Genomic DNA, 72089 nt, shown 5'->3' with positions numbered 1-72089 from the left:
TAGGTTTTATATACCTTGGCTTTATAATATTAATCCCTTAGGTTTAATATTTTTTCCATGGGTTTTTAGTATTGAACCCTTGGTCTGCATTAGATTTATAATATCAATCCTTTGAGTTTATTAATCTAAGAGTTCATATACCTATGGTATAATATTATTGGTAGGGTTGAATATAAATCCATTCAGTTTATAATCATGGTCAACCATGGTCCAATGTTGCATTGTAACAAAGATTGTCTCAATTTGAAAATCAATCATGCTCAACCATTGTCAATCGCCGTCAACCATGGTCAATCATGGTTAACCATGGTCCAATGTCACATTGTGATAAATATTGTCTCAATATGAAAATCAACCATGATCAAGCATGGTCAAGCATTTTCCAACACTACATTGTGAAAATGATTGTCTCAATATGAAAATCAACCATGGTCAACCATGTTTATTTTTCCATTTATAATATCTATCATAGGGTTTATATACATTAGTTTATAATATTTATCTGAGGGTTTATAATAAGATTTTCTCAATATGAAAATCAACCATGGTCAATCATGGTCGATCATGGTCAAGAATGGTCCAATGTCACTTTGTGACAAAGATTGTTTCTATATGAAAATCAACCATGGCCTAGCATGGTCAACCATGGTCCAATGTCACATTGTGACAAACTCTGTCTCAATATGAAAACCAATCATGGTAAACCATGGTTCAATGCTGCATTGTGACAAATATTGCATCAATATGAAAATCAATCATGTGTAGAAATTTTGAATAATATGACACTTATTCACAGAGATTATCCCGATTATACACTATTGCGGAATACATGCATAATACATAACCTCCTCTACATTGATCATCAATTTAGCAGCATTAAAAACAATGAAACATCAATCACATGTGCACATTAACACAGTATGTAACCCGGGGAAAGCATACAGCTGAAAACCCCACACTATCTGTATATTATAATGATTGAGAACATGTAACAATACATAGTACAATACTCCTCACAAGTACTCAGTACTATCTCCACCTGTTACTCACAATACAGCTTAGATCTTATCTCCAAATCTCCTCCGCTGCTTGCCTGCCTCCACTGCACAATCCTGCAAGAGAATGAATGAGAATGGCTGATCCAAACTCCTATTTACCTTGGTTGATCCAAAACCACGTGAGCACAAGCTATATTTTCCTTGGTATTGGCCCACACTGCGCAGTCTTCATTGGCATAACTCAATCCATGCATGTGTAAAATCTCATGCACAACTGATAGTCACAACTCACCCTTTCACTTACTTCTAACACCTGTCTCTGTTGAATTGTCCATGCACTGAGTTAACTGATGTATTCTTTAGTTTCTTTATGAGTTAATAATTAGCGAATTAATTAACAATCAATTCACACAACTCATCACTAGTGTATTCTTTAGTTAGACTAAATACAACTAGTTTAACCAAGTCAAACTGAACACAACTCCATCAACTCCACATCCAACTCCACAGAACTCACATGCATGAGTTCTAACTAAAGTCCTCCATGCAATAGCTCAACTAACACATAAGAAACCACGTGATTCCTTTTGTCAGATGCATGTGCCACATCTGTAGCTCGAACTGAAGTGCTCCAAGAGAATAAGATAATGTTTGGAGTCCAAATATTACTAAGGGCTAATAATATTTGACTGTTTCTATTTTTAGCATGGCAGTCTAAAAATAGACTCTGATCACTCCGCTGTGAAACAAAAATAGAAGTCCATCTATTTTTCCCAACATAACCAATCATCCATAAATAGCATCCTGCAACTCATAGACCATGATCCATATGTCTAAAAATAGACTTTGTGCCAAAACTTACCTGTGGGACCACTTAGTGAAGGCAACTCCTTTCCACTAAGCTCCATCATCTTGTTGCACACTTTTCAACACTCCCTCTCAAAAAGAAAGGCTTCCTCTCAAACCCGATCCTATAACTCTGGAATGTTCTGCATGCAACACATCTGCCCGGTCCACTTTGCTCCAACAACACTTGGAACAAAAACGCTCCCAACTGACCACTATGTTGGGCTAGGAACATACTCTGATGTTGAAGCTCTACCTACTGTTGACAAGTGCTCCCTCTCTGACATCTGCGCTACTGCAACATCTCCATGCATCTCGCACCATTGCACACCTCTCTGTGCCACCTAGCACTGTGCAAAACACTTGTGCCTCTCGCATTGCTGCAGCCTGCATGCTATGCGCTGTCCTGGGATTCCCTACACTATCGCTCTCTCTGTCGCTCCATACGCATATGTCTCTACCCAATCAATCAGTTCTTGCTACTACACATTGGGGCTCCCGTAGCAAGGTCTCATCCAAGAGGTTGGGTACCTCAAGAATCCTGCCCCTCCTCCTTGGGACAATCAATCCACATTACCCCACCTCCTACCTGGAGGTATGGATGCATGCGATCCCTCTACCCACCTGGCTCGAAGTTTCCCCCTACTGGAGGTCTCTGCATGAGTAGATGTCTCTACTTGATCTCCTCTCAGCTTACCTTTTTATGGCTGCTCCAAAACCTCCTGAAGCTGTTGCACCAATCGTGGCTCCTCCACAATCGTCTGAGACTTCTTCTGGCTCTGCATGTTGAGGGGTAATATACGCTCCCTCTCAACCACCAAGTCTCCATCAGTTGCCTCGCTGCTCAAGGCTTTACATGCATCTTGAACCTCAAGAGCATACAGGTTCTTGACCCTTGAACCAATCTGCTTCACCTGTCTAGTGATGATGTGTCTAAGGAAAAGCTTTCCCTTACTGAAGACTACATCATAGCCTCTGTCTTCCAGCATCACGATCGACACCAAGTTTCTCTTCAGTCCGGGTACATACTTGACATTGGTCAAGGTAAGGCGAGCTCCATGCCCCCTCTGAAAAATAACCGTGCCTACACCTGAGACACTATACTTCTCATCATTACCCATCACTATGAGTATCTGGAGATCTTTCTCCTCCAAAGTACTGAACCAACTCTTGTCACATGTCATGTGGAAAGAAGCTCCACTGTCAAGAAACCAACCACTTCCCATCATGGATGAAACCATGCATGTGAAGAGTGTGAAATCCAACTCAAACTGTGAAGCAAGTGCCTCACCTTTAGATCCTTCCCCAGATCCCTTCTTGGACTTCTTCTTTGGGCAATTATTAGCATAATGGCCCAACTCATGACAACGAAAGCATCGCACCTTCGACTTGTCAACCTTCTTCCCATCATTGGAAGAACTGGATTCGAAAAGAGAAACCTTCCCCTTCCCCTTCTTCGCCTTACTCGCTAACGCATAGTTCTCCTCATCATGCATAGATGAAGAATTGTCTCTGGTGCGCCGTCTAATCTCCTCTTGCACAAGATCCGACCAAAGTCTCTCCCATCCTGGCAATTTCTCCCTTCCATTCACCGAGTCCTGGTAGCTACGCCAACTCTTAGGAAGGCCAAGGAGTGCTAGACTCACCATATCCTCATCCTCAACAGTTACCCCCACACTTCCCAGCTCATCCTGGCATTGGATGAACTTCGTGAGATACTGGGGCATACTGTCTCCGTTTTCACACCTAATGTTTCTGAGTTTATCCTTGAGCGCTAACTTCCTCTGGTCGCTCTTGCTTTGGAATAATTCTGTCAACGTTTTCCACATGAAATATAGAGAAGCCTTTCCATGGAGGCTGGACACAATGTGATCCTTCACGCCCTCCAACAGAATCCTTCGACACTTTACTGTCTTCTTTTGCCAATCCCCGACTTGAGCAGCATCAGTAGGTTTTGGGACATCTGCATCTATGAACTCCTTCAACCCATTATCATCTAACACCGCCTCCATCCTATCCTTCCATGCAATATAGTTTGATCTGCCCTCAAGGGCATACTCCAATCGCAATCTGTTGAAATACATTTCAACTTTGACACCAAGAAAACACTGCTGCAAATTCGAATTCCACCAGCTCAAAAAACTCAACCGCTTCTGATCTAAAATTCGTGAGAACAAAGTATTTCTCGTACAGAGATCGACTGTATGGGCTTTTACCGGATATCTCACCTTCCAAAGGAAGGATGAATCCAGAAGCTACCTGGCCCGATTACAGACTCTGCCTGAAGAAATAAAATGTAAACACTTTCTGAATAATAGATCTGATGATCAACTCTGATACTTGTAGAACTTTTTCTACAAATAAACTAGCTCCGATACCATGTAGAAATTTTGAATAATATGACACTTATTCACAGAGATTATCCCGATTATACACTATTGCGGAATACATGCATAATACATTACCTCCTCTACGTTGATCATCAATTTAGCAGCATTAAAAACAATGAAACATCAATTGCATGTGCACATTAACACAGTATGTAACCCGGGGAAAGCATACAGCTGAAAACCCCACACTATCTGTATATTATAATGATTGAGAACATGTAACAATACATAGTACAATACTCCTCACAAGTACTCAGTACTATCTCCACTTACACAAAATACAGCTCAGATCTGATCTCCAAATCTCCTCCGCTGCTTGCCTGCCTCCACTGCACAATCTTGCAAGAGAATGAATGAGAATGGCTGATCCAAACTCCTATTTACCTTGGCTAATCTAAAATCACGTGAGCACAAGCTATATTTTCCTTGGTATTGGCCCACACTGCGCAGTCTTCATTGGCATAACTCAATCCATGCATGTGCAAAATCTCATGCACAACTGATAGTCACAACTCACCCTTTCACTTACCTCTAACACCTGTCTCTGTTGAACTGTCCATGCACTAAGTTAATTGATGTATTCTTTAGTTTCTTTATGAGTTAATAATTAGTGAATTAATTAACAATCAATTCACACAATTCATCACTAGTGTATTCTTTAGTTATATTAAATACAACTAGTTTAACCAAGTCAAACTGAACACAACTCCATCAACTCCACATCCAACTCCACAGAACTCACATGCATGAGTTCTAACTGAAGTCCTCCATGCAATAGCTCAACTAACACATAAGAAACCACGTGATTCCTTTTGTCAGCTGCATGTGCCACATCCGTAGCTCAAACTGAAGTGCTCCAAGAGAATAAGATAATGTTTAGAGTCCAAATATTACTAAGGGCTAATAATATTTGACTGTTTCTATTTTTAGCCTGGCAATCTAAAAATAGACTCTGATCACTCCGCTGTGAAACAAAAATAGAAGTCCATCTATTTTTCCCAACATGACCAATCTTCCATAAACAGCATCCTGCAACTCATAGACCATGATCCATATGTTTAAAAATAGACTTTGCACCAAAACTTGCCTGCGGGACCACTTAGTGAAGGCGACTCCTTTCCACTAAGCTCCATCATCTTGTTGCATTCTCAACAAGCATTTCTTGTTGCACACTTTTCAACATCATGGTCAACCACGGTCAACCTTGTTTATTTTAGAGTTTATAATATTTATCTTAGGGTTTATATACATTGTGTTTACAATATTAATTTTTTGGGTTTACAATATTAATCCCTTGGGTTTAATATCGTTCCCTTAGTTTTGTAGTATTAATCCCTTGAGTTTATTAGTATCTTGGGCTTATAATATCAACCTCTTTGGTTTATTAATCTAAGGGTTCATATTCCTAAGGTATAATATTATTGTTAGGGTCTATAATATTAATCCTAGGGTTTAATATAGATCCCTGAGTTTATAATGCATTGGGTTTATAATATAATTTTTTTGGATCTATTAATCCCTTCGATTTACAATACTAATAATCTCTTACATTTTTAATATTAATCTAAAGAGTTTATAATATTAGTCTCTTGGGTTCTCAATATTAATCCTTTGGGTTTTTAATATTAATCCATTGAGTTTATCAATCCCATTAATAATAATCCCTTGCATTTATAATATTAATCTTTTGAGCCCCACGGGGTAGGTGAGTTGGTAATCGTGTTGCGGTGTAGTTTGTCTGTAAAGCGGACTCCGTATTTGAGGTCACGAGTTCAAATCCCCGGACTTACCTGGAGCTGTGTTATAGCGGGCAGGCACAGTTCCCAGGGGTTATAGTGGTGGCGGCTAGAATCGACCCCGTGTTATTTCGAGTTGCAAGGCTGTCCTAGTTGTCGATTCCCCTGTCAACAAAAAAAAAACAAAAATATTGATCTTTTGTGTTTAATATTATTTCCTCAGGTTTATAATGAATTGGATTTATAGTATTAATAATTCCTTTAGTTTAAACAATGTAAATTTTGAAATGGGAACTGATACGATTACCCATTTCGTTGAGGTAGCAAAAAAGTCAACCGATTTTGAAAAATGGTGATGCAGAATACACTCTTTTTTTTTCAGAGGATATTTTTGACACTTTCAATTTTATTATGTATCAAATATAAATACTTGTTTTTAAATGTTATTGATTTTCATGCTGATTTTGAAACTTGTTGATGCAACATCAACCCTTTTTTTTAGAAGGCTTATTTTTGACACTTTAAATTTTCTAACGTATTAAGTGGATATTTTTTTTAATGTTACATTTTTTTACACTGTAAATTTTTTTATGTCCAATTGTTTTTTAAATCATGATTACTTAACAAATTTTCTAATTGTCTTATTTCACTTTTTTTAAATGTTGATTACTTAAAAAGACAAATATAAAAATATATATAAAAAAACATTAAAAAATGTAAAAAAAAAAAATTATCTTGTAAACGATAAAAAATATTTGGCAAAAAATAAATTAGCAAATTAAAAAACTATAAGATTAATTAAATAAAAATACAAAAATTTTAAAAACCATTAACAAAAAACTAAAAATTTAAAAACAACGAGATTAAAAAAAAAAAAAAAAATAGCAAACAAACAAACAAAAAATAAAGCATTTTAAATTAGAAAAAACAAAAATAACCATTAAAAAAAAAAAAGTGTGCCCCCAAGGCTGCAATTGGGGCTCAGCCGCCACCGGCCAAGGCCTTGCCCCCACGGGCCAAGGGTCAATTCTGAGAATCGGCCCTCAACTGCAACGTGGCCGGTAAGGGCGCAATTTTTTTTCAAGTTATACTATATATATATATATATATATATATATAATAATAATAATAATAATAAATTTTAATGGTTTTATTGTTTTTTTTTTTAATTTGAGTATGTTTTTTAGGTTTATTATAAAAAAAATTTGTGTTTTTTAAAATGTTTTTAATTTAATTTTAATAGTCTTTTAATTTTGTTTTAAATTATTTTAGACGTTTTAATTTTTTTGGTTTTTTTTTTTTGTTAATTTTGTAGGGTTTTTTTTGTTAAATATAGTTTGTTTTTATTTTTATTTTACTTTTATATTTTAATTTTTTGTTAATCGTTTTTTAAATTTTTATTTATTTAATTTTATAGTTATTTAAAAAAATCCAAGTCTTTTTATTATTTATTGGATAATTTCTTTTGAAAAATATATTTTTGTTATTATTTATTTCTATATATATTAGTTTTTATTTACTTTTAATTTTTTAATTTTAGGTTTTGTTTTTAATATATATTTCTATTCACGTTTTGTTATTTTTTCTAACTTTTTTTGTTTTTTTTCTTTGTTTTAATTTTTATTTTTATTTTAAAATTTTTGTTTTTCTTATTTTTTTGAACTTTAATGTTTTTCTGAATCGTGATAAAATCTTTTACGCCATTATTTCAAAATGTTGAAAATTTATCCAAAAAAAAAAACAAACCTTATTTCATCAACACATGTTGAAAATTTAGCCTAGTTAACCTAGAAAAAAAATTGTTATTCCAGCATCAACACTTTTTGTTTTGGTGTTTTTTTGCACAATTTTTGCACAAAAAAATTGGTTTTCACTGCCATTTTTTAAACATGTTGAAAATTTACCCTAAAAAAGTGTTATTCGAGCATCAACACTTTTCGTTTATCGCAATTTTTTTCATGTTTTTTTGGGTTTTTTTAGTTAGAGTTTTCGTTTTGAATTTATAGTTCCCATTTCAAATTTTACATTGTTTTTATAATGCATTGAGTTTGTTATATTAATAATCTCTTTGGTTAATACTATTAGTAATTATTTTTAAAATTAAATAATTGTTAATAATATTTAAAATAAATTAATATAATGATAACAATACTTTATAATATAATTATTATTATTGTATTTTTATTATATTTATATATTTTTTAATATTAAATCTATATCCTTTGATGCTTTTAATATGGTTGTGCATGTGATTAATATATATCTATCAGTGTATATCTACCACATTTAATAAGATTATATTAATAATATATATTTTCATTTATTAATGTGATTATGTTAGTAATATATATCTTTTCATTCCAATATTTCAAACAATTGCAACTCTTCCTTAAATATATTTTACCATTATCCCAAAATATTTTAAAAACACTTTCAAACCAATCAGCTTTCACCATGTATTCATGAAAAAATAAAAAATAAAAATTAACAAATACTCATATCTAACCATTATGACATAGAGTTTTAAAAACACTTTCAAACCAATCACCCCTCTCCCAATGTCTTAAAACATATCAAAGGAATTAGAAAGTACTCATTTACCATTGATTTCACTCAGTGAAACAAAACATATAAGGCATCCCAAACATAATGGAAACATGTAAATATTAAACTTTATATTTAATGGAAACATATCTAACCATTAACATAGGGTCTTGAAAACACTTTCAAACCGATCGGCCCTCTCCCAATGTCTTAAAACATATCAAAGGAATTAGAAAGTACTCATTTACCACGTTTCACTGAGTGAAACAAAACATATAAGACATCCCAAACATGATGGAAACATGTAAATATTAAATATACAAACATGTAAATATTAAACTTTATATTTAATGGATGTAAGGGAAACAACAAAACAATACACAAATTATTTATTATAGTTATTGATTTGGGGTGTGCCATTATGAAAATAAATAAATAATATGATATTCAATCAAATAAATGAAAAAAATTAATAAATTATATAGTGTTTAATGTTGGCCTTAAAAACATATCACTAAACTAATTCTGGCTAACCATGTTTAATATTTGCCCTGAAAACATGCCACTTGCTAATTGTTTCACAGCTAATGCCTCATATTTACTGTGAAAACATTCGAGGGGATTAGTTTGTATTCACTAACTATCTCATCACTGGTTATTGTGAAAATATCCAAAAATCAATTTATACTTACTATTGATTTGGTGAGTGAAGATTTTACAAGTAAAAATAAGGACCAATTTATACTTACTATTGATTTGGTGAGTGAAGATTTTACTAGTAAAAATAAGGATCATCTTGACTATATAGTGATATAATTTTAGATTACATTATGATTTCTTATTATATTTAAATTATATTTTTGACGGTATTTACACAATTTTACATAATTTTATATTATATTATGTTTTTTTATTATATTTAAAATATATTTTTGAATATATAAATAGTTTTAAAGTTGTGAAATTTTTTCAAAGTATTGGGATTTTCCTAATTAAACAACTTAGATTTATCTCCACCAAAAATAAAATTATCATAAAATATCTTTATCATATTTGATAATTACACTCTCAAATTTATCTCTCCAAATTTTAGGTAAAATTGACCATAAAAAAATAAGGAATCCAATTCTAAGACTCTTAATGTACTATTGTACAGCGTAAGACCAAGAATCGAATTTACATTTTCTGTTATGGTAAATAGTCTTGTAGGAGCCTTGGTTTAGCACCAGTATCAAGATATAATGGGTCTAGTGAACAACTTAGGATAAAGGAGTCAGTATAAGGATATTATCTAATTCTAAGTACTATAGTCTATTCTTATTGAAGGATTGAAGCTCTTAAAAATCCCTATTTCTTCCCTCATCCCATAGGCCTGATACTAATATTACAACGTGTCTTAACAACAATAGAATAATGGTATACTATTGTCTAAAGGGTGAAGATATGGATAAGTAGGGTAACTAGTTACTCCTTGTAATTAGTCATTATTTCTTGCACACTTAAGCACTCCATTCTTTTGTAAGATTTCATTGGAGACCCTAGTTCCGCTTTGATGTCCAACCTAAGGACTAAACAGATGCCTTGTTCTCATCTCAATCATCAACGAGTGTTTCATAACCCTGTTGAGATAGCTGAGTCTTCAATTCCTCTGAAACTTTGTAAACCTCCTTTCCCTCTCTCCAAGGTTCTGTCCATAATCTACATTTCTCCCATTGTGCATCTTCCATGCTAAAGAGTTACCTAACACAAAGAAGAATAACACAAGAGTTAATCTTTCCAAAAAGATGATCCAGTAGAATATTTCCTTCTGAGGGTTGTTATCCATTTTTGCAAATGGAAAGAGTTCAATGTATTTCTTGATGATGATATCTTGACAGAGACATTCAATAGATATGGTCCTCTAAATGTTTTTTGCAGCAAGGGCTCTCCTAAATAGATGAATGTGAATTAAAACCTCATTCTGTGCAGTGTTCGGACTTTGCACGAGGTGGCCTTTTAGGATAGTTGAAGAACTTTGATAACAACCAATGAAGTATATGATGAACCTTTTCATGCATGTCAAGGTCAGAAACCAGTCAAGTTCTCTTAACAAGATTATGTATTTTGCTAGATTCCAATTTAATTCATTCCAACCAACTGTTGTATCTAATATTTTTTGTATTTGTGCGGGTCATGCTCGGAGGCTATTTTGCTTTGAAAAGAGTTGAATATCCATCTATAGATTTATTGTATCCATTTCCATTTGGAATCAATAAATCGTTAAAAAGTTTTTTCACCACCTTCGGAAGTAATAAATACCCTATTGATATTCATTTTTATCTTTAGTATATCAGCACTATTTATGGAGGAACAGAAAAAAGGACTGATGTAGTATGGTCGGATGTGTGCCAGCATTTGCTTAATTATAATTTATCATTTATATTCCCAGAATGGCAGTCTGCAACTTGGGAAAACCCCAAAGTTGGACCAATGAACTAATTAGGGTGGTGAATTGGGGTCTCTCAACTATTTTTGTTGTCCTAGGAAGCAATTAGCAATATATTTAATTCGATATTTATCTCTATTATATGAACATCGTATATAGAAAGACAGAAAAATAGGAACCATCTAATATGTTCGTGGCAGTTTTCAGTTATAACTTAGTTTTCAGCATGGCACTACCACTGTGTGCAATTCAGTGCTAGTTTGGAGAATTGATGGCTTGGACTTCCTTGATTGGATATGCTACGCCAACAGCAATTTGGCATGTTCTGCGATCATTAAGGCTAGAAGTAAGAATTATTAATTAACCTTACTTCATGCCAAGCAAATCTTCCCACAATCGTATTTAGGGAGGGCTAACCAAATCCATTTGAGTAGTGAATTTCCTTTAACGCAGTCAAGGTAGTGCTTGTACCATGATTCAAATAGTTGAAAGACGTTTATTTATCGTTAGATGTGGATGGAAATGCCTCAGACATCACTCAAATAATACTAGTATTCATGCTATCACAAAGGTGAATCCAATTTACCTCATTGGCCGAGAAAATAATTGTTCTTCTAAGAACTAAGTTGAGCCATCTTCACCCAAGCTCATAAGGACACAGTGTATGGATTCCCATCATAGCTAATTCTAGGTGCCCATGCAATAGTTGCATGAACAGTTAAAGAATTCCTCTTCCTCTTTGATCTGCTCCCTATTTACAGTCCATGAAACAACGATGCTGATCATTTAATTTCTCAAGGTGGAAGAACAAAATAGCAAACCCAGGTAGTGGAATTACTTCCTTGCCATTCTCATTTTTTTATTGGAGGCCTTTGAGAGATGACATGGTTCCTTTCTTGGAGGCGTTTGAGAGATGACATGGTTCCTTTCTTGAGACTACAGAATGCAGAAGAGGTAGACTCTGTCTTGACATCATTAACAACATGTGATATCTATTTTCTAGACTGTAAGTTACCATAGACATTCTCATGTCTCCCCTCTACCTCCTGGCCAAAAGGTTTTCTTGCTTTCTCATAAAGACATACACATATAACTAGATAGACAGATAGTTCGAACAGAAACTGCCTTAATGTATTTTGTAAAGTTTAAAGCGAGTTTTCCCATCCTGAAAAAACAACCCTTCTTTCCAAAGCCATGTGTTTCTAAGATTTTCATTTCTTTTAAGTTTCTATAATATATCACAAATAATTTGATTCAAGCTTTTCGGTTGGATTCAAACAAAAAATTGTACATATGGATAACAATCCTCTGACGGCCCATCCCTTTAATATAAAAATATGCACCAGCTATTTGTTCCTGAATGGCTTTACTAGGTTGTTCCCAGCTCTTGGACCTGTGATTAGAAGTTGGCAATTGAATTAGGCGATTAAGATGTTTGCCATAACGATTGTTCGAGTTATTGAAAACCCTCCAGTATGACAACTAACGCTAATGCTACGATGCTACTGTATACATCCCCAAAATTTGCAACACCGCCCCAGGCAACAGTGGAAACACGGGAAGAAATGCCTCAGATATCCCAATTTTTTTACTACTTAGCTAAATTTTAAACTTCAAATTTTCAATATGATATTTCTATTTTAGCATTTTAGTCTATTGCAGCATGCTTATCGAAGACGAAATTTTAAACTTCAAATTTTCAATATGATATTTCTATTTTAGCATTTTAGTCTATTGCAGCATGCTTATCGAAGGCGCAAGGAACTGTAAATATAGAAAATCTCATCCTATTCCTCAACAGCATATCCATTAGACTTGCCAGCCCTTGACAAAGAGCAAAGCCCAAGGTGGGCAATGAGCAGATTGCAGAATCATCTGAAAGCTCTTTGCGCGGTCTGCTTCTGATTTGGTAAATAAATACCCTGCTTTTCATTTATTACACTCTGTTCCAAATTGCCGTGGGATGTTGATTCAGCTCTAGTATTGGGGACTGGCCATTAAGAGTTGCTGAGCTCAACCCAAGGTCCATAGGCTTGCTGCTGAGGACAGTGATGTTATTATTATGAGTTTGAGAAGATAGGAATTTAGTTATCATGGCATTAGAAGGTAATGGAAATTATGTGTTTGATGATCTTCAGCCCCGAATTATCAAGCATCTTCTGCGAGTCGGCATTCTGCCATTGTGGGCTGTGTTGTGAACATGAACCACCATTCATCTGTTCAAGCAACAACACAGTGCTCGTTTCGACCTGTTAACTCTTCTTGTAACTTAGATGAACTCTTGCCATTTTCAGTCCAAGTCCTGGACAATCTGAACGGAAGAAACGCAGCAGGATTGTCCAGCACTCCTTCGATTGATTTATGCATCAAAAGTTTTTAAGAAGTTTTGCACACTTTAAGGGGTGAAGCTAAAGTATACTATCCTATATTCCCTGCAGCAGAATTTGATTACAGAGGAAGAATAAAAATTAGTCGAGAGTGAGAAGGTGCATGCTCAAGGGTGCTGGATTGTTGAACTCTTTCCATGCAGAGGCAGTTTCTGAGATAGCATATGTCCAGAACAACCTACCCACTTCAACATTGCAGAAGAAAACCCCTTCAGATATGGCGTGGTAAAGAAGCTCAGCATAAAACATTTGGGGAGCTTTGGAATTCCACAATGCACATAATATGGATGAGAAACAAACAAGTTTCAATAGGTATGGGGAAATTTTATGTGAAAGAGATTGAAAAAATGTGTTATAATATCTTTTGAAAAGAATAAAAGAATAGATATACAGGTCGGGACGCATCCACAGGCATAGTGGATGCACCAGCGTCTTCTTCCTGCGCCCGTAGGATTAGGATTACAAAAATGATTATACCAAAGGACGGCAAGATTTGGTAGCCGGATCCCACATAGCCGGCAGCAGATATGCCCGTCCATTAACTCCGCGGGCATTGTAGCTCGCCCCACTTGTTCTATCCATCAGAAGCTCCCCGGGGAAGCCCGGGTAAGCCCCCTTTCCATATATTCCGGAGCAGGCGGAGACGGCCTCTAAAGGTGCAGCGGCATCCCCTTGGAAGTAGCCGGTGTTGAATGGATTAGTGGCTGCTCCTGCCAGAACAGCGGCAATGTTGATGATCATGCCATCGATGCCCACGTCTCCGTTTGGTGCCACCAGGGGAGGAGTCTGCGGTCCATACATGGGCTGATGAAACGGCCACGCGCACTGTCCAGGACACTGACTCGCAGAATTCCCAACCCACGCGTATGGAATTAGCTGCTCATGCTTCTCCTCCTTCCCCTGCATCATTCGGCTTCCTGTACTTGATAATACATTGAGATTGAGATTGGCATGGAATCCGCAGGAGCTCATGCAGAAACCCTCCACGGTGACATCCTCGGAGGTGAGCACCAAGTACACAGCATTGGCATTTCCGGGTGATTTCCTCGGTGGCAGAGCACCCGACTTGAGGGCAGCTTCAACCAGAGCAGCAATGTCAGTCCTTCTTTTAGAGTAAGAAATTTACTATGATCCTTTGTCATGTGTTTTTAATATCCACTATCAATAAACCATTTTCTTACTTTGCATAAACCATTTTCTTACTTTGCATTGAGAATATAGATCAAGTCCACACTCCTATTATTGTTGCATTCATTTCCATACCTTTGCACATTGTTCTCTATGTTTGGTAATATCTTCTTTCTTTCTTTTCTTAGGAAACCCTCTTGTGGTGCTTGTATAGTCACATGTTTTGTGCTTGTAAGTATTACACTTGTGACTTTCAATATGATCCAATAGGTGAGTAAATAATTTGTATCATCTAGCACCACCTTCATTAAGACTTCTGGTTTTGTTGCTCATAAAACCATTCTTTGAGGTCTTCTACGATCCTCTATTTCTATTTCTCACATAAGCTCTACAACTTATTTCTTTTAGACAAGAATTATTACAAGAAAGGAAATATCCAAAGAAGAGATTTTGAATTCATTCTTGATGATCTTGTGAGAAAAATCAACTCTCTATTGGCCTTCATCTCCTTTCTTTGTTATGCTTTCATCGTTCACAAATCCATTTAGAAAATCACATCTACACTGAAGTTCATCTCCTTTCCTCGTGCCGCGTTCATTGTTGAAGGGGCTCTTGAGAAAATTAGCATAACTTTTGGGATTTTTTCATTTTCCTTTTCTTAAGGCTTTGTGCTTGATTCTTCCTAAAAGGTCTTATGACGTTCCTTGTATAAAAGACCCATTTGATGAAAGGTGACCTTTGATGGCTAAGAATATCATCTAATATTTCGACACTCTTTCCAAAGTTCAAGCTTTGATTTGATTGAGCATTTGATTTATGTAGTTCCATTCTCAAGGAAATAAAATTTTCTTGTAGATTTTAATAATCTTCTTCATTTTCTTTCAACTAGAGTCTCACTACTTATTTTATCATCTTTGCATCTTCTAGTTGTGTATTTAAGATGAAAATTGTTATTTCATCAAGATCATGATCCTTTTTCTTCTAGGGCACTAACAAGTTATGCCTCAAGGTTTACTTTCCTATCAATATTATCATCCTTTGAGTCAATTCTCTCGTCTTGATTATATTCATATTCTTTATCAACAATATTTGTGTTAGAAAGGAAGCTCTTCTTTATTAATATTAGATGCATCTTTATCACTCTCTTTTGAGGAGATAATATCTTCTCTGGAATAAAAACCATTCTTCTTGGAATACGTTCCTCTTTTGTGTTTATATGACTTGCTTCTATTTTGATGTTCTTCTTCCTCACATTTTGCATATGGACATTTAGCAACAAAATACTCTATTTTACCACAATTAAAACATTTGATTTGTAGATTACCTCAGTATTTTCCAAATATTCTTTTCAACTTTCTCATAAACTGTGACTCTTCTACATCTGATTCATTTATTGAAGAATCATTGACTTTAAGTTCTTTTGTCTTCTTTGAAACTTTGAAAGCTACTTCCTTCAAAGTTTACTTTCCTTTTTCTATCGTGATTTCAAATGTAGTGAAAATCCCATGTGGCTCATCCATCTTCATAATTTCCATATCCTTTATTTCTTTAGTAGATGATGTATTTGCATCAAATATTAAGGGGATAGATCTCAACACCTTCAATACAAGCATGGATTCCTCGACTTCTTCACTAGGTTCTCGGAAATACATTGACCATCTCATCCACAGGAAGGAAGTAGACTGCAATATATTCTTTATCATTCACATTCAATCTTTTGAACTATCTTCTTTGGGTTTGAATTTTTTCTCTCTTCACTTTTTCATCTCCTTCACAATTATTTTGAAGTTTGTCCCAAATTTCCTTTCCATATTCACATGCATTACTTTGACAAACTCTCATTCAGATAGGCCATAAAAGATGGAATTCATGACCTTTCATTATTTATACAAGCCTTCTTACGACCTTGATTAGATGGAGAAGTTGCTAGAACTTTATAACCATCCACTATCTATGTCCAAATGTAAAAAACAATGTACATTAGATAAGTCTTCATCCTTACCCTTCAGAAGGCATAATTTGTTCCATCTAATTATTTAGCTTTGGTTGTGAATGAACCTTCTTGACTGATCATGGTCCCTCTAATATCTCCCTTCTAGTGGTTCTACTACATTTGAAGGAACTTACTTTGATACCAATTATTGGATTCACACTTATACTAACCCAGGGACAGGGGGTGTGCATGAATTAGTATAAGAAAATTTATATCTTATTTAAATAGTCATGAGTCATAATAAATAATATCACATACAAAGCACAAGATATAAATGAGAATTTTTGTATAACAAATCTTTGTAGCCACCAACCTACTATGAAAAACTTTGTAGGAACTAACCTATAAGACATCGATCCCACCTGCTAAGATATTTGTAGGCATTAACTTATAAAAGAGACCAATCCCTTTCATTGCAAGATTTGTATGTACTAACCTATAGGAGACACCAATCCCTTTCATTGAAATATTTGTAGGCACCAACCTATAGGGGACATTAATCTCTCCTATTGCAAGATTTGTAGGGACCAACTTAGATAGGAGACACTAATCCCTTTTTTCTCCAATATTTTTATGCACCAAACTTCAAGAGAAACTAATCCCAATTTTTGCAAGATTTGTATGCACCAATTATACGAGACACCAATCGTGTTTGCTACAAGATTTGTAGGCATCAACTTAAAGGAGATACCAATTTACTTAAATTAATAAAGTGCTTTGATAAAGTGTCTAAATTTTCATTGTTTAGTGAAGAACAATCACTGTTGTTAAAGGGTAAATAGAATGCATAATGCAATGTGACATTGCTTGCATTGAATGCATGTTTTTCTGTATGCGTTGTGATTATTCCTTTTAGCTGTGATGGATTATAAGCTAATGTTCCATTATGTATGCATACTGTTGCAGCTCCTAGAGACAGCCTTGAATTGCTTACAAGACCAGTGCCTCGGCACACTTAGATTCTATGTGTCTCATATGATTTTCTAGAAATGGAGACATCACATATAGTTTGTATATATATATTGGGTTGGTTCATTCACCTAAAGGAGTAACACATGAATTTCTAGTACTTCTTCACATGTACAAATCTCAGAAATATGCCTAAAACAGTGGAGGTTGAGTAGTTCAAGGACTTATAGTTTAATAAGCTTTGTAAAGCAAATGATAGAGGAAAAGAAGAAAGAGAAACTCATCATATGGAGCATAAGGCTTCAAGAATTCTACACTTAACAAACAGATCTTGAGTCATTAAAAGTTTCTATACTTATTTGAGTTACAAGCAGATATAGTGGACAATAAACAGACTAGGTGCTATGATTCATGAAGCACAAATATTAAAGATATAATTCAATAATCCATATAGGCACATGCATTAACAATGTTGATAAAAATGAATCTATGATATAATTACAGGCACTTGCATTAACTTATCGATACAAATGAATTTATGAGGAAGGCTTGAAATATTACTAACAGCTATGATTGCATGAATTCCGAGAAGAAGTATGAACATAAAATGGGTTTAATAGAGGGATAACATACTGTAATACTTGAAGGGGGCATCACCACCATTTCACTGATATCCTGAAAGATCTATATTACAAAGCCATAGAATCTGAAAATAACATGTAGTGTTTTCTTTAGAATTTCTAAACCTTTCTTAAGTCTTTCTTTCCCCTATTTATCTGGAGAGGGGAGCCTGAACATTCATTACAACAAAATATCTCTTGCCTAGTCTTAGCTATCGGGTCAACATATATGGCTCTGTGGCCCAAAAACATTACAAAATTAAATGCCTCCTTAAAAGGAGGCACATTATAGTACAATAAATAAGTAAACAATCAGATAAAAATCTCTCCTTGCCCATCCTATGATCATCTCTACTTCAGGAGCTAGTCTTCTCACGGTATGGATTCCTGTGATGCTTAGCCGACTTCTGTCACTTCTATATTTATTCCATTCGGCGCCAACCTCTAGATCTGTGTCACAAAGACCCTTTTGGGTCTGTGCATGCCTGGTTTTGAATGCTCCATCTCCCTTATTGAAATCCACGACTACTTTCGGCGTCGACCGCGTCGTTTCCGTGTCACGGTGAGCCTTTTTGAATTATCCCATCTCGGCTTTGAATGCACCACTTTCTCACCTTAAGGCCACAGCTGCCGACACATCATGTCTTTAAAGCCCTATCCTGCACTATCAATGCCTTGATGTACTTGGTGATACTCTCTTGGTGGCAATATGGGGGGCTTTCTCATACTAGCCTTTGGCTGTAAAAAAGCGTTGTGAAATAAACAAATCTTGATCTCCCTTAGTCCCTCACACTGTTGTTTTCTTTATATGACCAAGGGGAGTCATGACCAAGGGCCTAGCCTTCGGGTGCTGAGACTTTTAGACCTGAGTCTGGAGACCTGTTTCCTTTGTAGCGCAAAATCCCGCATTGCGGCGGTTTACAGTGCTTGCCCTTAAGACTTCCCTCTGAACCCTGCGATCACCAATCTGCAGGGTCTAGCCCACTAGAGGTATCACAATCGCACTGCGGGAGGGGAAAGGCCCATTACCCTTTTTTCATAGTGCGGGCAGACTTATCTGGACACGAAATCCTCATGAGGTAGAACAAATAAAACATCGCATCTGGGAGGATTTCTCGCATATCGCAATCGCAGGCCGAGAGGGACTGAGGTATAGGAGTGCCTTAACCTGTGTGATCATTGATCACCGATTTGCGGGGGGTGACATCATTACTGCCATGTGTCACCGAGAAATGCCTCTATAGAACCCCTTAAAACGCCGAAACTGAGTGACACATGTCCTTCGTATGCCCATGTCATCTTTCGTACTTCCACGTGGAAGAGAGAGAAAGGGTCCGCTCAGCCTTAGTCTTTTCATGAAATTCCTTTGTATACTGATTTCGGCCTTCCCTAGGGTTTTCACACTGGATCACAAAATCCACAGTTGGCATGGTTTTCTTTTGTATGGTAGTCCCTCAGATCGTTGATATGCGATATCCTGGACTTCGCCGATATGCCCGACGCGCTGTTTTGCCACACGAAGGAGAGAGAAAGGGGGTCGCTCGTTCCCGCTTTTCATGCATTTCCTTTGTTAATCGGATTACCGCCCTCTGAGCGCTTTAACACTAAGGCCCGGATTTCAGCAATTTTTAGTATTATCGGCATAGACGGCTATATGATCCAGTGTTTGTATGCATCCCTTTAGTTCTGTGATCGCCGATATGTGATATCAGCGATCCACATTGCGAACCCTCGACCTGCTATGTTACACGTGCCCCCGATATGCAATTTGCCTTTATACTTGGTCATTTTCTTTGTTTTTCGGGCTTTCCAAGGGTAACTTCAACATGCTCTAATTTCTGATCCAGAAGTCCAATCTTGGACTTCCATATACCGTTGGAAATCTCTTTTCGAGCACTGTGGATGGAGAGGATCCGACTAAACCCTAAGATCTTCTGTGGCCTAGGAAGGTGGATTCAAACTTCACTTCTCTTGGGAAACCTTGACCAACTAATACCCGCAATGTAATGAGTGACAACATTGGCTCCAACTGGAGACAGTGCCTTGCTGGCAAGGTGCTGAGAACCTGCAGACCAACAGTCGTCCTTCCATTGGGAATGGACTCATTCTTAAACAAAATATAAGTATGTGAAAGTGGACTTCTTCAATCATAAACTGAAAAATTCAAATAACAATTACAATACACACACGCTGATATTTACAATGAGTGTAAAACAGATAGCTCTAGTTTTGAAAATAAAATTTGAGGAATTGACCATTTACTGGTAGTTCCAGCAATTCACCATCCAAGTCTTCAAGTAGGTAAGTGTTCTTTCCCCTCTCTTCTACAATCTTGAAGGGGGTGAACCATAGCAGATCATATTTCCCATGTTTTCCTTTGTCTTCTCATCAGACGTCCCACCTGAGAACTAAATCTCCTAGCTAAAGAGGTCAGTCCTTTTCCCTCTTGTTGAACAAAGATTTCATTTTCTGTTGGTAATTGGACATCTTGGTCCCCACATGTTCTCTTCTTTCGTGAAGCTCCACCAACTCATTTATCCTTCTAGTCAAGGCATTTGACTCTTCCACTACTTCTTGTAGTAATCTCACCACCAACATTGCTAATTGGATCGGGAAGACAACAACCTTGTCGTACACTAGCTCAAAAGGTGATTTCCAAGTGGATCGTTTAGGTGTTACTCGGTTAGCCCACAGAAAAAAATTCAGTTGGGAGTCCCATTTCCTTTGATTTTCAGTGATGGTCTTCTTCACCACCCTCACCACAGTTTTCTTTTAGGACTCATCCAAGCCATTACCTTGAGGGTAGTATGTAGTGGAGTGCCAAATAATGATATTGAATTTATCGCAGAAGTTGGTGAACTTGGCAGATTTTAAGACCTGAGCATTATCCGTGATAATTTTGAAGGGACACCCAAAGCGGGACAGTATGTTCTCGTCCATGAATTTTATCACCACTGGGTTTGTAGCATTTCTAGCTGGGATGGCCTCTGCCCACTTGGTGAAATATTCAGTGGTTGTCAGTATCCATTTGTGTTGGCCACTAGACATGATATATTTATGCACTTGCAAACTCAGACTTTGGTATTTGGATCTATCCAACCCTAATGGGAACCTTACAAATAAGAGTTAATGAAAAATGTTCTTATACCAGGGCAGTCCCTCATATCTGGCATAGATTTTTTGCTCATCTTTTTTAATTCCGTTTTGGTGATCCTTGGGTCTACCCTCCTTTGTGATCAGGTTTATCCCAATAGCTTGGCAGTTGGATTCAAATAAAATATTGGCCAACCCCTGGCCTTTGATGAGATTGGTAGGTCTTACTTCTAGCTGATATTCTTGTATTTTAGCTATCTACCTGCCCCTCTTTCCTTCGTTGTCTCCTTGCACCAGGATGTGCTTGACTATTGTCATTGGGAGAAATGTTATGATTTCTGATTGCAACACATACATACAAAATGCTTTCAGAGCCTTGACCAATGAGTAGGCTTGTTTCTCCACTATATTATATTTCAACTTAGCATCCCTTAGGACCTAACTGAAAAAGGCGATGGGTTGCTCATAGCCTTCTTTGTTTTTCTATAGCAGCACAACAGTGACACTATGTGGAGAGGCGAAAGAAAAGATATAGAAAGGTACTGAATAGTCGGGGATGGCTAGTATCAGGACCTCGGCCAAAGCTTCTTTGATTGTGATGAAAAAATATCTAGGGGCACAGCTCCACCTAACCTCATTTTCCTTCTTGAGCATGTTCATAATACCCTTGAATATTTGTGCGTAGTTGGATATGAACCTCCTCAAGAAATTTATTCTCCAGAGAAAGGCTTGAACTTATTTCTTATTTCTGGGTAGGGGAATAAGGCTGATGGCTTTGAATTTCTTAGGATCGATCTTTACTCCTTCCTGTGCTACTATGTGTCCAAGTAGCTTCTCCTCACTCAGGGCGAACTAGGATTTCTTAGGATTCAGAGAGAGACCATACCTCCTGCATTTTTCAAAGGTGAGCTAAGTGGAGGATGTACTCTTCATCAGTTTTGGAGAAGACTATGATGTCTTCGAAGTAGACCACCACGAATTTGTATTGCTATCCTACGAAATCTATGTCCATGGCTCTCTGAAATGTGGCCCCTGCATTTATCAGCCCAAAAGGCATGTGGGCATACATGAACGTTCCCCATGGGGTGGTGAAAGCAATTTTCTTTTGATCCTGAGGGTGTACTACCACCTAGTTGTAGCCAAAGAATCCATCCATCATGGATATTCTGGCTGAACCAACCACCTTCTGCAATATATGATCCATCGTGGGCAGCGGATAGTTATCTTTCAGCGATGCCCTATTTAGATTTCGTAAATCAACACACAACCTTATCTCTCTGCTCTTTTTTGGGACATGGACTAGGTTGGCCACACATTCAGAGTACCTTAAAGGCACTATAATCTTTGCCTGTAGCAACTTTCTCACCTCTTTTTCAATGGAGGGGAGAAAGAGTGGATTTATCAGCCTGAGTTTCTGTTTTCAAAGCTTCATTTCACTCTTCAAAGGAATCTTATGTTGAATGATGTTAGTATAAAATGCTTTCAAATCTTCATAACACCAAGAATAGATTTAAATACCTTTATCTGTATTGCAAGGGGATTCCTTTTCATAGCTTGATCATCTGGAGTTCCTCCTCTGATCTGATGTTGCAGTCTTCTACTTGATCATCTATCTTCAGGGCCATTGGTTTGGAGGCTATGTCGTCCTTATTAAAAATCCTTTGCAGTGGGACCAGTCCGCGAGGGATGGTATTCCCTTTCAATTGAAAAATTTTGCGCCCAAGCCACTGTGTCTTTCCACGGAGTGGATTCTTGATCTTCTTCTTCTTCTTGATCGATGGTGGAGTGGGAAAACTCCCCAACAACTTCTATGAATCTTTTCACTTCCTCGACTTCCGTGAATACCTGCGAGTGTTTGACATTATCAGGTATTGAAGGTCTGTATTTGACTTCCACCTCATATCTAAGGAGTGGATTTTGTGGGGGCCTGAAAGTGCTTGTCGCTATCACAAGAGAATTAGCAATCATATTTTCTTCCTTAGGTAGAAATTGGATAGTAAAGGCTAGGAATAAATTATCGATTAGATCCCACACTTCATTCTGGTACATCCTCAGTTTGGGGTGTTTGGTTTGGCATTGATTTCTTATTTGCCTCACGACCAACTCAGAGTCTCCATAGAGCGCTAGGCATTCGATATTAATCTTTTTTGCCATTTGTAACCCAAGGAGCAATGCTTCATACTCTGCTACGTTGTTGGTCATCTCAAATTCCAGCTTGAATGAGAGGGGTATTGGGCTACCCTTTGGAGATACCAACAATATTCCAGCTCCATTTCCCTCTTTTCAGTTTTCTCCATCAAAGTACAATTTCCATACTTCATTTTCATTTATGTGCAAGTATGCCAACTGCCTTGTCAGGTGTACTGATGCTTTTTCTAAGAGGTTCTCATCTTGTTCTAAGAATAGGCAAGAGAGGTCGCTTTCTTCTCCATGAGCTGGGGAGTTTTCTGAGCCTTTAGCTTGGGTCACAGTTTTCACAAACTTGGATTCTCTGTATAGCCTCCTTTGCTCACTTCCATGGTTTCTCTTTTCACCCTATTTCTATGTGAAATAGCTTTCAAGTTCCTCCCAGGTAGTGATGGAGGCATTGGGAAGGGATTTGAACCACTTTCTAGCCTCTCCATCGAGGGATTGTACAAAAAGTCTCATGACCACATCCAGTTGTTCCACATTTATGTTCCTGGAAAAAGCACTGAAGGTTTCAATGTGACTATGTGTCGTGTTATCATCTTCCCCATTGAACCCAGGCAGATGCTTTAGGTAGTCCTAGGGCATTGCACTCAGAGGCTGAGGTAAATTTAGAGGTGCATATTTATTTAGCAAAAAACATGGAAGAGCCATCTGGATTAATGGAGGGGGATTAAGACTTCACTAAGGAACTTGGCCCAAAAACACAGTGGTAGGAGTGGCTAGACTGAATGCAGGGTATGTCAGGGCCTTAGGAACAAATCCTAAGTAGTGAGTAACAACGGGCTAAGAGCTGGATGAGGAATCTTCAAAGGCTAGTGAGATGGTAGCATTAGCAGGGGGGTTTTCTCTTTCCAGACTTTCCTGAAAATTATTTTTCCTGGGTCAGATACGAATGGGGCTTTCTGCTGAGATATATTTGAGCGAGTGTGAGGTATTTTAAAAGCCAGGATGATGAATGATAATGGGTGGTGTGGAGTCACCAAGGTGATTTGGATGCAATCAGAGCATACCTTGCTCACCTACACAAAGAGTTCTCAACTTGTTGTATCCATGGGGAAAAATCCTTCAATACGTTCCCTGGCAATGACGCCAAAAGATGTTGTAGCTCCTAGAGACAAACTTGGATTTCTTACAAGACCAGTGCCTAGGCACACCTAGATTCTGTGTGTCTCATATGATTTTTCTAGAAATGGAGACATCACATTTAGTTTGTATATATATATATATATATATATATATATATATATATATATATATATATATATATATATATATATATATATAGATAGATAGATAGATATATATATAGGGTTGGTTCATTCACCTAAAGGAGTAAGACATGAATTTCTGGTACTTCTTCACATGTACAAATCTCAGAAATAGGCCTAAAACAATGGAGGCCGAGTAGTTCAAGGACTTACAGTTTAATAAGCTTTGTAGAGCAAATGATAGAGGATAAGCATAAAGAGAAACTCATCATATGGAGCATAAGGCTTCGAGAATTCTACACTTAATGCATAGAGCTTGAGGCATTCAGAATTTCTATACGGATTTGAATTACAAGCAAATATAGTGGGCAACAAAGGGACTGGATGTTGTGATTCATGAAGCACAACTATTAAAGATATAATTTCAATAATCCATACAGGCACATGCATTAACAATGTCGATACAAATGAATATGTGAGGAAGGCTTGAAATATTACTAACAACTATCATTGCATGAATTCAGAGAAGAAGTATGAACATAAAATGGGTTTAACAGAGGGATAACATACTGTAATACTTGAAGGGGGAATCACCACCATTTCATTGATATTCTAAAAGATCTGTATTACAAATCCATACAGTGTGAAAGTAACATGTAGTGTTTTCTTTAGAATTTCTGAACCTTTCTTAAGTCTTTCTTTCCCCTATTTATCTGGAGAGGGGAGCCAGAACATTCATTACAACAAAATATATATGGCCTAGTCTTAGTTATTGCGTTGACATAGCTGTCTTAGTCGTAGATGGCTCTGTGGCCCAAAAACATTACAGAATTAAATGCCTCCTTGAAATGAAGAACATTACAGTACAATAAATGAATAAACAATCAGATAATAAATCTCTCCCATCGTGTGATTGTGTCTGCTAGTCTCCTCATGGTATGGCTTCCTGTGATGCTTATCCAACTTCTGTCATTTCTATTTTTATTGCATTCGGCGCCAACCTCTAGATCTATGTCACAAAAGGCCCTTTTGGGTCTTCCCATGCCTGGTTTTGAATGCTCCATCTCCACTATTGAAATCCACGACTACTTTCGACGCCAGCCCTATCGTTTCCGTGTCACAGTGATCCTTTCTGAATTATCCCATCCCGGCTTTGAATGCACCACATGCTCACCTTAAAGCCACAACTTCTGACACATCATGCCTTTAAAGCCCTGTCATGCACTATCGACACCTTGATGTACCTGATGATGCTCTCTTAGTGGCAATATGGGGGACTTTCTCATACTGGCCTTTAGCTGTAAAAAAACATCATGAAATAGACGAATCCCGATATCCCTTAACCATTCACACTATTTCTTTATTTATATGACTTGGGGGGTTGTGACCAGGGGCCTAGCTTTCAGGTGCTGAGACCTTTAGAACCCTACGATCGTTGATATGCGAGGTCGGGTCCACTGGAGGTATAACAATCACACTTCAGGAGGGGAAAGCCCCATTACCTTTTTTCCATAGCGCGACCTGACTTGTCTGGACGTGAAATCCTCATGAGGTAGAACAAATAAAACATCGCATCTGCGAGGATTTCTCGCATATCGTAATCGCAGGTCAGAAGGGACTGAGGTGCAGGGGTGCCTTAAGCTGTGTGATTGCCGATCGCTGATCGCCGATCTGCAGGGGGTGACATCATTACTACCATGTGTCACCCTGTGAGTTGTGGCACGTGTCACACTAAAATGTCCCTATAGATAATAGGACCCCTGAGAATGCCAGAACTGAGTGACACGTGTCCCCCGTATGGCCATGTTACCTTCCCTACTGCCACGTGGAGGAGACAAAAAGGGTCCACCCGACCTTGGTTTTTTCATGAAATTGCTTTGTAAACTAATTTTAGCCTTCCACGATGCTTTTACACTGGATAGCAAAATCGACAATTCGCATGGTTTTCTTTCGGATGGTAGTCCCTTAGATCCCCGATATGCCCGATGCACCCTTTTTCCATGTGGAGGAGAGAGAAAGAGGGCCACTCGTTCTTGTTTTTCATGCATTTCATTTGTTAATCGGATTTCGGTCCTCCTGGCGCTTTAACACTAAGGCCCAGACTTTGGTGATTTTTAGTGTTATCGGCATCGACGGCTTCATGAACTGACGTTTATATGCACCCCTTTGTTTTTGTTATCGCTGATATGCGATATCAGCGATCCACATTGCAAAACCTTGACCTGCTATGTGCCACGGCCCACTGATATGCGATTTGCCTTTATACTTGGTCATTTTCTTTGTTTTTTGGGCTTTCCAAGGGTAACTTCAACATGTTCTAAATTCTGATATAGAAGTCTAATCTTGGACTTCCATATACCATTGGAAATCTCTTTCTGAGCACTATGGAATGGAGAGGGTACGATTAAGCCCTGAGATATTATGTGGCCTGGGAAGGTGGCTTCAAACTTCACTTCTCTTGGGCAACCTTGACCAACAGAAACACACAATGCAGTGAGTGACAACACGTACTAAGGAATGGAAAATTGTTAGTGCTATAAATGTTTTTCCTCTTCCCACACCTCGTGTCAAGAACAAATGAATTGGTTCATCTGGCCTATAAAGTTTTCTTGCTATCACGCAAACTAATAATTTTGCCTGTTTTGGGTTTAATTGTCACATTAACTCATAATACTCTATGCCTTCTGGTATATTTCGTTGATTGACAATTTCATATGGCCTTGTAGATAGTAAAGTCAAGTTCTTTGTATGTTGAAAATGTTACAAAACACTTTGGAAATCATATGTTTTGTATTTTGCATTGATGGATTTATCAAATCTCCTATTTTCTATTTCGTTTGGTTTTAGACTATCTATGTCTTATAATTGTTCAGTTTGTATTTCTATTGCATTGACTGCATCATCTATGTCACCCCATGTAGGCCCTGTAACAAATCTAATTTTTCGTTCATTTTGCCTAATTTTTTTTCCAATGCAACATATGCATATTGTCAACTTAGGTGATGTTGGTTGATCATGGTCTCATTCACTCGACACATATATTATAACATTAATTGTTCTCTACAAAAAAATTCAATGTATTTTTATTTGTTATATCTCATGCTCGTAATGACATATGGATTATTTTCTTGTTTGCATTTGTGTCCTTTGTTTATATAACTAGATGCAAGTTTTGCTAAACATATAGCATTAATAGCTATAGGTTGTAGAATATAATAGTCAATCATTTGTGGACACAGTATGTATTCAAAGTCGTCTGGTTCCTTTAGCAAGTCTTTTTTATTTTCAAAACAAATGCATATTTCTCTATAGGAGATGAGTTAATGAAAATACATTTTCGTTAACTACAGTTTTATGGAAGCAATAACACAATGTGCACTGCTTATTGGGCAAACATTTGTTGCATGTTTACTAAAGCTTTTCCTAGACAATTAATAGTGTTCATGATATCAGATTTTGTTTTAAGGTGATTTTCGCGTATTTATTGAAGGTCGATGTAAGTGTTTTATCTTTTTTTGTCATATAGGAACTACAACACATAGCAGCGGCATATGAATTGAGTACAAATTGAGAGTCAGTGTTTGCAATCCAAATTGTTGGGATGTGTTGAGCAAAGCAATAAAGTTGTCTAATTTAGTGTACATTGGATAACATGTATTTATTCATTGTTTGTTAATCCAATGCTATGCAATAAGCTATCAAATGTATCCTTTTGATCATAATTGACATTGTTTATTGTGTCAAATATTAGTTTTAAATTTGTTTTTGTTTTAGCGCTATCAAATTCAAGAGGTTCAAGTATTTTTGTTGTTTTCATTGGAGGTATTGGAAAATTAAATTTTCAATTGGATTTTGTATGTTTCCTACAAGTTCTTGTCTGACAATGATGTTGGACGATTCTAAGGTCTTTTGGTAGAACCGATGAATCAGTTGACAAGTATTTATCAACAAAATTTTCAACATGAATATTTGTGTCTTTACCATATATTGGTGCAGATTTTATCCATAATAGGCCATGTTCATGCTCACTTCCTATGTCTCGGAATTCTGTGTCGTAGAAGTAGTCAACAATTTCTCAATAATACGTGTAAGCATGAGCTATTAATTGACGCAAAGAATCCATCCTAGATCTATAGTAAAGTGCACAAGTTACAGGATCATTTCTTATTAATGAGTGCGCAATTCATTTTTGTTTGGTCTCGTAGTGCTTTGCCTTATATGTTTTAATGCATTCATCAAAGGCTCCCAAAGATGCTCTGCGCTACTAAAGGACACGAAGAAAGTAGGTGGACCTAGTTGTCGAATCATTGCATATAGCTTTTTACGTATTTTTTGATGGTAGTCAGGTGAAGTGTGAATTTCTTTTAAGTTCACGTACCCAATGTCAGATTTCAAACTGTAATCCAAATTTGGTTTGGATTTAACATCTTTTACAAGTAGTTTTCTTCCTTTCAACAGACATTTTCTAATTCTAATTCACATAACATTCAATACTTGGTTTATGGTAATGCGAATTGCTTTATAAAATAAGTTAGCATAATGGTAAGAAAAGTCATGATTTTTATGTAGGACTCCCCATTGACAGATTTTTTGATATGTAAAGTTTTTCGACAAATCACTTGGCCATTTTTTTCCATAGAACAATGATGGAAAACTCATTTCTTATGAGTATTTATCTTGGAAAATTCCTAATGGAACATAACCTGCAACAGGTGCAATATTAATTTTCCTATTTACAAGGTCATGGATAATATGCGGATCAGTGAAACCATGAACCAATTGTGATCGGTTCATCAAAACCCTGATTATCGTTTTCATTATTTCCAATCTTAGATGTACTATCATATGCACCTTGGTTTTCTATGAACAATTGTTTCCAATTGTCGTCTATCGCAACATTTTCTAACTTGTAAAGTGTTGTTTTGCATAATTGTTTTAATGCTTTCATGACTATGTGAACTCGAACCCGACCAAATGCATAGGCACTTTTGAATTTTAAATGCTCTTTTAGCACAACTGCCACTGTGTCAATGTCTTTTATGTTTCGAGGCAACACAGATTGAATTACACATATGTTAGTTAGGACATTGGTGACTCCTCCAGTTAAACCTAGTTGTGGTTTTTTATGTCGATGGCTCATTTCATTTATTTGCAAAAAAAGACAATCGTAATGCCACTAGTCTTTCTTCTAGTTCAGTAAGTTGACTAAGTGTTCTAGTGCCTTTATTTCTTCTTGTTTTTGCAAGAACTCTGTATTTAGGAATTGTGTCATCTGAAAATTCTTTTTTGCAAAGCCTACAAATGAAGGAACTGTTATTTTCGACATTTTCAAAACTAGGTTTTTCAAATTCATGGAAACAAGCTAGTGGTTTCCTAATGTTTTTTTCATGTGTTTTTTGGTTCACTTGTTTCATCACAAAAGAATATCTTCTAAAGAAGGTTCTTTGACATATTGAACAATGAAAGATAGGTGTATCATTTAGCTGTGCTAGATATTTTTCTTCAGACATTGATAATTCTGTTGAGTTGTTCCTTAATCTTTTTCTTGATCTTGACTGACACAAATTTTCTAGTACTACTTATTGTTTCATTATTGTTGGATTATATTCAAGTTGTCTTTTATGTGTTTTTGAGTTTCTCCAAATAGCGCCTTTAAGCAAATGCAAAGACAAGTTTTTCTTCTGCTTATTTATGGAAGAAGATGTTTTGAATTTGCCTGCATTTAGTTGATCTATTGCTTCAGGCTTGTTCGAAACACTGTTTTTCAAACACTGCAATGATTCAAAGATGACATTATCCTCAGTGTTAATGTCAATTGGAACATGAGATGTTTTTGTGCATTGTTGCTCTAAATATTCTAGCACTATGTATTGTTTCATTGTTGTTGTGTTATAGGAAAATTTGATTTTCTGTGTTTTCAACTTCCTTCGAATAATGTCTTTAACAAGAGAGGCAAAGATAGAATTTTGTTGTACTTGTTTAAGCTCCAAGAGGCTTTGAATTGGGTTGCACCAAGATCAGTTATTGCTTCAGATGCTTTGAACTTGGTTGCACCAAGTTCACCTATTATTCGACGTTCAATTTTGCCTATATGTTGTAAAGGTTCATAGTAGACATGACCTATACTTGTTTCAAATTTCAATATGTTCAAAGTTCTAAGTATTGTTTTTGAATTACATATGTTCTTGAATATGGACATTGCAGCTGCAGACCAAATGACGAAATGTATGTTTAGCATTTTTCTTAACAAAGCAGAGACAAATAGATCTCCTTCAATATTTCCTTTGTTATAGGGCAAAGCTAATTGTTTTATGTATTCCTTCCAAGTAGCTATTGTTTTGTACTTTTCTATACAACTAAAGTATATATGCTATGCTATGCATCTAATTGCAAATGGGTCATTTTGAACAAATGCATTGCAAAATGTTTGTGCAATGATAAGTCGAAGGCATGTCACACTATATCCATTATCTAGAAGATAACAAATTGTTTCAAATGCACTCTCACCATATATGTTATTGAACATGGTCACTCTACCGACGCTGGTCATGGCCCTAAATGTTTGATGTTCAAACATGCATAAGTTAATTTGTTCATATGCAATGTATGTTTGCTTCGAGCAGGCAGAAACCATAATAGGGTCATTTTTGCAAAGCAATGGCTCAAAGTGGCCATTTATATGATCTTCATCGTGAAATAGTATATCATAAGTATTTGTTGCAATTTTTGAATTAAAGTGCAAATACATTTTCAATTTTGGTTTGGACCAAATTCTAAATGGAATTTTCAACCAATTTGATAACCAATGTATACAAAAAATGTCTCCCCATAGTCCTCGAGATTCTAGAGGTATATCAAGTGAAGTTGATCTAGACGTTTTTGCAAAATGCAAATCATGATTACTGATGTTGTGTATTTTTGTTGATGACTCTTCATGGAGTTCATGTTGATAAGACATAATTGCTTGCTTATCTTTTTTTGCTAAACATTTTCTAAAATACTTCACTGCTCCTTTTCTTATTTATATTGATATATATGTATAATGTAGTAAAAGTTGTAAACTATGAAACAAATAGTCTCCAATCGCATATGAGAAATTGTTTACTTCAAACAAGTTACTCTTTTCTAAGACAAATGCCAATTTATGTTTTTGAGATGATGTACACATGGTGATATTTATTATGTCAATGTAATTGTAAATGGTGGCATGTATATTGTGTACCTGTTAAAATGCAAGTGTCAATGTCTTCTAAACTATTCCAGCGAATCTTCAACGAGTGTCTATTGAATTGTTCTAGTTCAAATACATGAAAAAACAAAACATATGATTTATTAGTATAAAAATCTAAGAATAAGATGCATGGTTGTTTAAAAAATGATTTTATTGCCCTTTTTTTCATATAAATTTGTATTAGAAATAGTTATTTAACACGTCTTATTATACCATAACCAAAAAGAGGACAAAATCCTAGAAAATTAAACTAAATTTTGGAAGAGCGAAAAGATATACTAAGGAGGGTGGAGACTGAATTTTGGAGGGGTGAGCCATATTAATGCCAAGTTGTTGTGAAAATTCCAATTGATTTTGAAGGCTACTGATTCATCATCCATAGAAACAATTGGCCAAGCTCAATTAAAATTTACATAGTTGAGCACAGTTGATCCCGTTTAAGAGCCATAACAATGGAAGGCTTCATGCAAATAGGCCCTAAGATCCCAATCATTAACAACTCCTGTGACTAACCATTAACACTTTCATACTTTACCATATCTGCCACACTAGTGAGGTAGGACAGAGAGCCACCATTCCTTCTGTTGATCGAATCCACGAGGTGATCGTTCAAGTGCCCAGGTGATGTTCGATGGTAAAATCATTTGTCATGATAGAAATTGCTATGGGGTTGGATGGAATAAGATGTGGTCATTCAGTTAATGTGGAAATACTTGGAAACGGATCTTGTAAGGAGAATGTTGAAGAAATGAACAACATCCCTGGTTTGTCTGATTGTGGTCGGATCGGAGGGAATGGACACGAAAAGGAAATGCATCAAAATTCATACTTTTCTCTAGCAAACTTAGATTTTGGTACAAAACTTGATGGGCCTACTTCATTTGTAAGTACTTAAATATAAATTACTTGATGTCCTCATCTACAATATCTAGTTCATTTTTCCCTCTTATTTTTATTTTTGAACCCTAATTATTATGTAGGATACACAGTTCCTTTTTTTTCATGACTTGATCCAACATCTGAAAGCAACATGTTAATAATAAAAATTGTCTAATATGAAGATAATCTAGGTCATGCATGCAAGTATATCTACATAAGACAAGGAATGGTGAGAGTTACATAAGAATTCCTAATTTGGGGGGATGGGTGTTTTACATTTGTATCTACATACAAAAGATGGGGTATTGTCGAAATGATTGATTTGCACTAAAAGATAACTCGACACAAAATGAATGATTAACATAGTTTTATATGTACATAGAGGATGAACACTAAATAAGGGAATTATGACATATTTTGTGTGACAAATATTATTTTAAAGTTGTAGTTTTAATTTTTTAGGGTTGTCCTGAAATATATATTGGTATAGGAGGATCCTTGATTCATGGTTATTGGGACTTAATCTAGTAAGCATGTATGAACACGTTGTCTAAATTGATCACTTACCCACTTTAATGTGTTTTACTGGAGACTTGGTCAACTTTCATCATTATTCTCACAATTTTGTACCGTGTTCAAAGTAATACAAATGAATGTTGAACATAGGTGCAGTGCCAACAATTGACTTTTTACTTGCATACTTACCCAGTACTTCTTTGCTTGAGTGTGAGCCATTTTCAATTTTGATAGGTCTCAACTACACCACGGGTCTTCTTCGGGTTGGGGTTTGCTAGATGAATCTTATAAGGAATCCAATTCTAAGACTCTTAATGTACTATTGTACAGCGTAAGACCTAGAATCGAATTTACATTTTCTATTATGGTAAATAGTCTTGTAGGAGCCTTGGTTTAGCACTAGTATCAAGTTATAATGGGTCTAGTGAACAACTTAGGATAAAGGAGTCAGTATAAGGATATTATCTAATTCTAAGTACTATAGTCTATTCCTATTGAAGGATTGAAGCTCTTAAAAATCCCTATTTCTTCCCTCATCCCTTAGGCCTAATACTAATACTACAATGTGTCTTAACAACAATAGAATAATGGTATACTATTGTCTAAAGGGTGAAGATATGGATAAGTAGGGTAACTAGTTACTCCTTGTAATTAGTCATTATTTCTTGCACACTTAAGCACTCCATTCTTTTGTAAGATTTCATTGGAGACCCTAGTTCCGCTTTGATGTCCAACCTAAGGACTAAACAGATGCCTTGTTCTCATCTCAATCATCAACGAGTGTTTCATAACCCTGTTGAGATAGTTGAGTCTTCAATTCCTCTGAAACTTTGTAAACCTCCTTTCCCTCTCTCCAAGGTTCCATCCATACTCTACATTTCTCCCATTGTGCATCTTCCATGCTAAAGAGTTACCTAACATAGAGAAGAATAACACAAGAGCTAATCTTTCCAAAAAGATGATCCAATAGAATATTTCCTTTTGAGGGTTGTTATCCATTTTTGCAAATGGAAAGAGTTCAATGTATTTCTTGATGATGATATCTTGACAGAGACGTTCAATAGATATGGCCCTCTGAATGTTTTTTGCAGCAAGGGATCTCATAAATAGATGAATGTGAATTAAAACCTAATTTTGTGTAGTGTTCGGACTTTGCATGAGGTGGCCTTTTCGGATAGTTGAAGAACTTTGATAACAACCAATGAAGTATATGATGAACTTTTTCATCCATGTTAAGGTCAAAAACCAGTCAAGTTCTCTTAACAAGATTATGTATTTTGCTAGATTCCAATTTAATTCATTCCAACCAACTGTTGTATCTAATAATTTTTGTATTTGTACAGGTCATGCTCGGAGGCTATTTTGCTTTGAAAAGAGTTGAATATCCATCTATAGATTTATTGTATCCATTTCCATTTGGAATCAATAAATCGTTAAAAAGTTTTTTCGCTGCCCTCGGAAGTAATAAATACCCTATTGATATTCATTTTTATCTTTAGTATATCAACACTATTTATGGAGGAACAGAAAAAGGGATTGATGTAGTATGGTCAAATGTGTGCCAGCATTTTCTTAATTATAATTTATCATTTATATTCCCAGAATGACAGTCTGCAACCTGGGAAAACCCCGAAGTTGGACCAATGAACTAATTAGGGTGGCGAATTGGGGTCTCTCAACTATTTTTGTTGTCCTCGGAAGCAATTAGCAATCTATTTATTTCGATATTTATCTCTATTATATGAACATCGTATATAGAAAGACAGAAAAATAGGACCCATCTAATATGTTCGTGGCAGTTTTCAGTTATAATTTAGTTTTCAACATGGCACTACCACTGTGTGCAATTCAGTACTAGTTTGGAGAATTGATGGCTTGGACTTCCTTGATTGGATATGCTATGCCAATAGCAATTTGGCATGTTCTGCGATTATTAAGGCTAGAAGTAAGAATTATTAATTAACCCTACTCATGCCAAGCAAATCTTCCCACAATCGTATTTAGGGAGGGCTAACCAAATCCATTTTCGTAGTGAATTTCCTTTAAAGCAGTCAAGGTAGTGCTTGTACCATGATTCAAATAGTTGAAAAAAGTTTATTTATCATAAAATGTGGATGGAAATGCCTCAGACATCACTGAAATAATACTAGTATTCATGCTATCATAAAGGTGAATCCAATTTACCTCATTGGTCGAGAAAATAATTGTTTTTAGAACTAAGTTGAGCCATATTCACCCAAGCTCATAAGGATACAGTTTATGGATTCCCATCATAGCTAATTCTAGGTGCCCATGCAATAGTTGCATGAACAATTAAAGAATTCCTCTTCCTCTTTGATCTGCTCCCTATTTACAGTCCATGAAACAATGATGCTGATCATTTAATTTCTGCAAGGTGAAAGAAACAAAATAGCAAACCCAAGTAGTGGAATTACTTCCTTGCCATTCTCATTTTTTTTATTGGAGGCCTTTGAGAGATGACATGGTTCCTTTCTTGGAGGCCTTTGAGAGATGACATGGTTCCTTTCTTGAAACTACCGAATGCAGAAGAGGTAGCCTCTGTCTTGACATCATTAACAACATGTGCTATCTATTTTCTAGACTGTAAGTTATCATAGACATTCTCATCTCTCCCCTCTACCTCCTGGCCAAAAGGTTTTCTTGCTTTCTCATAAAGACATACGCATATAACTAGATAGACAAATAGTTCCAACAGAAACTGCCTTAATGTATTTTGTAAAGTTTAAAGCGAGTTTTCCCATCCTGAAAAAACAGCCCTTCTTTCCAAAGCCATGTGTTTCTAAGATTTTCATTTCTTTTAAGTTTCTATAATATATCACAAATAATTTGATTCAAGCTTTTCGGTTGGATTCAAACAAAAAATTGTACATATGGATAACAATCCTCTGACGGCCCATCCCTTTAATATAAAAATATGCACCAACTATTTGTTCCTGAATGGCTTTACTAGGTTGTTCCCAGCTCTTGGACCTGTGATTAGCAGCTGGCAATTGAATTAGGCTATTAAGATGTTTGCCATAACGATTGTTCGAGTTATTGAAAACCCTCCAGCATGACAACTAACGGTAATGCTACGATGCTACTGTATACAACCCCAAAATTTGCAACACCGCCCCAGGCAACAGTGGAAACACGGGAAGAAATGCCTCAGATATCCCAATTTGTTTACTACTTAGCTAAATTTTAAACTTCAAATTTTCAATATGATATTTCTATTTTAGCATTTTAGTCTATTGCAGCATGCTTATCGAAGACGAAAGGAACTGTAAATATAGAAAATCGAGAAAAAATGAAGCTACAAAATCCCCCACAATAGAGCGTTGAACAGGGGTGAACTGCCCATACCAAATCAAATGGAGAGGGATCACCCCACTGGCAGACAGCAGAGGACCAGCATGGTAAGTCAAAACAATAGATGCCTCTTCCACCAAAGCAGCAAGTTTCCTGGACTGTCCACCAGCAGCAGCAGCAGATGCCCACAATACTGCCATACAAAACACGCCGATTTGCAGAATCACAGTGAGTCTCAACTATCCTTCAGTGGAAACAACTATCCCGCCGCTAACGATAAGGAGTGTCTCTTGTGGAGACAACTATTATTAATTATAATGAACGCATCTTCTTTTTCAGCGGTCGTGGGTTCCCTGCAGCTGGAGGTGCGGGGATAAGTTGTCATCACAATGTACAATAAGTGCCGCTAAATAAAAGATATAGCATCCTATTACTCAAAACATAAATATTTTTATAAAATTAATGTTTAGGGCTTTTATTTAATTTTATATCCATGGCTTCTAAATCTTCTATTTAAATGGATGGAAATTGATATTGTACCTAGCACAAAACGCTTTGGTTCATCCCTATACAAGAGAAATGGGTGGTTTTCCGTTGAATTTTTTTTTGGACATTTTAATCTATTTTTGTCGCTCCTTTAAATAGTATGCCATATGTAATTGAAATACCAACTTTTTAACAATGTTCACTTTATGTGTGTTAAATCATTTTTTTAGGCTCTCTTGTTTGTTAAGCTTAGAATATTGTGTTTAACATACGAGATATTATGAGGTTTGGTTTTTTCATGATCAAAGCTGACTCGTGCCCTTTCCAACTATCCTTGTTGATGCATTTTCTCCCAAGACAACACTGCCTCCTTTTCATTCTTTTAGAGTAAGAAATTTACTATGATCCTTTGTCATGTGTTTTTAATATCCACTATCAATAAACCATTTTCTTACTTTGCATTGAGAATATAGATCAAGTCCACACTCCTATTATTGTTGCATTCATTTCCATACCTTTGCACATTGTCCTCTATGTTTGGTAATATCTTCTTTCTTTCTTTTCTTAGGAAACCCTCTTGTGCTACTTGTATAGTCACATGCTTTGTGCTTGTAAGTATTACACTTGTGACTTTCAATATGATCCAATAGGTGAGTAAATAATTTGTATCATCTAGCACCACCTTCATTAAGACTTCTGGTTTTGTTGCTCATAAAACCATTCTTGGAGGTCTTCTACGATCCTCTATTTCTACTTCTCACATAAGCTCTACAATTTATTTATTTTAGACAAGAATTATTACAAGAAAGGAAATATCCAAAGAAGAGATTTTGAATTCATTCTTGATGATCTTGTGAGAAAAATCAACTCTCTATTGGCTTTCATCTCCTTTCTTTGTTATTCTTTCATCGTTCACAAATCCATTTAGAAAATCACATCTACAATGAAGTTCATCTCCTTTCCTCGTGCCACGTTCATTGTTGAAGGGGCTCTTGAGAAAATTAGCATAACTTTTGGGATTTTTTTCATTTTCCTTTTCTTAAGGCTTTGTGCTTGATTCTTCCTAAAAGGTCTTATGACGTTCCTTGTATAAAAGACCCATTTGATGAAAGGTGACCTTTGATGGCTGAGAATATCATCTAATATTTCGACACTATTTCCAAATTTCAAGCTTTGATTCGATTGAGTATTTGATTTATGTAGTTCCATTCTCAAGGAAATAAAATTTTCTTGTAGATTTTAATAATCTTCTTCATTTTCTTTCAACTAGAGTCTCACTACTTATTTTATCATCTTTGCATCTTCTAGTTGTGTATTTAAGATGAAAATTGTTATTTCATCAAGATCATGATCCTTTTTCTTCTAGGGCACTAACAAGTTATGCCTCAAGGTTTACTTTCCTATCAATATTATCATCCTTTGAGTCAATTCTCTCTTCTTGATTATATTCATATTCTTTATCAACAATATTTGTGTTAGAAAGGAAGCTCTTCTTTATTAATATTAGATGCATCTTTATCACTCTCTTTTGAGGAGATAATATCTTCTCTGGAATAAAAACCATTCTTCTTGGAATGCATTCCTCTTTTGTGTTTATATGACTTGCTTCTATTTTGATGTTCTTCTTCCTCACATTTTGCATATGGACATTACTTTAAGTTCTTTTGTCTTCTTTGAAACTTTGAAAGCTACTTCCTTCAAAGTTTACTTTCCTTTTTATATCGTGATTTGAAATGTAGTGAAAATCCCATGCAGCTCATCCATCTTCATATTTTCCATATCCTTTATTTCTTTAGTAGATGATATATTTGCATCAAATATTAAGGGGATAGATCTCAACACCTTCAATGCAAGCATTCATTCCTCAACTTCTTCACTAGGTTCTCGGAAAACATTGACCATCTCATCCATAGGAAGGAAGTAGACTGCAATATATTCTTTATCATTCACATTCAATCTTTTGAACTGTCTTCTTTGGGTTTGAATTTTTCTCTCTTCACTTTTTCATCTCCTTCACAATTATTTTGAAGTTTGTCCCGAATGTCCTTTCCATATTCACATGCATTACTTTGACAAACTCTTATTCAGATAGGCCATAAAAGATGGAATTCATGACTTTTCATTATTTATACAAGCCTTCTTACCACCTTGATTAGATGCAGAAGTTGCTAGAGCTCTATAACCATCCATTATCTATGTCCAAATGTCAAAAACAATGTACATTAGATAAGTCTTCATCCTTACCCTTCGGAAGGCAAAATTTGTTCCATCAAATTATGGAGCTTTGGTTGTGAATGAACCTTCTTGATTGATCATGGTCCCTCTAATATCTCCCTTCTAGTGGTTGTACTGCATTTGAAGGAACTTACTTTGATACCAATTATTGGATTCGCACTTATACTAACCCAAGGTCGGGGGGTGTGCATGAATCAGTATAAGAAAATTTATATCTTATTTAAATAGTCATGTGTCATAACAAATAATCTCACATACAAGAACAAGATATAAATGGTATTTCTTTATAACACATCTTTGTAGCCACCAACCTATTGATACAAACTTTGTAGGCACCAACCTACTATGAAAGACTTTGTACGAACCAACCTATAAGACATCAATCCCACCTGCTAAGATATCCGTAGGCATTAACTTATAAAAGAGACCAATCCCTTTTATTGCAATATTTGTATGTACTAACCTGTACGAGACACCAATCCCTTTTATTGAAATATTTTTACGCACCAACCTATAGGAGACATTAATCTCTTCTCTTGCAAGATTGGTAGGGACCAACCTAGATAGCAGACACCAATCCCTTTTTCTCCAATATTTTTATGCACCAAACTTCAAGAGACACTAATCCCATTTTTTTCAAGATTTGTATGCACAAATTATATGAGACACCAATCCCTTTTGCTGCAAGATTTGTAGGCATCAACTTAAAGGAGATACCAATTCCCTCTAGTGCCACTTTTGTGGGAACGAAACTAGAGGAGACATCAATTCACAAAGCTGCAAATATTCATGGGAACCGACCTACTTCATTTAGTATACTTGCTACTTCTACCTTCACCGGGATTGTTAGTTGCTTATGCCTTCGCTAGGTCTATTAGTTGCTTATGTCTTCACTAGATTTTTTTTACTTCTTTTTCCTTCACCATGCCTACTTGTTGCTTCTACCTTCACTACTTCTACTAAATACTTCTACCTTCACCAAGTATGTTAACTTCTTTTGGCTTCACCAAGTTTACTTCCGCCAAAACTTGTTGTTCTTAGCCACTTCTCAAGAAAATACTTGTACAAAATTTCATGTATCCAGTTTTTCAAATTTGATTTTGAATTTTTTACCTAAGGCACCTATATATGTATCCTCATATATTTGAAATTTTCATAATATGAAAAGACCCTAAAAATAAGTTGTAGGAAAAATTCCAAGGTAACCTATTTGAAGCCGATTTAAGGACTAGTAGGTAACTGCAACTTCCACATGGCATATATATAAAAGTATAGTGAACCAAAGTCTGAAATTTCTACCACAAGTACCTAGTGATCTATTCTTTGTCTCCTCTCTATTTCGAAGTCTCAGACCTCTTAGAAAAAAGATTATAGACAAAATGTTAAGCTCACCTGCTTGAAGCATATTTCTAGAGCATTTAGGAGCCCTAACTTCCTTATAGCATATCTCCCAAATTATAACGAACCAAGGTCTGAAATTTATACCATAGGTATATAGTGATTTCTTCTCTATCTCCTCCATATTTCATAGTATGAAACATTTCATAAATAAAATTATATCAAAATTTTCAAGCTAATTTATTTGAAGCATATTTCATAAGCATTCAAGAACCCTCACTTCCTCAGAGTGCATTTTCGAAATTGTAGTGAAAAAACATCTAAAATTTATACCATAGGTACCTAGAAATATCCTATCTATCTCTACTATATTTAACACTTTGAAATATCAAAACAAGAATGTTATATAAAAAATCCTAGGCTACCCTATATGAAGCATTTTTCAAAAGCATTCAGGAACCCTAAGTTCCTCAAAGAATATCTTTGCAATTATAGAGAACTAGTGTCTAAAATTTGTACTATAGATAGATGAAGGTCTCATCTCCATGTCCTCCATGTTTCATCATATGAAAAGATATTTATCTCATAGAACTATTTGAATTTGTTTCTTTGATGCTTTCCAATGTTTACTTCTGGAAATTCTATCCAAACAATGCCATTTCCATTGTTATTGGATGTAGCATCTGAGAATGGACAAATGTTGTGATTTCCGATTGCAGCACATACATACGAAATGATTTCAGAGCCTTGACTAGTGTGTAGGATTGTTTCTCCACTATATTATATTTCAGCTCAACATCCCTTAGGACCTGACTGAAAAAGGCTATGGGTTGCTCATAACCTTCTTTGTTTTTTTGTAGCAACACAATAGCGGCAATATGTGGAGAGGCGAAAGAAAAGATGTATAAAAGTATTGATAGTCACGGTAGGCTAGTACCGAGGCCTCAGCCAAAGCTTCTTTGATTCTGATGAAAGAATCACTGGGGGTAGAGCTCCACCTGACCTCATTTTCCTTCTTGAGCATGTCCGTAATACCCTTGACAATTTTTGTGTAGTTGGGTATGAACCTCCTCAAGAAATTTATTCTCCCGAGAAAGGCTTGAAATTCTTTCTTATTTCTACGTAGGGGAATAAGGCTGATGGCTTTAACTCGCTCAGGATTGATCTTTACTCCTTCCTATGCTACTATGTGTCCAAGTAGCTTCCCCTCACTCAGGGCGAACTAGGATTTCTTAGGATTCAGAGAGAGACCATACCTCCGACATTTTTCAAAGGTGAGCTCTAAGTGGAGGATGTTCTCTTCATCAATTTTGGAGAAGACTGAGATGTCGTCCAAGTAGACCACCATGAATTTGTCTTGCTCTCCTACGAAGGCTATTTCCATGGCTCTCTGAAACGTAGCCCCTACATTTATCAACCCAAAAGGCATGTGAGCATACATGAAAGTTCCCCATGGGGTGGTCAAAGAAGTTTTCGTTTGATCCTAAGGGTGTACTACCACTTGGTTGTAGCCAGAGAATCCATCCATCATGGACATTCTAAATGAACTAACCACCTTCTGCAATATATGATCCATCTTAGGCAGCGGGTAGTTATCTTTCAGCGATGCCCTGTTTAGATTTCGTAACTCAACACACAGCCTTATCTCTCTACTCTTTTTCTGGACATGGATTAGGTTTGCCACCCATTCAGAGTACCTTAAAGGCACTATGATCTTTGCATGTAGCAACTTTCTCACCTCGTTTTCAATGGAGGGGAGTAAGAGTGGATTTATCAGCCTGAGTTTCTGTTTGCATGGCTTCATTTCACTCTTCAAAGGAATCTTATGCTGAATGATTTTAGTATCAAATGCTTTCAAATATTCATAAGACCAAGAAAATATGTCCTTGTAAAATTTGAATAGATTTAAATACCTTTGTCTGTATTGCAAGGGGATTCCTTTTGATAGCTTAATCATCTGGGTTTCCTCCTCTGATCCAATGTTGCATTCTTCTACTTGATCATCTATCTCCGAGGTCATTGGTTTGGAGGCTATGTCGTCCTTGTTAAAAATCCTTTCCAGTGGGACCAGTCCACGAGGGATAGCATTCCCTTTCAATTGCAAAATTTTGCACCCAACCACTATGCCTTTACATGAAGTGGCTTCTTGATCTTCTTCTTCTTCTTGATTGATGGTGAAGTGGGAAAACTCCCCAACGACTTCTATGAGTCTTTTCACTTGCTCGTCATCCTAAAATCCCTGCCAGTGCTTGACATTATCAGGTATTGAATGTCTGTATCTGACTTCTACTTCATATTTGAGGAGTGGATTTTATGGGAGCCTGAAAGTGCTTTCCGCTACTGCAAGAGATTCAGCCATCCTGTTTTCTTCCATGGGTATAAACTGGATATTAAAGGCTAGGAAGAGATTATCACTTAGATCCCACACTTCATTCTGATACGTCCTTAATCTGGGGTGTTTGGCCTGGCATTGATTTTTGATTTGCCTCACGACCAAATCAGAGTCTCCGTAGACCGTTAGGCATTCAATATTAATCTTTTTTCCATCTGTAACCCAAGGAGAAATTCTTCATGCTCTACTACGTTGTTGGTCACCTCAAATTACAACTTGAATGAGAGGGGTATCAGGCTGCCATCCGGAGATACCAACAATATTCCATCTCCATTTCCCTCTTTTGAGTTTGCTCCGTCAAGGTACAATTTCCATACTTCATTTTCATTTAAGTGTTGGTATGCCAACTATCTTGTCGGGTGTATTGATGCTTCTTCTAAGAGGTTCTCATCTTCTTCTAAGAATAGGCTGGAGAGGTCGCTTTCTTTTCCATGAGCTGGGGAGTTTTTTGAGCAGATTTCACAAACCTGGATTCTCTGTATAGTCTCCTTTGCTCACCTCCAAAAGTGGGAATTGTGGCATAAGTCAATCTAGCTTGATAGATCCCCCCACCTTGGAACCCCAAGATCTTGATAAGAGCATTCTGAACCAAGGAGGAATATTGGCCACCACTATGTCCATTACCACACTCTTCACCAGGATCTAAATTAGGTTCACAACCAGGTCCTTTATCATCCCTAAGCACTTGAATCTCTTGGTATCGAAGGAGTATAGGTCCCTGTATGGTCTAGTGATCTCCAAGCCCAACTATTCCATTATCGCTAGTGGCATGAGGTTTTGTGAGGCTCTGGAGTCCAACATGAAGTTGTGGAATAAAAGATCATGGATCACCAAATTCACATAGAAAGGTGTAGTAGAAGGGACAGGTTCTTCTACATGCGGCCCAAAAATGACCATTGGCCTCTCCTCTTAGAGGTTTAAACTATCATGGGTTGGTCCTGAGGTAGAGAGATGCATGAATTGGGAGACTTGAGCTTTATAAGTAGGTTGCTTTAGAATCTCAATCAGAGGGACATGAATCTTTACCTTTTCAAGCTCCTTTTGGAGATTAAATGTAGGTTGGACTTTTTCTATACCTCCGGGCTCTATTCCTTCTTCATTACCACCGGCAGCTTTCAGCGGGGCACGTGCCTCCTTGTCAATGAGTCCCTCTACACTATTGCTTTCATTATTTGCAGAGACTTTCATCTTGGAAGTGTTAGGATTTAGCTTGCCTTTCCCTTTGTCTGCTGCTGGAGGAATAACTTGGGGATCAGTTTCCTCCTATTGCTCTAGTTCTCTTTACCTCTTCTTTGAAGATCTTAGGTTATATTTACATTGTGGTCGTGCTTGCATGAAATCTGCAAACTGTTTGCAATAATAATCTATATCTTCCTTATATTTATCTTCTCCATCGTGACTGACCTCCTGGTGAACCATATTCTCTTGTTCTTCTTTAGGGAAAGCGAAATATAAGTTTCCCTGCATCTCTTGTGTATCTAAAAATTGTTCATCGGAACCATCTTCTAAGCATAAAGGATGAGGGATCTGGTCGAGTTGCTCCTTTCTCTCCCTTGGAAGTATTTCTAATGGAGATCTTCTATTCTATGGGTTGTAACCCGGTTGTTGACTTGAGAATTCTATTTGGAGAGGCTCTTGCTATCAATCTCAAGCTTTCCAACCTTCTGTGATAAATTCTTGATGAGTTTTTCTAGTTCATCCTCTGATGAGTTTTTCTAGTTCATCCATCTTTAGGTCTGGTGATTCTCTATCTCGACCAGAGGAAGATGCCTCTTCTTTGCCTCTTTTGTTCTTAGTAGGTTGTTGCTTTTCTCTTGACTTTCCTGCTGAAGCGAGATTTGCCTCCTCCTCAAGTGCATTGATTTGGAGTTGAACTAGGGTGATAGACTTCCTTTACCTTAGAGTAAAGCCAAATTTAGACTCAAATACTCCAAAAAAGGCTACTCGGGTAGCAGCTGGAGGAGGGCAGGTTATTGTATTGCTTGTTGAACCTCTTTAAAAATTCTGAGATATCCTCTTTTGGCTTCTTCTTTATGGCATAAACTTTGTGAGGAGGTACTCATGGTTTCTATTTTCACCCTATTTCTATGTGAAAGAGTTTTCAAGTTCCTTCCAGGGAGTGATGGAGGCATTGGGTAGGGATTTGAACCACTTTCTAGCCTCTTCATCGAAGGATTGTACAAAAAGTCTCATGCCCACATCTAGTTGTTCCACGTTTATGTTCCCGACAAAAGCACTGAAGGTTTCAATGTGACTCTGTGTCATGTTATCATCTTCCCCATTGAACCTAGGCAGATGCTTTAGGTAGTCCTGGGGTATTGCACTTAGAGGCTGAGGCAAATTAAGAGGTGCATGTTTATTTAGAAAAAAACCTGCAATAGCCATCTGGATTAATGGAGGGGGATTGAGACTTGATGAGAAACGTGGCCCAAAAACACAGTGGTAGGAGTGGCTAGAATGAATGCAGGGTATGTCAGGGCCTTATGAGAAAATCCTGAGAAGTGAGTAACAGTGGGCTGAGAGTTGGATGAGGAAGCTTGAAAGGTTGGTAAGATGGTAGTATCAGCAAGGGGAGTTTTCTCTTTCCAGACTTTCCTGAAAATTAATTTTTCTGGGTCAGATACGAATGGGGCTTTCTGCTGAGATGTATCTAAGCGAGTGTGAGGTCTTTTAAGATTCAGGATGATGAATGATAATGGGGGGTGTGAAGTCGCCAAGGTGATGTGGATGCAACTAGAGCAGACTTCACTCACCTACACAAAGATTTCTCAACTTCTTGTATCTCGAGGGAAAAATACTCCAATACGTTCCTCGACAACAATGCCAAAAGATGTTGTGGCTCCCAGAGACAGCATTGGATTGCTACAAGACCAGTGCATGGGCACACCTAGATTTTGTGTGTCTCATTAGATTTTCTAGAAATGGAGACATCACACATATATATATATATATATATATATATATATATATATATATATATATATATATATATACCAGTGCTCGGCACACCTAGATTTTGTGTGTCTCATTAGATTTTCTAGAAATGGAGACATCACATATAGTTTTTATATATATATATATATATTGGGTTGGTTCATTCACCTAAAGGAGTAAGACATGAACTTCTGGTACTTCTTCACATGTACAAATCTCATAAATATGCCTAAAACAGTGGAGGCCGAGTAGTTCAAGATTTACAATTTAATAAGCTTTATAGAGAAAATGATAGAGGATTAGAAGAAATAGAAACTCGTCATATGGAGCATAAGGCTTCAAGAATTCTACACTTAACGCATAGAGCTTGAGGCATTAGGAATTTCTATATTTATTTGAGTAACAAGCAGATATAGTGGACAACAAAGAGATTGGGTGCTATAATTCATGAAGCGCAACTATTAAAGATATAATTTCAATAATCCATGCAGGCACATGCATTAACAATGTCAATACAAATGAATCTGTGATATGATTACAAGCGCTTGCATTAACTTATCGATACAAATGAATATGTGAGGAAGGCTTGAAATATTACTAACAACTGTGATTGCATGAATTCAAAGAAGAAGTATGAACATAAATTGGGTTTAACATAGGGATAACATACTATAATACTTGAAGGGGGAATCACCACCATTTCATTGATATTCTGAAAGATATGTATTACAAATCCATACAGTCTGAAAATAACATGTAGTGTTTTCTTTAGAATTTCCGAACCTTTCTTAAGTCTTTATTTCGCCTATTTATCTAGAGAGGGGAGCTAGAACATTCATTACAACAAAATATCTCTTGCCTAGTCTCAGTTGTCGAGTTGACATAGTTGTCTCAATCATAGATGGCTCTATGGCGCAAAAACATTACAAAATTAAATACCTCCTTGAAAGGAGGCACATTACAGTACAATAAATATGTAAACAATCAAATAAAAATCTCTCCTTGCCCATCCTGTGATCGTCTCTGCTTTAGTAGCTAGTCTGCTCACAATATGGCTTCCTATGATTCTTAGCCAACTTCTGTCTTTATTGCATTCGGCGTCGACCTCTGAATCTGTGTCACAAGAGGCCCTTTTGGGTCTACCCATGCCTGGTTTTGAATGCTCTATCTCCCTTATTGAAATCTACGACTACTTTCGATGCCGACCCCGTCGTTTCCATGCCACAGTGAGCCTTTCTGAATTAGCCCATCTCGGTTTTGGATGCACCACCTGCTCACCTTAAAACCACAACTGCTGACACATCACGCCTTTAAAGCCCTGTCCTGAACTATCAATCTTAATGTACATGGTGATGCTCACTTGGTAGCAATATGATGATATATTTATGCACTTGCAATCTCAGACTTCGGTATTTGGATCTATCCAACCCTAATGGGCACCTTATGAATAAGAGTTAATGAAAAATTTTCTTATACCAGGGCGGTCCCTCATATCTGGCATAGATTTTTTGCTCAGTTGTTTTAATTTTGTTTTGGTGATCCTTGGGTCTGCCCTCCTTTGTGATCAAGTTTATCCCAATAGCTTGGCAGTTCGATTCAGATAAAATATTGGCCAACCCCTGGCCTTTGATGAGATTGGTAGGTCTTATTTCTAGCTAATATTTTTGTATTTTAGCTATCTACCTGCCCCTCTTTCATTCATTGTCTCCTTGCACCAGGATGTCCTTGACTATTGTCGTTGGGAGAAATGCTGTGATTTCTGATTGCAACACATACATACAAAATGCTTTCAGAGCCTTGACTAGTGTGTAGGCTTGTTTCTCCACTATGTTATATTTCAGCTTAGCATCCCTTAGGACCTGATTGAAAAAGGCGATGGGTTGCTCATAACCTTCTTTGTTTTTCTATAGCAACACAACAATGACACTATGTGGAGAGGCGAAAGAATAGATATAGAAAAGTACTGAATAGTCGGGGATGGCTAGTACCGGGACCTTGGCCAAAGCTTCTTTGATTGTGATGAAAAAATCTCTAGGGGCAAAGTAACCTCATTTTCCTTCTTGAGCATGTTCATAATACCCTTGACAATTTTTGCGTAGTTGGGTATGAACCTCCTCAAGAAATTTATTCTCCACAGAAAGGCTTGAACTTCTTTCTTATTTCTAGGTAGGGGAATAAGGCTGATGGCTTTGACTTTCTTAGGATCGATCTTTACTCCTTCCTGTGCTACTATGTGTCCAAGTAGCTTCCCCTCACTCAGGGCGAACTAGGATTTCTTAGGATTCAGAGAGAGACCATACCTCCTTCATTTTTCAAAGGTGAGCTATAAGTGGAGGATGTGCTCTTCATCAGTTTTGGAGAAGACTATGATGTCTTCGAAGTAGACCACCACGAATTTGTCTTTCTCTCCTACGAAATCTATGTCCATGGCTCTCTGAAACGTGGCCCCTGCATTTATCAGCCCAAAAGGCATGTGGGCATACATGAACGTTCCCCGTGGAGTGGTGAAAGCAATTTTCTTTTGATCCTCAGGGTTTAATACCACCTGGTTGTAGCCAAAGAATCCATCCATCATGGATATTCTGGCTGAACCAGCCACCTTCTGCAATATATGATCCATCCTGGGCAGCGGGTAGTTATCTTTCAGCACTGCCCTATTTAGATTTCGTAAATCAACACATAGCCTTATCTCTCTGCTCTTTTTCGGGACATGGACTAGGTTGGCCACACATTCAGAGTACCTTAAAGGCACTATAATCTTTTCCTGTAGCAACATTCTCACCTCTTTTTCAATGGAGGGGAGAAAGAGTGGATTTATCAGCCTAAGTTTCTGTTTTCAAAGCTTCATTTCACTCTTCAAAGGAATCTTATGGTGGATGATGTTAGTATCAAATTCTTTCAAATCTTCATAACACCAAGAAAATACGTCCTTGTAAATTTTGAATAGATTTAAATACCTTTATCTGTATTGCAAGGGGATTCCTTTTCATAGCTTGATCATCTGGGTTTCCTCCTCTGATCTGATGTTGTAGTCTTCTACTTGATCATATATCCTCGGGGCCATTGGTTTGGAGGCTATGTCGTCCTTATTAAAAATCCTTTGCAGTGGGACCAGTCCGCGAGGGATGGTATTCCCTTTCAATTGCAAAATTTTGCGCCCAGGCCATTGTGTCTTTCCACGAAGTGGCTTCTTGATCTTCTTCTTCTTCTTCATCGATGGTGGAGTGGGAAAACTTCCCAACAAATTCTATGAATCTTTTCACTTCCTCGACTTCCTGCGAGTGTTTGACATTATCAGGTATTGAAGGTTTATATCTGACTTCCACCTCATATCTAAGGAGTAGATTTTGTGGGGGCCTGAAATTTCTTGCCGCTATCGCAATAGAATTAGCAATCATGTTTTCTTCCTTAGGTAGAAACTGGATATTAAAGGCCAGGAATAAATTATCAATTAGATCCCACACTTCATTCTGGTATGTCCTCAGTTTGGGGTGTTTGGTCGGGCATTGATTTCTTATTTGCCTCACGACCAACTCAGAGGCTCCATAGAGCGCTAGGCATTCAATATTAATCTTTTTTACCATTCGTAACCCAAGGAGCAATGCTTCATACTCCGCTACATTGTTGGTCATCTCAAATTCCAGCTTGAATGAGAGGGGTATTGGGCTACCCTCTGGAGATACCAACAATATTCCAGCCCCATTTCCCTCTTTTGAGTTTTCTCTGTCAAAGTACAATTTCCATACTTCATTTTCATTTAAGTGCAGGTATGCCAACTGCCTTGTCAGGTGTACTGATGCTTCTTCTAAGACGTTCTCATCTTCTTCTAAGAATAGGCAAGAGAGGTCGCTTTCTTCTCCATGAGTTGCAGAGTTTTCTAAGCCTTTAGCTTGGGTCACGGTTTTCACAAACCTGGATTCTTTGTATAGCCTCCTTTCCTCACCTCCAAAAGTGGGAATTGTGGAATAAGTCAAATCTAGCTTCATAGAGCCCCCCACCTTGGAACCTCGAGATCTTGATAAGAGCATTCCAAACCGAGGAGGAATATTGGTCACCACAATCTCTATTACCACACTCTCCACTGAGATCTCAGCTAGGTTCACAACCAGGTCCTTTATCATCCCTAAGCACTTGACTCTCTTGGAGTCAAAGGAGTACATGTCCTTGTATGGTCTAGTGACCTCCAAGCCCAACTATTCCATTACCGCTAGTATCATGAGGTTGTGTGAGGCTCTGGAGTCCAACATGCAGTTGTGTAATAAAATATCATGGGTCACCAAAGTCACATAGAAAGGTGTAATAGAAGGATCATGTTCTTCTACATGCGGCCCAAAAACGACAATTGGCCTCTCCTCTTAGAGGTTTAAACTATCATGGGTTGGTACTGGGATAAAGGGATGCATGAATAGAGAGACTTGAGCTTTATAAGTAGGCTACTTTAGAAGCTCAATCAGAGGGACAAGAATCTTTACCTTTTCAAGCTCCTTCGGGAGATTGAATGTAGGTTGGAATTTTTCTAAACCTCCAGGCTCTGTTCCTTCTTCATTACCAGTGGCAGTTTTCAGCGGAGCAGGTGCTTCCTTGTCAATGTGTCCCTTTGTGCTATTTATTTCCTTATTTGCAGAGAATTTTATCCTAGAAGGGTCAGGATTTAGCTTTCCTTTCCCTTTGTCTGGTACTGGAGGAATAACTTGGGGAGTAGTTTCCTCCTATTGCTCTGGTTCTCTTTACCTCTTCTTTGAAGATATTAGATTATATTTACGTTGTGGTTGTGCTTGCATGAAATCTGTAAACTATTTGCAATAATAATCTATATCTCCCTCATCTACTGCTTCTCCATCACGACTGAACTCCTAGTGAACCATATTCTCCTATTCTTCTTCAGGGAAAGCAAAATATAAGTTTCCCTACATCTCCTGTGTATCCGAAAATTGCTCATCGGGACCATCTTCTAAGTATGAAGGATGAGAGATTTGGTCGAGTTGCTCCTTTCTCTCCATTGGAAGTATTTTCAATGGAGGTCTTCTATACTGCGGGTTGTAACCCGGGTTTTTGACTTGATCATTTTGTTTGGAGAGGCTCTTGTTCTCAATATCAAGCTTTCCAACCTTCTATGATATACTGCTGATAAGTTTTTCTAGTTCATCCATCTTTAGGTCTATTGATTCCTTATCTCGACCAGAGGAAGATGCCTCTTCTTTCCCTCTTTTATTCTCAGTAAGTTCTTGCTTTTATCTTGACTTCCCTGCTAAGGCAAAATTTGCCTCCACCTCAAGTGCATCGATTTGGAGTTGAACTAGAGTGATAGACTTCCTTTCCCTTAGAGTAAAGCCAAATTCAGACTTTATAAATTTTGAGATATCCTCTTTTGGCTCTTCTTTATAGTGTTAAACTCTGTGAGTAGGTACTCATGGTTTCTCTTTTCACCCTATTTCTATGTGAAATAGCTTTCAAGTTCCTCCGAGGTAGTTATAGAGGCATTGGGAAGGGATTTGAACAACTTTCTAGCCTCTCCATCGAGGGATTGTACAAAAAGTCTCATGACCACATCCAGTTGTTCCACGTTTATGTTCCTGGAAAAAGCACTGAAGGTTTCAATGTGACTATGTGTCATGTTATCATCTTCGCCATATAACCTAGGAAAATGCTTTAGGTAGTCCTAGGGCATTGCACTCAAAGGTTGAGGTAAATTAAGAGATGCATATTTATTTAGAAAAAAACCTGGAAGAGCCATCTAGATTAATGGAGGGGGATTAAGACTTGACTGAGGAACTTGGCCGAAAAACACAGTGGTAGGAGTGGCTAGACTGAACGCAAGGTATTTCAGGGCCTTAGGAACAAATCCTGAGTAGTGAGTAACAACGGGCTGAGAGCTGGATGAGGAAGCTTCAAAGGCTAGTGAGATGGTAGTATTAGCAGGGTGAGTTTTCTCTTTCCAGACTTTCCAGAAAATTATTTTTCCTGGGCCAGATACGAATGGGGCTTTCTGCTGAGATATATTTGAGCGAGTGTGAGGTATTTTAAAAGCCAGGATGATGAATGATAATGGGTGGTGTGGAGTCGCCAAGGTGATTTGGATGCAATCAGAGCATACTTCACTCACCTACACAAAGAGTTCTCAACTTGTCGTGTCCCGGGGGAAAAATCCTTCAATACGTTCCCTGGCAACGACGCCAAAAGATGTTGTAGCTCCCAGAGACAACCTTGGATAACATGTATGTATTCATCGTTTGTTAATCCAATGCTATGCAATAAGCTATCAATGTATCCTTTTGATCATAATTGACATTGTTTATTGTGTCAAATATTAGTTTTAAATTTGTTTTTGTTTTAGCGCTATCAAATTCAAGAGGTTCAAGTATTTTTGTTGTTTTCATTGGAGGTATTGGAAAATTATATCTGCAATTGGAATTTGTATGTTTCCTACAAGTTCTTGTGTGACAATGATGTTGGACGATTCTAAGGTCTTTTGGTAGAACCGATGAATCAGTTGACAAGTATTTATCAACAAAATTTTCAACATGAATGTTTGTGTCTTTACCATAGATTGGTGCGGATTTTATCCATAATAAGCCATGTTCATGCTCACTTCCTATCTTTTGGAATTCTGTGTCGTAGAAGTAGTCATCAATTTCTCCATAATACGTGTAATCATGAGCTACTAATTGATGCAAAGAATCCATCCTAGATCTATAGTAATATGCACAAGTTACGTGATCATTTCTTATTAATGAGTGCGCAATTCATTTTTGTTTGGTCTTGTAGTGCTTTGCCTTATATGTTTTAATGCATTCATCAAAGGCTCCCAAAGATGCTCTGCGCTACTAAAGGGCACGAAGAAAGTAGGTGGACCTAGTTGTCGAATCATTGCATATAGTTTTTTACATATTTTTTGATGGTAGTTAGGTGAAGTGTGAATTTTTTTTTAAGTTCATGTACCCAATGTCAAATTTCAAAATGTAATCCAAATCTGGTTTGGATTTGACATCTTTTACAAGTAGTTTTCTTCCTTTCAACTGGCCTTTTCTAATTCTAATTCACATAACATTCAATACTTGGTTTATGATAATGCGAATTGCTTTATAAAATAAGTTAGCATAATGGTAAGAAAAGTCATGATTTTTATGTAGGACTCCCCATTGACATATTTTTTGATATGTAAAGTTTTTCGACAAATCACTTGGCCATTTTTTTCCATAGAACAATGATGGAAAACTCATTTCTTATGAGTATTTATCTTGGAAAATTCCTAATGGAACATAACCTGCAACAGGTGCAATATTAATTTGCCTATTTACAAGGTCATGGATAATATGCGGATCAATGAAACCATGAACCAATGTTTTTGTGATCAGTTCATCAAAACCTTGATTATCGTTTTCATTATTTCCAATATCAGATGTACTGTCATATGCTCCTTGGTTTTCTATGAACAATTGTTTCCAATTGTCGTCTATCGCAACATTTTCTAACTTGTAAAGTGATGTTTTCCATAATTGTTTTAATGCTTTCACAACTATGTGAACTCGAACCTGACCAAATGCATAGGACCTTTTGAATTTTAAATGCTCTTTTAGCACAACTGCCACTGTGTCAATGTCTTTTATGTTTCGAGGCAACACAGATTGAATTACACATATGTTAGTTGGGACATTGGTGACTCCTCCAGTTAAACCTAGTTGTGGTTTTTTATGTCGATGGCTCATTTCATTTATTTGCAAAAAAAGACAATCGTACTGCCACTAGTCTTTCTTCTAGTTCAGTAAGTTGACTAAGTGTTCTAGTGCCTTTATTTCTTCTTGTTTTTGCAAGAACTGTGTATTTAGGAATTGTGTCATCTAAAAATGCTTTTTTTGCAAAGCCTACAAATGAAGGAACTGTTATTTTCGACATTTTCAAAACTAGGTTTTTCAAATTCATGGAAACAAGCTAGTGGTTTCCTAATGTTTTTTGCATGTGTTTTTTGGTACACTTGTTTCATCAGAAAAGAATATCTTCTAAAGAAGGTTCTTTGACATATTGAACAATGAAAGATAGGTGTATCATTTAGCTTTGCTAGATATTTTTCTTCCGACATTGATAATTATGTTGAGCTATTCATTAATCTTTTTCTTGATCTTGACTGACACAAATCTTCTAGTACTACTTATTGTTTCATTATTGTTGGATTATATTCAAGTTGTCTTTTATGTGTTTTTGAGTTTCTTCGAATAGTGCCTTTAAGTAGATGCAAAGACAAGTTTTTCTTCTACTTATTTATGGAAGAAGATGTTTTGAATTTGCCTGCATTTAGTTGATCTATTGCTTCAGGCTTGTTCGCAACATTGTTTTTCAAACACTGCATTGATTCAAAGATGACATTATCCTCAGTGTTAATGTCAATTGGAACATGAGATGTTTTTGTGCACTGATGCTCTAAATATTCTAGCACTATGTATTGTTTCATTGTTGTTGTGTTATAGGAAATTTGATTTTCTGTGTTTTCAACTTCCTTCGAATAATGTCTTTGACAAGAGATGCAAACATAGAATTTTGTTGTACTTGTTTAAGCTACAAGAGGCTTTGAATTGGGTTGCACCAAGATTAGTTATTGCTTCAGATGCTTTGAACTTGGTTGCACCAAGTTCATCTATTATTCGACGTTCAATTTTGCCTATATGTTGTAAAGGTCCATAGTAGACATGACCTATACTTGTTTCAAATTGCAATATGTTCAAAGTTCTAAGTATTGTTTCTGAATTACATATGTTCTTGAATATGGACATTGTAGCTGCAGACCAAATGACGAAATGTATGTTTAGCATTTTTCTTAACAAAGCAAAGACAAATAGATCACCTTCAATATTTCCTTTGTTATAGGGCAATGCTAATTGTTTTATGTATTCCTTCCAAGTAGCTATTGTTTTGTACTTTTCTATACAACTAAAGTATATATGCTATGCTATGCATCTAATTGCAAATGGGTCATTTTGAACAACTGCATTGCAAAATGTTTGTGCAATGATAAGTCAAAGGCATGTCACACTATATCCATTATCTAGAAGATAACAAATTGTTTCAAATGCACTCTCACCATATATGTTATTGAACATGGGAACTCTACCGACGCTGGTCATGGCCCTAAATGTTTGATGTTCAAAGATGCATAAGTTAATTTGTTCATATGCAATGTATGTTTGCTTCGAGCATGCAGAAACCATAATAGGGTCATTTTTGCAGAGCAATGGCTCAAAGTGGCCATTTATAGGATCTTCATCATGAAATAGTATATCATAAGTATTTGTTGCAATTTTTGAATTAAAGTGCAAATAAATTTTCAGTTTTGGTTTGGACCAAATTCTAAATGGAATTTTCAACCAATTTGATAACCAATGTATACAAAAAATGTCTCGCCATAGTCCTCGAGATTCTAGAGGTATATAAAGTGAAGTTGATCTAGACATTTTTGCAAAAGGCAAATCAGATTACTGATGTTTTGTATTTTTGTTAATGACTCTTCATGGAGTTCATGTTGATAAGACATAATTGCTTGCTTATCTTTTTTTGCTAAACATTTTCTAAAATACTTCACTGCTCCTTTTCTTATTTCTATTGATATATATGTACAATGTAGTAAAAGTTGTAAACTATGAAACAAATAGTCTCCAATCACATATGAGAAATTGTTTACTTGAAACAAGTTATTCTTTTCTAAGACAAATGCCAGTTTATGTTTTTGAGATGATGTACACATGGCGATATTTATTATTTCAATGTAATTGTAAATGGTGGGATGTATATTGTGTACCTGTTAAAATGCAAGTGTCAAGGTCTTCTAAACTATTCCAACGAGTGTCTATTGAATTGTTGTAGTTCAAATACATGAAAAAACAAAACATATGATTTATTAGTATAAAAATCTAAGAATAAGATGCATGGTTGTTTAAAAAATGATTTTATTGCCCTTTTTTTCATATAAATTTGTATTAGAAATAGTTAATTAACATGTCTTAGTATATCATAACCAAAAAGAGGACAAAATCCTAGAAAATTAAACTAAATTTTGGAAGAGCGAAAAGATACACTAAGGAGGGAGGAGACTGAATTTTGGAGGGGTGAGCCAAATTAATGCCAAGTTGTTGTGAAAATTCCAATTGATTTTGAAGGCTATTGATTCATCATCCATAGAAACAATTGGCCAAGCTCAATTAAAATTTGCATAGTTGAGGACAGTTGATCCCGTTTAAGAGCCATAACAATGGAAGGCTTCATGCAAAGAGGCCCTAAGATCCCAATCATTAACAACTCCTGTGACTAACCATTAACACTTTCATACTTTACCATATCTGCCACACTAGTCAGGTAGGACAACCAATACTTCCTATGATAATCATCTTAAAGAGAGCCACCATTCCTTCTGTCGATCGAATCCATGAGGTGATCGTTCAAGTGCCCAGGGGATGTTCGATGGTAAAATCATTTGTCATGACAAAAATTGCTATGGGGTTGGATGGAATAAGATGTGGTCATTCAGTTAATGTGGAAATACTTGGAAACGGATCTTGTAAGGAGAATGTTGAAGAAATGAACAACATCCCTGGTTTGTCTAATTGTGGTCGGATTGGAGGGAATGGACACGAAAAGGAAATGCATCAAAATTCATATTTTGATCTAGCAAACTTAGATTTTGGTACGACACTTGATGGGCCTACTTCATTTGTAAGTACTTAGATATAAATTACTTGGCGTCCTCATCTACAATATCTAGTTCATTTTTCTCTCTTATTTTTATTTTTGAACCCTAATTATTATGTAGGATACACAGTTCCTTTTCTTCATGACTTGATCCAGCATCGGAAAGCAACATGTTAATAATAAAAATTGTCTAATATGAAGATAATCTAGGTCATGCATGCAAGTATATCTACATAAGACAAAGAATGGTGAGAGTTACATAAGAGTTCCTAATTTGGGGGGATGGGTGTTTTACATTTGTATCTACATACAAAATATGGGGTATTGTCCAAATGATTGATTTGCACTAAAAGATAACTCGACAAAAAGAATGATTAACATAGTTTTATATGTACATAGAGGATGAACACTAAATAAGGGAATTATGACATATTTTGTGTGACAAATATTCTTTTAAAGTTGCAGTTTTAATTTTTTTAGGGTTCTCCTTAAATATATATTGGTATAGGAGGATCCTTGATTCATGGCTATTGGGATTTAATCTAGTAAGCATGTATGAACACGTTGTCTAAATTGATCACTTACCCACTTTAATGTGTTTTACTGGAGACTTGGTCAACATTCATCATTATTCTCACAATTTTGTACTGTGCACAAAGTAACACAAATGAACGTTGAACATAGGTGCAGTGCCAACAATTGACTTTTTACTTGCATACTTACCCAGTACTTCTTTGCTTGAGTGTGAGCCATTTTCAATTTTAATAGGTCTCAACTACACCACGGGTCCTCTTCGAGTTGGGGTTTGCTAGATGAATCTTATAAGGAATCCAATTCTAAGACTCTTAATGTACTATTGTACAGCGTAAGACCAAGAATCGAATTTACATTTTCTGTTATGGTAAATAGTCTTGTAGGAGCCTTGGTTTAGCACCAGTATCAAGTTATAATGGGTCTAGTGAACAACTTAGGATAAAGGAGTCAGTATAAGGATATTATCTAATTCTAAGTACTATAGTCTATTCTTATTGAAGGATTGAAGCTCTTAAAAATCCCTATTTCTTCCCTCATCCCATAGGCCTGATACTAATATTACAATGTGTCTTAACAACAATAGAATAATGGTATACTATTGTCTAAAGGGTGAAGATATGGATAAGTAGGGTAACTGGTTACTCCTTGTAGTTAGTCATTATTTCTTGCACACTTAAGCACTCCATTATTTTGTAAGATTTCATTGGAGACCCTAGTTCCGCTTTGATGTCCAACCTAAGGACTAAATAGATGCCTTGTTCTCATCTCAATCATCAACGAGTGCTTCATAACCCTGTTGAGATAGCTGAGTCTTCAATTCCTCTGAAACTTTGTAAACCTCCTTTCCCTCTCTCCAAGGTTCCATCCATAATCTACATTTCTCCCATTGTGCATCTTCCATGCTAAAGAGTTACCTAACACAGAGAAGAATAACACAAGAGCTAATCTTTCCAAAAAGATGATCCAGTAGAATATTTCCTTCTGAGGGTTGTTATCCATTTTTGCAAATGGAAAGAGTTCAATGTATTTCTTGATGATGATATCTTGACAGAGACGTTCAATAGATATGGTCCTCTGAATGTTTTTTGCAGCAAGGGCTCTCCTAAATAGATGAATGTGAATTAAAACCTCATTCTGTGCAGTGTTCGGACTTTGCACGAGGTGGCCTTTTAGGATAGTTGAAGAACTTTGATAACAACCAATGAAGTATATGATGAACCTTTTCATGCATGTCAAGGTCAGAAACCAGTCAAGTTCTCTTAACAAGATTATGTATTTTGCTAGATTCCAATTTAATTCATTCCAACCAAATGTTGTACCTAATAATTTTTGTATTTGTACGGGTCATGCTCGGAGGCTATTTTGCTTTGAAAAGAGTTGAATATCCATCCACAGGTTTATTGTATCCATTTCCATTTGGAATCAATAAATCGTTAAAAAAAAAATTCACCACCCTCGGAAGTAATAAATACCCTATTGATATTCATTTTTATCTTTAGTATATCAGCACTATTTATGGAGGAACAGAAAAAGGGACCGATGTAGTATGGTCGGATGTGTGCCAGCATTTGCTTAATTATAATTTATCATTTATATTCCCAGAATGGCAGTCTGCAACTTGGAAAAACCCCGAAGTTGGACCAATGAACTAATTAGGGTGGTGAATTGGGGTTTCTCAACTATTTTTGTTGTCCTAGGAAGCAATTAGCAATATATTTAATTCGATATTTATCTCTATTATATGAACATCGTATATAGAAAGACAGAAAAATAGGAACCATCTAATATGTTCGTGGCAGTTTTCAGTTATAACTTAGTTTTCAGCATGGCACTACCACTGTGTGCAATTCAGTGCTAGTTTGGAGAATTAATGGCTTGGACTTCCTTGATTGGATATGCTACGCCAATAGCAATTTGGCATGTTCTGCGATCATTAAGGCTAGAAGTAAGAATTATTAATTAACCTTACTTCATGCCAAGCAAATCTTCCCACAATCGTATTTAGGGAGGGCTAACCAAATCCATTTGAGTAGTGAATTTCCTTTAACACAGTCAAGGTAGTGCTTGTACCATGATTCAAATAGTTGAAAGACGTTTATTTATCGTAAGATGTGGATGGAAATGCCTCAGACATCACTCAAATAATACTAGTATTCATGCTATCACAAAGGTGAATCCAATTTACCTCATTGGCCGAGAAAATAATTGTTCTTCTAAGAACTAAGTTGAGCCATCTTCACCCAAGCTCGTAAGGACACAGTGTATGGATTCCCATCATAGCTAATTCTAGGTGCCCATGCAATAGTTGCATGAACAGTTAAAGAATTCCTCTTCCTCTTTGATCTGCTCCCTATTTACAGTCCATGAAACAACGATGCTGATCATTTAATTTCTGCAAGGTGGAAGAACAAAATAGCAAACCCAGGTAGTGGAATTACTTCCTTGCCATTCTCATTTTTTTATTGGAGGCCTTTGAGAGATGACATGGTTCCTTTCTTGGAGGCATTTGAGAGATGACATGGTTCCTTTCTTGAGACTACCAAATGCAGAAGAGGTAGACTCTGTCTTGACATCATTAACAACATGTGATATCTGTTTTCTAGACTGTAAGTTACCATAGACATTCTCATGTCTCCCCTCTACCTCCTGGCCAAAAGGTTTTCTTGCTTTCTCATAAAGACATACACATATAACTAGATAGACAGATAGTTCGAACAGAAACTGCCTTAATGTATTTTGTAAAGTTTAAAGCGAGTTTTCCCATCCTGAAAAAACAACCCTTCTTTCCAAAGCCATGTGTTTCTAAGATTTTCATTTCTTTTAAGTTTCTATAATATATCACAAATAATTTGATTCAAGCTTTTCGGTTGGATTCAAACAAAAAATTGTACATATGGATAACAATCCTCTGACGGCCCATCCCTTTAATATAAAAATATGCACCAGCTATTTGTTCCTGAATAGCTTTACTAGGTTGTTCCCAGCTCTTGGACCTGTGATTAGAAGTTGGCAATTGAATTAGGCTATTAAGATGTTTGCCATAACGATTGTTCGAGTTATTGAAAACCCTCCAGTATGACAACTAACGCTAATGCTACGATGCTACTGTATACATCCCCAAAATTTGCAACACCGCCCCAGGCAACAGTGGAAACACGGGAAGAAATGCCTCAGATATCCCAATTTTTTTACTACTACGCAGAGGGGTGCCATGCTGGGCGGCATTAGAGAAATAATCCATATTCACCGCGTAGGTAAAGTAGTTTGGACCGTTCCAAATGCCAAATCCTCCGTTAGAAAAAGTGATGTGGTGCGTGCAGGTGAGTGGATGGAGATATTCCTAACTTCCTTCCCAATCTCCTCTTCCTCATGGAAGCGCGCGTGCGTCTCCACTATCCTTCAGTGGAGACAACTATCTCGCCGCTAACGATGAGGAGTGTCTCTTGTGGAGACAACTATTATTAATTATAATGAACGCATTTTCTTTTTCAGTGGTCGTGGGTTCCATGCAGCTGGAGGGGCGGGGCTAAGTTGTCATCATAATGTACCATAAGTGCCGCTAAATAAAAGATATAGCATTCTATTATTCAAAACATAAATATTTTTATAAAATTAATGTTTAGGGCTTCTATTTAATTTTATATCCATGGCTTCTAAATCTTCTATTTAAATCGATGAAAATTGATGTTGTACCTAGTACAAAGTGCAAAAAAACACTTTGGTTCATCCCTATACAAGAGAAATGGGTGGTTTTCCGTTTGAAATTTTTTTGACATTTTAATCTATTTTTGTCGCTCCTTTAAATAGTATGCCATATGTAATTGAAATACCAACTTTTTAACAATGTTCACTTTATGTGTGTTAAATCATTTTTTTAGGCTCTCTTGTTTGTTAAGCTTAGAATATTGTGTTTAACATACGAGATATTATGAGGTTTGGTTTTTTCATGATCAAAGCTGACTCGTGCCCTTTCCAACTATCCTTGTTGATGCATTTTCTCCCAAGACAACATTGCCTCCTTTTCCTTCTTTTAGAGTAAGAAATTTACTATGATCCTTTGTCATGTGTTTTTAATATCCACTATCAATAAACCATTTTCTTACTTTGCATTGAGAATATAGATCAAGTCCACACTCCTATTATTGTTGCATTCATTTCCATACCTTTGCACATTGTTCTCTATGTTTGGTAATATCTTTTTTCTTTCTTTTCTTCGGAAACCCTCTTGTGCTACTTGTATAGTCACATGTTTTGTGCTTGTAAGTATTACACTTGTGACTTTCAATATGATCCAATAGGTGAGTAAATAATTTGTATCATCTAGCACCACCTTCATTAAGACTTCTGGTTTTGTTGCTCATAAAACCATTCTTTGAGGTCTTCTACGATCCTCTATTTCTATTTCTCACATAAGCTCTACAACTTATTTCTTTTAGACAAGAATTATTACAAGAAAGGAAATATCCAAAGAAGAGATTTTGAATTCATTCTTGATGATCTTGTGAGAAAAATCAACTCTCTATTGGCCTTCATTTCCTTTCTTTGTTATGCTTTCATCATTCACAAATCCATTTAGAAAATCACATCTACACTGAAGTTCATCTCCTTTCCTCGTGCCACGTTCATTGTTGAAGGGGCTCTTGAGAAAATTAGCATAACTTTCGGGATTTTTTTCATTTTCCTTTTCTTAAGGCTTTGTGCTTGATTCTTCCTAAAAGGTCTTATGACGTTCCTTGTATAAAAGACCCATTTGATGAAAGGTGACCTTTGGTGGCTGAGAATATCATCTAATATTTCGACACTCTTTCCAAAGTTCAATTTTTGATTCGATTGAGCATTTGATTTATGTAGTTCCATTCTCAAGGAAATAAAATTTTCTTGTAGATTTTAATAATCTTCTTCATTTTCTTTCAACTAGAGTCTCACTACTTATTTTATCATCTTTGCATCTTCTAGTTGTGTATTTAAGATGAAAATTGTTATTTCATCAAGATCATGATCCTTTTTCTTCTAGGGCACTAACAAGTTATGCCTCAAGGTTTACTTTCCTATCAATATTATCATCCTTTGAGTCAATTCTCTCGTCTTGATTATATTCATATTCTTTATCAACAATATTTGTTTTATAAAGGAAGCTCTTCTTTATTAATATTAGATGCATCTTTATCACTCTCTTTTGAGGAGATAATATCTTCTCTGGAATAAAAACCATTCTTCTTGGAATACGTTCCTCTTTTGTGTTTATATGACTTGCTTCTATTTTGATGTTCTTCTTCCTCACATTTTGCATATGGACATTTAGCAACAAAATACTCTATTTTACCACAATTAAAACATTTGATTGGTAGATTACCTCGGTATTTTCCAAATATTCTTTTCAACTTTCTCATAAACCGTGACTCTTCTACATCTGATTCATTTATTGAAGAATCATTGACTTTAAGTTCTTTTGTCTTCTTTGAAACTTTGAAAGCTACTTCCTTCAAAGTTTACTTTCCTTTTTCTATCGTGATTTCAAATGTAGTGAAAATCCCATGTAGCTCATCCATCTTCATAATTTCCATATCCTTTATTTCTTTAGTAGATGATGTATTTGCATCAAATATTAAGGGGATAGATCTCAACACCTTCAATACAAGCATTGATTCCCCGACTTCTTCACTAGGTTCTCGGAAAAACATTGACCATCTCATCCACAGGAAGGAAGTAGACTGCAATATATTCTTTATCATTCACATTTAATCTTTTGAACTATCTTCTTTGGGTTTGAATTTTTTCTCTCTTCACTTTTTCATCTCCTTCACAATTATTTTGAAGTTTGTCCAAAATTTCCTTTCCATATTCACATGCATTACTTTGACAAACTCTCATTCCAGATAGGCCATAAAATATGGAATTCATGACCTTTCATTATTTATACAAGCCTTCTTACGACCTTGATTAGATGGAGAAGTTGCTAGAACTTTATAACCATCCACTATCTATGTCCAAATGCAAAAAACAATGTACATTAGATAAGTCTTCATCCTTACCCTTCAGAAGGCATAATTTGTTCCATCTAATTATTTAGCTTTGGTTGTGAATGAACCTTCTTGACTGATCATGGTCCCTCTAATATCTCCCTTCTATTGGTTCTACTACATTTGAAGGAACTTACTTTGATACCAATTATTGGATTCACACTTATACTAACCCAGGGACATGGGGTCTGCATGAATTAGTATAAGAAAATTTATATCTTATTTAAATAGTCATGAGTCATAACAAATACTATCACATACAAAGCACAAGATATAAATGAGAATTTTTGTATAACAAATCTTTGTAGCCACCAACCTACTATGAAAAACTTTGTAGGAACTAACCTATAAGACATCGATCCCACCTGCTAAGATATTTGTAGGCATTAACTTATAAAAGAGACCAATCCCTTTCATTGCAAGATTTGTATGTACTAACCTATAGGAGACACCAATCCCTTTCATTGAAATATTTGTAGGCACCAACCTATAGGGGACATTAATCTCTCCTATTGCAAGATTTGTAGGGACCAACTTAGATAGGAGACACTAATCCCTTTTTCTCCAATATTTTTATGCACCAAACTTCAAGGGAAACTAATTCCAATTTTTGCAAGATTTGTATGCACCAATCTATATGAGACACCAATCGTGTTTGCTACAAGATTTGTAGGCATCAACTTAAAGGAGATACCAATTTACCTAAATTGATAAAGTGCTTTGATAAAGTGTCTAAATTTTCATTGTTTAGTGAAGAACAATCACTGTTGTTAAAGGGCAAATAGAATGCATAATGCAATGTGACATTGCTTGCATTGAATGCATCTTTTTCTGTATGCGTTGTGATTATTCCTTTTAGCTGTGATGGATTATAAGCCAATGTTCCATTATGTATGCATACTATTGCAGCTCCTAGAGACAGCCTTGAATTGCTTACAAGACCAGTGCCTCGGCACACTTAGATTCTATGTGTCTCATATGATTTTCTAGAAATGGAGACATCACATATAGTTTGTATATATATATTGGGTTGGTTCATTCACCTAAAGGAGTAACACATGAATTTCTAGTACTTCTTCACATGTACAAATCTCATAAATATGCCTAAAGCAGTGGAGGCTGAGTAGTTCAAGGACTTATAGTTTAATAAGCTTTGTAAATCAAATGATAGAGGAAAAGAAGAAAGAGAAACTCATCATATGGAGCATAAGGCTTCAAGAATTCTACACTTAACAAATAGATCTTGAGTCATTAAAAGTTTCTATACTTATTTGAGTTACAAGCAGATATAGTGGACAATAAACAGACTAGGTGCTATGATTCATGAAGCACAACTATTAAAGATATAATTCAATAATCCATATAGGCACACGCATTAACAATGTTGATACAAATGAATCTGTGATATAATTACAGGCACTTGCACTAACTTATCGATACAAATGAATCTATGAGGAAGGCTTGAAATATTACTAACACCTATGATTGCATGAATTCCGAGAAGAAGTATGAACATAAAATGGGTTTAATAGAGGGATAAAATACTGTAATATTTGTAGGGGGCATCACCACCATTTCACTGATATCCTGAAAGATCTGTATTACAAAGCCATACAATCTGAAAATAACATGTAGTGTTTTCTTTAGAATTTATGAACCTTTCTTAAGTCTTTCTTTCCCCTATTTATCTGGAGAGAGGAGCCTGAACATTCATTACAACAAAATATCTCTTGCCTAGTCTCAGTTATCGGGTCGACATAGATGGCTCTGTGGCCCAAAAACATTACAAAATTGAACGCCTCCTTTTATGCAATAAATAAGTAAACAATCAGATAAAACTCTCTCCTTGCCCATCCTACGATCGTCTCTCCTTCAGGAGCTAGTCTTCTCATGGTATGGATTCCTGTGATGCTTAGTCAACCTCTATCATTTCTATATTTATTGCATTCGGCGCCAACCTCCAGATCTGTGTCGCAAAGGCCCTTTTGGGTCTGTGCATGCCTGGTTTTGAATGCTCCATCTCCCTTATTGGAAGCCACGACTACTTTCGTCATCGACCCCGTCATTTTCGTGTCACGGTGAGCCTTTTTGAATTAGCCCATCTCGGCTTTGAATGCACCATTTTCTCACATTAAAGCCACAACTGCTGACACATCATGTCTTTAAAGCCCTGTCCTGTACTATCAATGCCTTGATGTACTTGGTGATGCTCTCTTGGTGGCAATATGGGGGACTTTCTCATACTAGCCTTTGGCTGTAAAAAAGGGTTGTGAAATAAACAAATCTTGATCTCCCTTAGCCCCTCACACTATTGTTTTCTTTATATGACCAAGGGGAGTCGTGACCAGGGGCCTAGCCTTTTGACGCTGAGACCTTTAGACCTGAGTCTGGGGGCCTGTTTCCTTTGTAGCGCAAAATCCCGCATCGCGGCAGTTTACAGTGCTTGCCCTTAAGACTTCCCTCTGAACCCTGCGATCACCAATCTGCGGGATCTGGCCCGCTGGAGGTATCATAATCGCACTGTGGGAGGGGAAAGGCCCATTACCCTTTTTTCATAGCGCAGGTAGACTTGTCTGGACACGAAATCCTCATGAGGTAGAACAAATACAACATCGCATCTGGGAGGATTTCTAGCATATCGCAATCACAGGGCGAGAGGCACTGAGGTATAGGAGTGCCTTAACCTATGTGATCATCGATCACCGATTTGCAGCGAGTGACATCATTACTGCCATGTGTCACCCAGAAATGGCTCTATAGAACCCCTGAAAACGCTGAAACTCAGTGACACGTGTCCCCCGTATGGCCATGTCACCTTTTGTACTTCCACGTGGAAGAGAGAGAAAGGGTCCGCTTGGCCTTAGTTTTTTCATGAAATTCCTTTGTAAACTGATTTCGGCCTTCCCTAGGGTTTTCACACTGGATCACAAAATCTGTAGTTCGCATGGTTTTCTTTTGTATGGTAGTCCCTCAAATCGTTGATATGCGATATCCTGGACTTCGCCGATATGCACGACGCGTTGTTTTGCCACGCGAAGGAGAGAGAAAGGGGGTCGCTCATTCCTGTTTTTCATGCATTTCCTTTGTTAATCAGATTACGGCCCTCCTGGTGCTTTAACACTAAGGCCCAGATTTCAGCGATTTTTAGTATTATCAGCATCGATGGCTATATGATCCAGTGTTTGTATGCGTCCCTTTATTTTTGTGATCGCCGATATGCAATATCAGTGATCCACATTGCGAACCCTCGACTTGCTATGTTACACGTGCCCCCAATATGCAATTTGCCTTTATACTTTGTCATTTTCTTTGTTTTTTGGGCTTTCCAAGGGTAACTTCAACATGCTCTAATTTCTGATCCACAAGTCCAATCTTGGACTTCCATATAGCGTTGGAAATCTCTTTTCGAGCACTGTGGAATGGAGAGGATCCGATTAAGCCCTAAGATCTTATGTGGCCTAGGAAGGTGGCTTCAAACTTCACTACTCTTGGGAAACCTTGACCAACTGATACCCGCAATGTAATGAGTGACAACATTGGCTTCAACTGGAGACAGTGCCTTGCTGGCAAGGTGCTGAGAACCTACACACCAAAGTCGTCCTTCCATTGGGAATGGACTCATTCTTAAACAAAATATAAGTATGTGAAAGTGGACTTCTTCAATCATAAACTGAAAAATTCAAATAAAAATTACAATACACACACACACACACACTAATATTTACAATGAGTGTAAAACAGACAACTCTAGTTTTGAAAATAAAATTTGAGGAATTGACCATTTACTAGTAGTTCCAGCAATTCACCATCCAAGTCTTCAAGTAGGTAAGTGTTTTTTCCCTTCTCTTCCACAATTTTGAAGGGGCTGAACCATAGCAGATCATATTTCCCATTTTTTCCTTTGTCTTCTCATCGGACATCCCACCTGAGAACTAAATCTCCTTGCTGAAGAGGTCAGTCCTTTTCCCTCTTGTTGAACAAGGATTTCATTTTCTGTTGATAATTGGACATCTTGGTCCCCACATGTTCTCTTCTTTCGTGAATCTCCACCAACTGATTTATCCTTCTAGTCAAGGCATTTGACTCTTCCTCTACTTCTTGTAGTAATGTCACCACCGACATTGCTAACTGGATCGGGAAGACAACAACCTTGTCGTACACTAGCTCAAAAGGTGATTTCCAAGTGGATCGTTTAGGTGTTACTCGGTTAGCCCACAGAGAAAACTTCAGTTGGGAGTTCCATTTCCTTTGATTTTCAGTGACGGTCTTCTTCACCACCCTCACCACAGTTTTCTTTTAGGACTCAACCAAGCCATTACCTTGAGGGTAGTATGTAGTGGAGTGCCAAATAATGATATTGAATTTATGGCAGAAGTTGGTGAACTTGGCAGATTTTAAGACCTGAGCATTATCCGTGATAATTTTGAAAGGACACCCAAAGCGGGATAGTATGTTCTCATCCATGAATTTTATCACCACTGAGTCTGTAGCATTTCTAGTTGGGATGGCCTCTACCCACTTGGTGAAATAGTCAGTGGTTGTCAGTGTCCACTTGTGTTGGCCACTAGACATGATAAATTTATGCACTTTCAATCTCAAACTTCGGTATTTGGATCTATCCAACCCTAATGGGCACCTTACGAATAAGAGTTAATGAAAAATGTTCTTATACCAGGGTGGTCCCTCATATTTGGCATAGATTTTTTGCTGAGCTGTTTTAATTCCGTTTTGGTGATCCTTGGGTCTGCCCTCCTTTGTGATCAGGTTTATCCCAATAGCTTTGCAGTTGGATTCAGATAAAATATTGGCCAACCCCTGGCCTTTGATGAGATTGGTAGGTCTTATTTCTAGCTAATATTCTTCTATTTTAGCTATTTACTTGCCCCTCTTTCCTTCGTTGTCTCCTTACACCAGGATGTCCTTGACTATTGTCGTTGGGAGAAATGTTGTGATTTCTGATTGCAACACATACATACAAAATGCTTTCAGAGCCTTGACCAGTGCGTAGGCTTGTTTCTCCAGTATATTATGCTTCAGCTTAGCATCCCTTAGGACCTAACTGAAAAAGGCGATGGGTTGCTCATAACCTTCTTTGTTTTTCTATAGCAACACAACAGTGACACTATGTCGAGAGGCGAAAGAAAAGACATAGAAAAGTACTGAATAGTCAGGGATGGCTAGTACCGGGACCTCGGCCAAAGCTTCTTTGATTGTGATGAAAAAATCTCTAGGGGCAGAGTAACCTCATTTTCCTTCTTGAGCATGTTCATAATACCCTTGACAATTTTTGCATAGTTGGGTATGAACCTCCTCAAGAAATTTATTCTCCAGAGAAAGGCTTGAACTTATTTCTTATTTCTGGGCAGGGGAATAAGGCTGATGGCTTTGACTTTCTTAGGATCGATCTTTACTCCTTCCTGTGATACTATGTGTCCAAGTAGCTTCCCCTCACTCAGGGCGAACTAGGATTTCTTAGGATTCAGAGAGATACCATACCTCCTGCATTTTTCAAAGGTGAGCTATAAGTGGAGGATGTGATCTTCATCAGTTTTAGAGAACACTGTGATGTCTTCGAAGTAGACCACCACGAATTTGTATTGCTCTCCTACGAAATCTATGTCCATGGGTCTCTGAAATGTGGCCCCTGCATTTATCAGCCCAAAAGGCATGTGGACATACATGAATGTTCCCCATGGGGTGGTGAAAGCAATTTTCTTTTGATCCACAGGGTGTACTACCACCTGGTTGTAGCCAAAGAATCCATCCATCATGGATATTCTGGCTTAACCAACCACCTTCTGCAATATATGATCCATCTTGGGCAGCGGGTAGTTATCTTTCAGCGCTGCCCTATTTAGATTTCGTAAATCAACACACAGCCTTATCTCTTTGATCTTTTTCGGGACATGGACTAGGTTGGCCACACATTTAGAGTACCTTAAAGGCACTATAATCTTTGCCTGTAGCAACTTTCTCACCTCTTTTTCAATGGAGGGGAAAAAGAGTGGATTTATCAGCCTGAGTTTCTGTTTTCAAAGCTTCATTTCACTCTTCAAAGGAATCTTATGCTGAATGATGTTAGTATCAAATGCTTTCAAATCTTCATAACACCAAGAAAATATGTCCTTGTAAATTTTGAATAGATTTAAATACCTTTATCTGTATTGCAAGGGGATTCCTTTTCATAGCTTGATCATCTGGGGTTCCTCCTCTGATCTGATGTTGCAGTCTTCTACTTGATCATCTATCTTCGGGGCCATTGGTTTGGAGGTTATGTCGTCCTTATTAAAAATCCTTTGCAGTGGGACTAGTCCACAAGGGATGGTATTCCCTTTCAATTGCAAAATTTTGCGCCCAAGCCACTGTGTCTTTCCATGAAGTGGCTTCTTGATCGATGGTGGAGTGAGAAAACTCCCCAACAACTTCTATGAATCTTTTCAGTTCCTCGACTTCCACAAATACCTACGAGTGTTTGACATTATCAGGTATTGAAGGTCTGTATCTGACTTCCACCTCATATCTGAGGAGTGGATATTGTGTGGGCCTGAAAGTGCTTGCCGCTATCGCAAGAGAATTAGCAATCATGTTTTCTTCCTTAGGTAGAAACTGGATATTAAAGGCTAGGAATAAATTATCGATTAGATCCCACACTTCATTCTGGTACGTCCTTAGTTTGGGGTGTTTGGTCTGGCATTGATTTCTTATTTGCCTCACGACCAACTCAGAGTCTCCATAGAGCGCTAGGCATTCAATATTAATCTTTATTGCCATTCATAACCCAAGGAGCAATGCTTCATACTCCGCTACGTTGTTGGTCATCTCAAATTCCAGCTTGAATGAGAGGGGTATTGGGATACCCTCTAGAGATACCAACAATATTCCAACTCCATTTCCCTCTTTTTAGTTTTCTCCGTCAAAGTACAATTTCCATACTTCATTTTCATTTAAGTGCAGGTATGCCAACTGCCTTGTCACGTGTATTGATGCTTCTTCTAAGAGGTTCTCATCTTCTTCTAAGAATAGGCAGGAGAGGTCGCTTTCTTCTCCATGAGCTGGGGAGTTTTCTGAGCCTTTGGCTTGGGTCACAGTTTTCACAAACCTGGATTCTCTATATAGCCTCCTTTTCTCACCTCCAAAAGTGGGAATTGTGGCATAAGTCAAATCTAGCTTCTTAGAGCCCACCACCTTGGAACCCCGAGATCTTGAAAAGAGCATTCCGAACTGAGGAGGAATATTGGCCACCACTATCTCTATTACCACACTCTTCACTAAGATCTAAGCTAGGTTCACAACTAGGTCCTTTATCATCCCTAAGCACTTGACTCTCTTGGAGTCGAAGGAGTACATGTCCTTGTATGGTCTGGTGATCTCCAAGCCCAGCTATTCCATTACCGCTAGTGGCATGAGGTTGTGTGAGGCTCCGGAGTCCAACATGCAGTTGTGTAATAAAATATCATGGATCACCAAAGTCACATAGAAAGGTGCAATAGAAGGATCATGTTCTTCTACATGCGGCCCAAAAACAACCATTGGCCTCTCCTCTTCGAGGTTTAAACTATCATGGGTTGGTACTGAGATAGAGGAATGCATGAATTGAGAGACTTGAGCTTTATAAGTAGGCTGCTTTAGAAGCTCAATCAGAGGGACAAGAATCTTTACCTTTTCAAGCTCCTTCTGGAGATTGAATGTAGGTTGGAATTTTTCTATACCTCCAGGCTCTGTTCCTTCTTCATTACCAGTGGCAGTTTTCAACGGAGCAGGTGCTTCCTTGTCAATGTGTCTCTTTGTGCTATTTATTTCCTTATTTGCAGAGAATTTGATCCTAGAAGGGTCAGGATTTAGCTTGCCCATTTCCCTTTGTCTGGTACTGGAGGAATAACTTGGGGAGTAGTTTCCTCCTATTGCTCTGGTTCTCTTTACCTCTTCTTTGAAGACATTAGATTATATTTACGTTGTGGTTGTGCTTGCATGAACTCTGCAAACTATTTGAAATAATAATCCATATCTTCCTCATCTGCTTCTTCTCCATCACGACTGACCTCCTAGTGAACCATATTCTCCTGTTCTTCTTCAGGGAAAGCAGAATATAAGTTTCCTTGCATCTCCTGTGTATCCGAAAATTGCTCATCGGGACCATCTTCTAAGTATGAAGGATGAGGGATCTGGTCGAGTTGCTCCTTTCTCTCCCTTGGAAGTATTTTCAGTGGAGGTCTTCTATACTGCGGGTTGTAACCCTTGTTTTTGACTTGATCATTTTGTTTGGATAGGCTCTTGTTCTCAATATCAAGATTTCCAACCTTCTATGATATACCACTGATAAGTTTTTCTAGTTCATTCATCTTCAGGTCTGTTGATTCCTTATCTCGACCAGAGGAAGATGCCTCTTCTTTCCCTCTTTTATTCTCAGTAGGTTCTTGCTTTTATCTTGACTTTGCTGCTAAGGCGAAATTTGCCTCCACCTCAAGTGCATTGATTTGGAATTGAACTAGAGTGATAGACTTCCTTTCCCTTAGAGTAAAGCCAAATTCAGACTCAAATACTCCCAAAAAGGCTACTCGAGAAATAGCTGGAGGTGGCTTTATCTTAGCTGGCAGGTTATTGTATTGCTTGTTGAACCTCTTTATAAATTTTGAGATATCCTCTTTTGGATTCTTCTTTATGGTGTTAAACTCTGTGAGTAGGTACTCATGGTTTTTCTTTTCACCCTATTTCTATGTGAAATAGCTTTCAAGTTCCTCCCAGGTAGTGATGGAGGTATTGGGAAGGGATTTGCACCACTTTCTAGCCTCTCCATCGAGGGATTGTACAAAAAGTCTCATAACCACATCATGTTGTTCCACGTTTATGTTCCTGGCAAAAGCACTGAAGGTTTCAATGTGACTATGTGTCGTGTTATCATCTTCCCCATTGAACCTAGGCAGATGCTTTAGGTAGTCCTAGGGCATTGCACTCAGAGGTTGAGGTAAATTAAGAGGTGCATATTTATTTAGCAAAAAACCTGGAAGATCCATCTGGATTAATGGAGGGGGATTAAGACTTGACTGAGGAACTTGGCCCAAAAACACAGTGGT

The 72089-nt window shown here is 37.0% G+C and overlaps 1 protein-coding gene across 1 annotated transcript; it reads right to left on the bottom strand.

Moving 5' to 3' along the window:
* Positions 1 to 13649: 13649 nt before the first annotated feature.
* Positions 13650 to 44044, bottom strand: LOC149227502 (protein EXORDIUM-like 2). Its single transcript, XM_089380527.1, has 3 exons — positions 43933 to 44044; positions 36460 to 36598; positions 13650 to 14428 (listed from the first exon to the last, which is right to left on the bottom strand). Exons 1-3 carry the CDS (start codon positions 44042 to 44044, stop codon positions 13798 to 13800), a joined length of 882 nt encoding a protein of 293 aa, XP_089236653.1. The 3' UTR covers positions 13650 to 13797.
* Between the last annotated feature and the right edge of the window lie 28045 nt (positions 44045 to 72089).

This window comes from Pinus tabuliformis, chromosome J (genome assembly GCF_031772625.1).
Source record: "Pinus tabuliformis cultivar Carrire ecotype Pingquan chromosome J, CPIR1, whole genome shotgun sequence".
Taxonomy (NCBI): domain Eukaryota; kingdom Viridiplantae; phylum Streptophyta; class Pinopsida; order Pinales; family Pinaceae; genus Pinus; species Pinus tabuliformis.
Note: the sequence above shows the minus strand (reverse complement) of the source record. Positions and strands in the feature narration are given on the sequence as shown.

Coding starts and splice junctions, on each gene's coding strand:
- LOC149227502 (XM_089380527.1), bottom strand. CDS start 44,044: ATGAAAGTCTCTGCAAATAATGAAAGCAATAGTGTAGAGGGACTCATT. Junction 36,599..43,932: donor AGAAGGAATAGAGCCCGGAG/GTATAGAAAAAG, acceptor TTTGTATGGCAG/TATTGTGGGCATCTGCTGCT. Junction 14,429..36,459: donor ATCCCTCTCCATTTGATTTG/GTATGGGCAGTT, acceptor CTCTAAAAGAAG/GACTGACATTGCTGCTCTGG.